The sequence below is a fragment of the Aegilops tauschii genome, chromosome 3 (assembly GCF_002575655.3).
Source record: "Aegilops tauschii subsp. strangulata cultivar AL8/78 chromosome 3, Aet v6.0, whole genome shotgun sequence".
NCBI classification, from domain to species: domain Eukaryota; kingdom Viridiplantae; phylum Streptophyta; class Magnoliopsida; order Poales; family Poaceae; genus Aegilops; species Aegilops tauschii.
Window position 1 is genome coordinate 10,144,701 of NC_053037.3, and position 72,089 is coordinate 10,216,789.

Genomic DNA, 72,089 nt, shown 5'->3' on the forward strand with positions numbered 1-72,089 from the left:
TGGTAAATTGGTAGGAGACATCATAGATCACACCATATCTAATAAAGTACGGTTACGACGTTCGGACACACCATTACGCTGTGGTGTTCCAGGTGGCGTGAGTTGCGAAACTATTCCACATTGTTTTAAATGAAGACCAAACTCGTAACTTAAATATTCGCCTCCGCGATCCGATCATAGAAACTTTATTTTCTTGGTATGATGATTTTCCACTTCACTCTGAAATTCTTTGAACTTTTCAAATGTTTCAGACTTATGTTTCATTAAGTAGATATACCCATATCTGCTCAAATCATCTGTGAAGGTCAGAAAATTACGATATACGTCGTGATTCTCAACACTCATCGGACCGCATACATCGCTATGTATTATTTCCAATAAGTCAGTAGTTCACTCCATTGTTCCGGACAACGGAGTCTTAGTCGTCTTGCCTATGAGACATGGTTCGCAAGCATCAAATGATTCATAATCAAGTGATTCCAAAAGTCCATCTGCATGGAGTTTCTTCATGCGCTTTACACCAATATGACCTAAATGGCAGTGCCACAAATATGTTGCACTATCATTATGAACTTTGCATCTTTTGGCACCAATATTACGAATATGTGTATCACCACGATCGAGATTCAACAAAAATAGACCACTCTTCAAGGGTGGATGGTCATAAAAAATATTACTCATATAAATGGAACAACCATTATTCTCTGATTTAAATGAATAACAGTTCGCATTAAACAAGATCCAGATATAATGTTCATGCTCAACGCTGGCACCAAATAACAATTATTGAGGTCTAAAACTAATCCCAAAGGTAGATGTAGAGGTAGCGTGCCGACGACGATCACATCGACCTTGGAACCATTCCCGACGCGCATCGTCACCTCGTCCTTAGCCAACGTTCGTTTAATCCGCCCCTGTTTTGAGTTGCAAATATGAGCAACAGAACCAGTATCAAATACCCAGGCGCTACTACGAGCATTAGTAAGGTACACATCAATAACATGTATATCAAATATACCTTTAGCTTTGCCATCCTTCTTATCCGCCAAATACTTGGGGCAGTTCCGCTTCCAGGGACCAGTCCCTTTGCAGTAGAAGCACTCAGTTTCTGGCTTAGGTCCAGACTTGGGCTTCTTCCCGGGAGTGCAACTTGCTTGCCTTTCTTCTTGAAGTTCCCCTTCTTTCCATTATTGCCCTTTTTATTGAAACTAGTGGTCTTGTTAACTATCAACACTTGATGCTCCTTCTTGATTTCTACCTCCGCTGCTTTGAGCATAGCGAAGAGCTCGAGAATAGTCTTCTCCATCCCTTGCATATTATAGTTCATCACAAAGCCTTTATAGCTTGGTGGCAGTGATTGAAGAACTCTGTCAATAACACTATCATCCGAAAGATTAACTCCCAACTGAGTCAAGTGGTTATGGTACCCAGACATTCTGAGTATGTGTTCACTGACAAAACTGTTCTCCTCCATCCTGCAGCTATAGAACTTGTTGGAGACTTCATATCTCTCAACTCGGGCATTTGCTTGAAATATTAACTTCAACTCCTGAAACATCTCATATGCTCCATGACGTTCAAAACGTCTTTGAAGTCCCGATTCTAAGACGTAAAGCATGGCACACTGAACTATCGAGTAGTCGACAGATTTAGCTTGCCAAACATTCATAATGTGAGCAGTTGCTCCTGCAGCAGGCCTCGCACCTAGCGGTGCATCAAGTACATAATTCTTCTGTGCAGCAATGAGGATAATGCTCAAGTTACGGAGCCAGTCCGTGTAGTTGCTACCATCATCTTTCAACTTAGCTTTCTCTAAGAACGCATTAAAATTCAAGGGAACGGTAGCACGGGCCATTGATCTACAACATAGATATGCAAAAACTTTCAGGACTAAGTTCATGATAAATTAAAGTTCAATTAATCATATTACTAAAGAACTCCCACTTAGATAGACATCCCTCTAGTCATCTAAATGATCACGTGACCCATATCAACTAAACGATGTCCGGTCATCACGTGAGATGTAGTAGTTTTCAATGGTGAACATCTCTATGTTGATCATATCTACTATATGATCCACGTTCGACCTTTCGGTCTCAGTGTTCCGAGGCCATGTCTGTACATGATAGGCTCATCAAGTTTAACTCGAGTATTCCGCACGTGCAAAACTGTCTTGCACCCATTGTATGTGAATATAGAGCTTATCACACCCGATCATCACGTGATGTCTCGGCACGACGAACTATCGCAACGGTGCATACTCAGGGAGAACACTTCCTTACCGAATAATAAAGGACGGAGGCTTTCATAGTTCTCCATAGGCCATCACTTTATATCCGTTGATTGTATGTTATAATCATAAGAAATGACGGCTGAGATTTAAATAGATGTACACACATGTAAGGAAAAAAACGCTACAGAACAAAGTCTGCATGTCCGGTTGGATGTATAGAAAGAGAAAACGAATGCTTCACGTTGATGAGAAATAGAAAAACAATTCCTTACCACTCATATTGGAATCCTTGGCCATGTAAAATCCCTTCCTTAATCTGATCGTGTCTTTTCGGACCTACAATTTGAAACAAAAAAGGTCACATTGGGTTAGGTCATTGCCGGAGGCTACTTCGTGCATGTTTCAGCAGCTACCTCTATGAGAGGGATGTGGCCAGGCGTTGGTGTCGTCGGGCCCGATCCCGGGAGTTGATCGTCGAGATTGCGCGGCACCTCCTTCCTACACGCTCTAATCTTCTCTCCGATGCATCCGACGAAATTTCTCTCTCGCCCACTCAAGGTTCCGTCGATGAGGTCGATTGGCTCGACAGCTGACGCGAGCCCCCGCGTCTCAACCTGAGGCCATCAAGATCCCAGCCCTGCGCGAAGGAACAGTGACACACCATGGCAGAGTACTGCGTTGGCGTAAAGCCACGGATTAGCGGTGGCAGCAAACCAGGAGCGCTCGGTGGATTCATTGCATCTTGCCGGTGATGATGGTTGCACTGGACGTGAATAAAAAACACTCAGCCAGGATGGACATCTAACATGACTACATTGTTGGGGAACATAGTAATTTCAAAAAAATTCCTACGCACACGCAAGATCATGGTGATACATAGCAACCAGAGGGGAGAGTGTCGTCTACGTACCCTCGTAGACCGTAAGCGGAAGCGTTATGACAACGCGGTTGATGTAGTCGTACGTCTTCACAATCGACCGATCCAAGTACCGAACACACGGCACCTCCGAGTTCTGCACACGTTCAGCTCGGCGACGTCCCACAACTGACGATCCAGCAAAGCTTCGAGGGAGAGTTGCGTCAGCACGACGGCGTGATGACGGTGATGATGATGCTACCGACGCAGAACTCCCCCCTTCCAAGTAGGAGTAGGAGAGGAGAAGGAAGGGAGAGAGGGAGAGAAGGAAAGGGCGGCGACGCCCCCCTCCTTGTCCAATTCGGACTAGAGGGGGAGGGGGCACGCAGCTTCCCTGGCCGCCCCTCCTCTTCTCCCACTAGGGCCCATCAAGGCCCATATACTCCCAGGGGGGTTCCGGGAACCCCCCGGTACTCCGATATCATCTGGAACCTTTTCGATGACCAAATATAGGCTTCCAATATATCAATCTTTATGTCTCGACCATTTCGAGACTCCTCGTCATGTCCGTGATCAAATCCGGGACTCCGAACTACCTTTGGTACATCAAAACACATAAACTCACAATACCGATCGTCACCGAACGTTAAGCGTGCGGACCTACGGGTTCGAGAACTATGTAGACATGACCGAGACTCATCTCCAGTCAATAACCAATAGCAGAACCTGGATGCTCATATTGGCTCCTACATATTCTATGAAGATCTTTATCGGTCAAACCGCATAACAACATACGTTGTTCCCTTTGCCATCGGTATGTTACTTGCCCGAGATTCGATCGTCGGTATCTCAATACCTAGTTCAATCTCGTTACCGGCAAGTCTCTTTACTCGTTCCGTAATGCATCATCCCGCAACTAACTGATTAGTCACATTGCTTGCAAGGCTTATAGTGATGTGCATTACCAAGAGGGCCCAGAGATACCTCTCTGACAATCGGAGTGACAAATCCTAATCTCGATCTATGCCAACTCAACAAGTACCATCGGAGACACCTGTAGAGCACCTTTATAATCATCCAGTTACGTTGTGACGTTTGGTAGCACACAAAGTGTTCCTCCGGTATTCGGGAGTTGCATAATCTCATAGTAATAGGAACATGTATAAGTCATGAAGAAAGCAATAGCAACAAACTAAACGATCAAGTGCTAAGCTAATGAAATCGTTCAATTCAATCACATCATTCTCCTAATGATGTGATCCCGTTAATCAAATGACAACTCATGTCTATGGCTAGGAAACTCAACCATTTTTGACCAACGAGCTAGTCAAGCAGAGGCATACTAGTGACACTATGTTTGTCTATGTATTCACACATGTATTATGTTTCCAGTTAATACAATTCTAGCATCAATAATAAACGTTTATCATGATATGAGGAAATACATAATAACTTTATTATTGCCTCTAGGGCATATTTCCTTCAGTCTCCCACTTGCACTAGAGTCAATAATCTAGATTACACAGTAATGATTCTAACACCCATGGAGTCTTGGTGCTGATCATGTTTTGCTCGTGGAAGAGGCTTAGTCAACGGGTCTACAACATTCAGATCCGTATGTATCTTGCAAATCTCTATGTCTCCCACCTGAACTTGATCCTGGATGGAATTGAAGCGTCTCTTGATGTGCTTGGTTCTCTTGTAAAATCTAGATTCCTTTGCGAAGGCAATTGGACCAGTATTGTCACAAAAGATTTTCATTGGACTCGATGCACTAGGTATGACACCTAGATCGGATATGAACTCCTTCATCCAGACTCCTTCATTTGCTGCTTCCGAAGCAGCTATGTACTCTGCTTCACACGTAGATGCCGCCACGATGCTTTGTTTAGAACTGCACCAACTGACAGCTCCACCGTTCAATATAAACACCTATCCGGTTTGCGATTTAGAATCGTCTGGATCAGTGTCAAAGCTTGCATCGACGTAACCATTTACGACAAGTTCTTTGTCACCTCCATAAACGAGAAACATATCCTTAGTCGTTTTCAGGTATTTCAGGATGTTCTTGACCGCTGTCGAGTGATCCACTCCTCGATTACTTTGGTACCTCCCTGCTAAGCTAATAGAAAGGCACACATCAGGTCTGATACACAACATTGCATACATTATAGAGCCTATGGCTAAAGCATAGGGAACATCTTTCATTTTTTCTCTATCTTCTGCATTGGTCGGGCATTGAGTCTGACTCAACTTCACACCTTGTAACACAGGCAAGAACCCTTTCTTTGCTTGATCCATTTTGAACTTTTTCAAAACTGTGTCAAGGTATGTGCTTTGTGAAAGTCCAATTAAGCGTCTTGATCTATCTCTATAGATCTTGATGCCCAATATGTAAGCAGCTTCACCGAGGCCTTTCATTGAAAAACTCTTATTCAAGTATCCTTTTATGCTATCAGAAATTCTATATCATTTCCAATCAACAATATGTCATCCACATATAATATTAGAAATTCTACAAAGCTCCCACTCACTTTCTTGTAAATACAGGCTTCACCAAAAGTCTGTATAAAACCATATGCGTTGATCACACTATCAAAACGTTTATTCCAACTCCGAGAGGCTTGCACCAGTCCATAAATGGATCGCTGGAGCTTGCACACTTTGTTAGCACCCTTTGGATCGGCAAAACCTTCTGGTTGCATCATATACAACTCTTCTTCCAGAAATCCATTTAGGAATGCAGTTTTGATATCCATTAGCCAAATTTCATAATCATAAAATGCGGCAATTGCTAACATGATTCGGACAGACTTAAGCATTGCTACGGGTGAGAAAGTCTCATCGTAGTCAACCCCTTGATCTTGTCGAAAACCTTTCGCAACAAGTCGAGCTTTGTAGACAGTTACATTACCGTCATCGTCAGTCTTCTTCTTGAAGATCCATTTAATCTCTATGGCTTTCCGATCATCGGGAAAGTCAACCAAAGTCCACACTTTGTTCTCATACATGGATCCCATCTCAGATTTCATGGCCTCAAGCCATTTTGCGGAATTTGGGCTCACCATCGCTTCTTCATAGTTCATAGGTTCGCCATGGTCAAGTAACATGACCTCCAGAACAGGATTAATGTACCACTCTGGTGCGGATCTTACTTTGGTTGACCTACGAGGTTTGGTAGTAACTTGATCTGAAGTTTCATGATCAATATCATTAGCTTCCTCACTAATTGGTGTAGGTGTCACAGGAACCGGTTTCTGTGATGAACTACTTTCTAATTAGGGAGCAGGTACAGTTACCTTATCAAGTTCTACTTTCCTCCCACTCTCTTCCTTCGAGAGAAACTCCTTCTCTAGAAAGGATCCATTCTTAGTAACAAATGTCTTGCCTTCGGATCTGTGATAGAAGGTGTACCCAACAGTTTCCTTTGGGTATCCTATGAAGACACATTTCTCCGATTTGGGTTCAAGCTTATCAGGTTGAAGCTTTTTCACATAAGCATCGCAGCCCCAAACTTTAAGAAACGACAACTTTGGTTTCTTGCCAAACCACAGTTCATAAGGTGTCGTCTTAACGGATTACGATGGTGCCCTATTTAACGTGAATGAAGCCGTCTCTAAAGCATAACCCCAAAACGATAGCGGTAAATCAGTAAGAGACATCATAGATCGCACCATATAATAAAGTACGATTACGACGTTCGGACACACCATTACGCTGTGGTGTTCCGGGTGGCTTTAGTTGCGAAACTATTCCGCGTTGTTTCAAATGTAGACCAAACTCGTAACTCAAATATTCTCCTCCACGATCAGATCGCAGAAACTTTATTTTCTTGTTACGATGATTTTCCACTTCACTCTGAAATTCTTTGAACTTTTCAAATGTTTCAGACTTATGTTTCATTAAGTAGATATACCCATATCTGCTCAAATCATCTGTGAAGGTGAGAAAACAATGATACCCGCTGCGAGCCTCAATATTCATTGGACCACATACATCAATATGTATGATTTCCAACAATTCTGTTGCTCGCTCCATTGTTATGGAGAACAACGTTTTAGTCATCTTGCTCATGAGGCATGGTTCACAAGTACCAACTGATTCATAATCAAGTGATTCCAGAAGTCCATCAGTATGGAGTTTCTTCATGCGCTTTACACCAATATGACCCAAACGGCAGTGCCACAAATAAGTTGGACTATCATTATCAACTCTGCATCTTTTGGCTTCAACATTATGAATATGTGTATCACTACTATCGAGATTCATCACAAATAGACCACTCTTCAAGGGTGCATGACCATAAAAGTTATTACTCATATAAATAGAACAACCATTATTCTCAGATTTAAATGAATAACCGTTTCGCATCAAACAAGATCCAGATATAATGTTCATGCTCAACGCTGGCACAAAATAACAATTATTCAGGTCTAAAACTAATCCTGAAGGTAGATGTAGAGGTAGCGTGCCGATGGCGATCTCATCGACTTTGGAACCATTTCCCACGTGCATCGTCACCTCGTCCTTAGCCAATCTTCGGTCAATACGTAGTCCCTGTTTTGAGTTGCAAATATTAGCAACAGAACCAGTATCAAATACTGAGGTGCTACTGTGAGATTTAGTAAGGTACACATCAATAACATGTATATCACATATACCTTTGTTCACCTTTCCATCCTTTTTATCCGCCAAATACTTGGGGCAGTTCCGCTTCCAGTGACTAGTCCCTTTGCAGTAGAAGCACTCGGTCTTAGGCTTAGGTCCAGACTTGGGTTACTTCTCCTGAGCAACAACTTGTTTGCCGTTCTTCTTGAAGTTCCCTTCTTCTTCCCTTTACCCTTTTTCTCGAAACTGGTGGTCTTGTTGACCATCAACACTTGATGCTCCTTCTTGATTTCTACCTCCGCAGCCTTTAGCATCGCGAAGAGCTCGGGAATTGTCTTATCCATCCCTTGCTTATTATAGTTCATCACAAAGCTCTTGTAGCTTGGTGGCAGTGATTGGAGAATTCTGTCAATGACACTATCATCTGGAAGATTAACTCCCAGTTGAATCAAGTGATTGTTATACCCAGACATTTGAGTATATGTTCAGTGACAGAACTATTCTCCTCCATCTTGCAGCCAAAGAACTTGTTGGAGACTTCATATCTCTCAATCCGGGCATTTTGTTGAAATATTAACTTCAACTCCTGGAACATCTCATATGCTCCATGACGTTCAAAACGTCGTAGAAGTCCCGGTTCTAAGCCGTAAAGCATGGCACACTGAACTGTCGATTAGTCATCAGCTTTGCTCTGCCAAATGTTCACAACGTCAGCAGCAGCATCTGCAGCAGGCCTGGCACTCAGCGGTGCTTCCAGGATGCAATTCTTCTGTACAGCAATGAGGATAATCCTCAAGTTACGGACCCAGTCCGTGTAATTGCTACCATCATCTTTCAACTTAGCTTTCTCAAGGAACGCATTAAAATTCAACGGAACAACAACACGGGCCATCTATCTACAAACAACATGGACAAGCAAAATACTATCAGGTACTAAGTTCATGATAAATTTAAGTTCAATTAATCATATTACTTCAGAACTCCCACTTAGATAGACATCTCTCTAATCATCTAAGTGGTCACGTGATCCAAATCAACTAAACCATAACCGATCATCATGAGAAATGGAGTAGTTTTCAATGGTGAACATCACTATGTTGATCATATCTACTATATGATTCATGCTCGACCTTTCGGTCTCATTGTTCCGGGGCCATATCTGCATATGCTAGGCTCGTCAAGTTTAACCCGAGTATTCCTGCGTGTGCAAAACTGGCTTGCACCCGTTGTATAAGGACGTTGAGCTTATCACACCCGATCATCACGTGGTGTCTCGGCACGACGAACTTTTGCAACGGTGCCTACTTAGGGAGAACACTTGTACCTTAAAATTTTTAGTGAGAGATCATCTTATAATGCTACCGTCAATCAAAGGAGAATAAGATGCATAAAGGATAAACATTGCATGCAATCAATATAAGTGATATGATATGGCCATCATCATCTTGTGCCTTTGATCTCCATCTCCAAAGCACCGTCATGATCACCATTGTCACTGGCGCGACACCTTGATCTCCATCGTAGCATCGTTGTCGTCTCACCAACTATTGCTTCTACGACTATCGATATCGCTTAGTGATAAAGTAAAGCAATTACAGGGCGTTTGCATTTCATACAATAAAGAGACAACCATATGGCTCCTGCCAGGTGCTGATAACTCCGTTACAAAACATGATCATCTCATACAATAAAATATTGCATCATGCCTTGACCATATCACATCACAGCATGCCCTGCAAAAACAAGTTAGACGTCCTCTACTTTGTTGTTGCAAGTTTTACGTGGCTGCTACGGGCTGAGCAAGAACCGTTCTTACCTACGCATCAAAACCACAACGATAGTTCGTCAAATTAGTGTTGTTTTAACCTTCAACAAGGACCGGGCATAGTCACACTCGATTCAGCTAAAGTTGGAGAAACTGACACCCGCCAGCCACCTGTGTGCGACGCACGTCTGTGAAACCAGTCTCGCGTAAGCGTACGCGTAATGTCGGTCCGGACCAATTCATCCAACCAAAGTATGACATGCTGGCAAGCAGTATGACTTGTATCGCCCACAATTCACTTGTGTTCTACTCGTGCATATAACATCTACGCATAAATCTGGCTCTGATACCACTGTTGGGGAACGTAGTAATTTCAAAAAAATTCCTACACACACGCAAGATCATGGTGATGCATAGCAACGAGAGGGGAGAGTGTCGTCTACGTACCCTCGTAGACCGTAAGCGGAAGCGTTATGACAACGCGCTTGATGTAGTCGTACGTCTTCACGATCGACTGATTCAAGTACCGAACACACGGCACCTCTGTGTTCTGCACACTTTCAGCTCGGCGACGTCCCACGAACTCACGATCCAGCAGAGCTTCGAGGGAGAGTTGCGTCAGCACGACGGCGTGATGACGGTGATGATGATGCTACCGACGCAGGGCTTCACCTAAGCACCGGTACGATATTAGGTGGAATATGGTGGAGGGGGGCACCGCACATGGCTAAGAGATCAATGATCAATTGTTGTGTCTATGGGGTGCCCCCCTCCCCGTATATAAAGGAGTGGAGGAAGGGGAGGGGCCGGCCTCCTATGGCGCGCCCCATGAGGAGTCCTACTCCCACCGGGAGTAGGACTCCCCCCTTCCAAGTTGGAGTAGGAGAGGAGAAGGAAGGGAGAGATTGAAAGGGGGGCGCCGTCCCCCCCCCCCCCTCGTTGTCCAATTCGGACTAGAGGAGGAGGGGGCGCGCGGCTGCCCTGGCCGCCCCTTCTCTTCTCCCACTAGGGCCTATCAAGGCCCATATACTCCTCGGGGGGTTCCGGTAACCCCCCGGTACTCCGGTATTTGCCCGATATCATACGGAACCTTTCCGATGACCAAATATAGGCTTCCAATATATCGATCTTTATGTCTCGACAATTTCGAGACTCCTCATCATGTCCGTGATCAAATCCGGGACTCCGAACTACCTTCAGTACATCAAAACACATAAACTCATAATATCGATCGTCACCGAACGTTAAGCGTGAGGACCCTACGGGTTCGAGAAATATGTAGACATGACCGAGACTCATCTCCGGTCAATAACCAATTGCGGAACCTAGATGCTCATATTGGCTCCTACATATTCTACGAAGACCTTTATCGGTCAAACCGCATAACAACATACGTTGTTGCCTTTGCCATTGGTATGTTACTTGCCCGAGATTCGATCGTCGGTATCTCAATACCTAGTTCAATCTCGTTACCGGCATGTCTCTTTACTCGTTCCGTAATGCATCATCCCGCAACTAACTCATTAGTCACATTGCTTGCAAGGCTTAGAGTGATGTGCATTACCGAGAGGGCCCAGAGATACCTCTCCGACAATCGGAGTGACAAATGCTAATCTCGATGTATGCCAACTCAACAAGTACCATCAGAGACACCTGTAGGGCACCTTTATAATCACCCAGTTACGTTGTGATGTTTGGTAGCACACAAAGTGTTCCTCTGGTATTCGGGAGTTGCATAATCTCATAGTCATAGGAACATGTGTAAGTCATGAAGAAAGCAATAGCAACAAACTAGACGATTAAGTGCTAAGCTAACGAAATGGGTCAAGTCAATCACATCATTCTCCTAATGATGTGATCCCGTTAATCAAATGACAACTCATGGCTATGGCTAGGAAACTCAACCATCTTTGATCAACGAGCTAGTCAAGTAGAGGGATACTAGTGACACTATGTTTGTCTATGTATTCACACAAGTATTATATTTCCGGTTAATACAATTCTAGTATGAATAATAAACATTTATCATGATATGAGAAAATAAATAATAACTTTATTATTGCCTCTAGGGCATATTTCCTTCATACATGATGACAAGGATGACATGCAGCCGGGAGAGAACGACGACGAGCATGAGGTCGTCGGAATCAGCAACACTGATTTACTGATGACTGCGAGCGGATCATCGCCACCTCCAAGGCCAACTAGCTCATCTTCTCTAACTGAGTAGCTCCTCTACAAGTTCAACATAGATATTGTCAGGAAAATAGGTCTTACAGGTACAATACAACCATGGTATTGAACATTGATTCTCATCGATCCATGTCGAGATGCACTTTTTGTTTCCATGTACTGCTCTTACTCTGTTGCCCACGGTCTTCATCGACAGCTATGAATAATGATCAGCGCTGGTCGGAGGATTATTTCGGCCATCGAGCTGCCCGACGGTGAGGCGAGGAAGCTATGTTCCTATGGCAAGCCAGTGTCGACCTTGCCGGCGTGGAGCCAGGGTGGACATGTTCACCAACGCCATGGACGAGGACGCAGATAACAGCCACCACCGGAGCACCTACACCCAACCCCTCTGGCCATCGAGCCTGAACTCTCTCTGACAGCCCCAATCATCAGGTACTTGCAGAAGACAGGCATAGGGCACTTCCTGATCAAGTCGTGGTGTTGATGAACGTCTCTTTGGCACTTAATTACCAAACGAAAGATGAAGCGATCGTGAGGCGCGCGCGTGCATGCGAGTAGTCGACCACAAGTAATTGCTGGCGGCGGCTTCAGCACCTCATCCTTTTTGGTTTGTTCTTTACATGTACGTATGCAAGGAGTTGAAAAAGTACTCGCCGGGAGATGTTTGCTTTGGCCTCTGCATACACACGTATGTATCTCCTGTTGCACGCAAGATAATAGTGTGAATCATGCAGGTTTCATCTACGCTCATCCTTGAAAACCCGATGTTTGATTATTACTCTGAGTGTGCTTTAGATCTCCTTTTCAAAAATAAATTATACTGATTTTTTTTCTGAAGCAAACATATTCATTCGACGGCTGAGTTAATAATTGAAAGTTGGTGCGTACATATTGTTGGCTAACATCAAGCCAAGATCGAAACCTTTTGTGAAATTTCCCTTGATGTAGTCTTTTTCTTGCTTGTACAATTTAGGTCAGGTGTGGCCGTGGTGGAGAGAGTCTTCCACACGATGAGTTAGAATCAGAATCGAATCAAAAGCAAAGATAGCGGCTCACAAAAAAAAATCCTATTTCGGACATGTGTGCGATTGGGAGGGAGGGGAGGCATGCTTACTAAGCTATGAGTGTGTGACTCTCCCGTTGCAACTCACGGACATGTTTGCCATGTATATAAAAATACGATTACATCTCCCTCAGAAGGATAGAATATATATGAGTGTTTAGTCAAAAGTATATAGTTTTTTGTGTTGAACTTCATTTTTATTAAATCTAGGCAAACATATCGTACATGATTATATCAAAATTAATATCTCACACCAGTACCGGTCATCAGTAAAATATTTGGTCTAAACTTCACAACACAAGGAAGCTCCCCAGAAAACATGTGATATATCGAACAGGAAAAGGCTTTTTTTGGTCATTATCAAAATCACCGCAAGGTATTCCAAAGGTAAAACTGTGTAACATCGCCACTTGATGTTCAATTGGCAGAAGTGGAAAATATACACCTACTCCAAATTGTGAGTGGTATATTTAGAACCGGGAAATTTTTGGTGGCATTTATGTATATAGGAAATTTCTTAATGGTATATAGAAAGTTTTATTCCATGAGTAAGTGATTCATGCATCACATATGTTTTACATTAAAATATCAACGATAACCTAACATATTTAAAACAAAACTATTTTTAGCAAGAGGCTCATGTTTGATCCCAAAATTTTCTTGCACAACTTAAATAATATTGTTCTCATAATATATGGTTATAAGCGGCGTTGGCATCCTTTCTCGAACACTCCTCGAGATCTTTGGCAAAAAATAATTATCGCGCTTAAGTGTTGTATTATTTGTTACAATGCGCATGCATATTAGCTATAATAAATAAATTGGAAATATTTGAATTCAAATGTATATGTTTTGAATGATATAGTTGATTGAACTTTGGAGTGCATATTGACTTAAATTTCAGTACGCGTCCAAATTTTCTCCCATTGCAATGCACGGACAATTTTGCTAGTATACCTTAAAATTTAGTGAGGGATCATCTTATAATGCTACTGCCGTACTAAACAAAATAAGATGCATAAAAGATAAACATCACATGCAATCAAAATATGTGCCATGATATGGCCATCATCATCTTGTGCCTTTGATCTCCATCTCCAAAGCACGGTCATGACCTCCTTCGTCACCGGCTTGACACCTTGATCTCCATCGTAGCATCATTGTCGTCAAGCCAACTATTGCTTCTATAACTATCGCTAACGCATAGTGATAAAGTAAAGCAATTACATGGCGATAGCATCTCATACAATAAAGCGACAACTATAAGGCTCCTACCAGTTGCCGATAACCTTTACAAAACATGATCATCTCATACAATAACGTATGTCACATCATGTCTTGGCCATATCACATCACAACATGCCCTGCAAAAACAAGTTAGACGTCCTCTACTTTGTTGTTGCAAGTTTTAAGTGCCTGCTACGGGCTTCTAGTAACAACCGTTCTTACCTACGCATCAAAACCACAACGATGTTTCATCAAGTTTTCTGTTTTAACCTCCAACAAGGACCGGCCGCAGTCAAATTCGATTCAACTAAAGTTGGGGAAATAGACACCCGCCAGCCACCTTTATGCAAAACAAGTTGCATGTCTGTCGGTGGAACCGGTCTCATGAACGTGGTCAGGTAAGGTTGGTCCAGGCCGCTTCATCCAACAATACCGCCGAATCAAAATAAGGCGTTGGTGGTAAGCAGTATGACTATCATCGCCCACAACTCTTTGTGTTCTACTCCTGCATATCATCTAGGCATAGACCTGGTTTGGAAACCACTGTTGGGAAACATAGCATGCAATTTAAAAAAAATTCCTACGCTCATGCAAGATCTATCTAGGAGATGCATTGCAACGAGAGGGGGAGAGTGTGTCCACATACCCTCGTAGACCGAAAGCAGAAGCGTTAAGTTAACGCGGTTGATGTAGTCCAACGTCTTCACGATCCAACCGATCAAGTACCGAGCGTACGACACCTCCGAGTTCAGCACACGTTCAGCTTGATGACGTCCCTCAAACTCTTGATCCAGTAGAGGTTCGAGGAAGAGTTTCATCAGCACGATGTCGTGGTGATGGTGATGGTGATGTGATCCGCGCAGGGCTTCGCCTAAGCACTACGACGCTATGACCGGAGGAGTAAACTGTGGAGGGGGGCACCGCACGCGGCTAAGAGAATAACTGTTGTGCTATGGGGTGCCCCCTGCCCCCATCACTACAAGAAAAATGAGATACTATGACGAAAATCCTCGTGACGGGGGTGGACAACGTCACACAAATACCTGATGTGTGACGTTTTATAGGTGGAGTCACAGATCTCCATTAATCAGTGACGGTTAATGTCACAAAATTGCCTCCACGGTTGAGTGCCACTTGTCTGCCAATTTCTATGACGATTTGGTAATTTTGATGACGGACCTATTAGAGTCGTCGAATATTAAGAATGTGTGATGCTCATTTTTTGTCATGTAACATCTAGCAACGGGACCCACCACAACTGCTTCACAACTTATTGAATGGTAGGACCCACACGTCAATGTTGACAGTGGGACCCGCCATTGTTTCTTCACAGGCATCGAGTGATGTAATTATTTTGTAATATCAAATATAAATAGCCAGTGGCAGAAAAAGGATATTACGGGCATTCGTGAAGTGATGCATATGGCATTGTAGTTGCTTGGTTTTATCTCAAAAATAAAAATGGTAGGTAGTGGCCGGCGAAAAAAGATGTGTATCATGGATAATTAGAGGAACAATAGGTCCAATTTTAGGACAATTGATTAGTGTGTTGGGTAGAGTGATCGAACGACCTCATGTCTATTTGCACATGCCACCGCCAACAAGATCTCATGTTCAAAGAGGAGTTTATACATCTATAAAAGGGTTTTATACATCCTAGATTAAAAGAGTTAAAACAAATCTTCACTCATTTGATTTTTTTTCAAATCACATAGTTTTTTTAGGAACCAAATCACATAGTTAAGACCCCCGGTGTACAACCTTCCACATATTTATTTACAGTTTTCCAAAAAAACTACATGAAAAATACCACATCATAGTGTGTATGTAAGATTTACATTTTGTAATAATCATTTGCTATTTATTTCGAATTAAAGTGGAAATTAAATTATGAAAATAAACCATCTCCCCAACGAAAAAACTCTCTCCCTCCACCCAAATATCATTTCCCCCCCCCACTTCTCTAAATTTTTCCGCATCCACCCTGTGTCCCCACCCGTCAAGGACCCAGCCAATTTTCCTCCCTTCTATTTCACCTGCGAAGAGCCACCGCCTACCCCGCATTTTCTTCTCCCCCGATTTAACGGGTTCTCTTCTCCCCACGACTGCAGCCCCGATTACAGCGATCGCGACGGTGGATCGGGGGAGGCCGCCCCACCGGCTGAGCTCCTATCCACGCCAACATCCTACCCCGCGAGAAGCCGGCCCTCTTCTCCCCCCAATTGCAGCGACCGGCTACGGAAGATTGGAGCAGGCCGCCCCACCGCAGCACCGCCGAACATAGATCTGCCGCATCAACCCGCCCTGCGAGCACCCGACTCTCTTCTCCCCTGCGATCGGCGACGTGTCTCTGTGATTTCCTCATCCCGCCACCCCTTGATGTTCAATGGTTAGGGTTCATGCATACTACTCATCTTCCCGCCCTTCTCTGTAATTAGGATTTTCCACAGCCTGCTATGGTAAAAAGTCTGAGCCTCCTACTAGATAACTTTAGTTGATATCCTATTGATAGGTTTGTGCAAAACTACAGTAGTGAACCTGGTTTTGCGTTCGCTGCAACTGCTATGGTAAAAAAAGGCCTGAATTTGAATATATGCTACTGCAATCAGTTAGGCATTACGCAAAATTCAGTTAACTATCAGATGCACGACCTTAGTTGAGAGATCTCTTTACGGCATGTCTAGTTCATCCTACAAAACAAATCAACATGCTTTAATTTCGCCCCATAGGGATTTGAACTAGGCTCCAAGGAGTCGCTAGTGCTCCCAATAACCGATGGGCTATTGCCCAGTCCTGATACAAAGGGGTATGATAGAGCCCCTGATCAACTGTGTCTAAGGAGAATGACGTGCCTAAATTCTATTGCAGTAAATCAGTGAATTATCAGTTGTGTAATTAAGATTAATGATTTTGAAATTTTGCTTAACAAGAGTTCTTTTTGTACTCACATTCTTTGCCCTTGTTACCTTTTGTAATCAGTGGTTTGACAATGTCATCTTTTTTGCATTTTTATCAGGTTCCACTATATCCTGCTTCACACTTACAGAATGAAAACTGATGGTGAGAATATCAGAGTAAGATTTTTAATGGTTCTCATATCTTTCACAGCTTTATTAACTATTTACATTGTATATATAAATTAAATATATGTAATCATGATGGCAGTTCGGATGCCGTATTACAGATGCTGTTTGTTTGGTATGTGCTTGTATGGATACTCTTGCATACAGAAAATTATATGTTAGTGTGAAGATGATGTTCATGGGCTTTCCCAGATTAGAATTTTGGTGTTTGTATATTTGAGTAGGCACAGGTACTGTGAAGATTTGAATTTTTGCCAGACACCATGGCATGTTAGGATGGTCGATGTACATTTCATTGGGTCTTATGATCCATTATCATCGATTACACTTGCATGATTTCCAGTGCAGAGACGCAGGAATTAGTCACTAGTGACATACCTTTCTGTAGACAATATTTGCATGGCTGCCTATGGTTACTGTAAATTTATTTGTTCCTTTTGGATTGTTCTGTTCCTCATATGTCGACACTTCAAGCTGGTACGACTTTTCCTTTATTTTTTCCTTGAGGAATCATGGTATCTTGGTGAAAAAATGATTCAATGGTAGTTAAATTCATGGAAATTGGGAGATGCATTGCATGTTTCGAAAAATAAGCTTTGACCAACATTCAATTTTCCTTTAGATGCATAATCTTAAACTTCAGTCTGTGACTGTATCCTGACATACTAAACTAGTAAAATCAAGCTGATTGTTAACTTGCTACATAAAGGTCTAGCTGTAAGTGGAGTGTCCACTCCTTGAATAAGCTGCTCCTAGTTTAGAAACATAGAGCACCGTCCATTGAGGCTTAGTTTTGAAAGAGTATAGTAAACTTTCTGGTTTTCTGAACTATGCCAGCACCTACAGTAATGTTATTATTTTTGTTGTTTTTTGTTCTGAACTTCCTGGTCTTGTTTTTCTAGGCTTGTTGGCTGCTTCTCCTTGACAGTGACGCGGTTACATCCTGCATGTTGCTTGCTTCACTTGTTACATCACAACGCATGAAATCTTCATTTTCTTATTATGTAATCTGACATGAACTGCTTGTTAGCAGTGTCGCATGTTTAACATTATTTTACACAATCTAGGTCTTTTGGCAATTCATTCAGTTCACTCCCTGTCATCTTGTCCAGCTTCAGTTACTAAAATCATGCCACCAGTTCTGGAGACTGAGAGGGCAAGCAGGGCATATCTTGCGGAACGGAAAATAAAGGGTGAGGCGTATTTGAAAGAAAGGGGAGGAAGGAAAGGAGATGAAGAGGAGGCCGCTCTTCCTATGTCGAAAGCAATGGTAATATATCGTGTGAACATACATCTTCAATAATATGTACTTAATTGTGATTAAGTGGCTTTAATTCTGCATTGCTCGTATCATGCGTATGTCACTGTGCACTATAAGTATAACAAATAACTAACTAAATATTGATTCATAGTTTCTGTTCCTCCACTCTTTTACTCTCGTACTAAGTAATCTAGATAATGATTTTTCTGTTCGCTACATTCCTATTTGAACTACTGTCGACATTGCATAAGTGAATGTTGACTCGCTGCCTTGTTTTACCTAACGTGTTTGACCCAGCAGGCACCTGAAGGTCTCGGAGCTCTTCTTCATCAGTAGAAATCCGAGTTCTAGAAGAAAGAATTGAATAGAAGGATAGAGAGGCAAAAGATGCAAATGCTAGGTACTTGCCTTGTTTCTCTTTGTGTTTTTTTTGTTCTGTTTGCCTCCTTTTGTGTGCACAGTGCACTCATGATATTGAAAAAAACAAATGTGTGTGAATAAGACTTCATCTTCAGGTCTTCTATTGAAACTTGCACTAAGGAGTGCTATGTTGTTCATGTATGGGTTGATCCATATCCAATCGTCCAAACTAACATAAAAAATGTTGTAATGACAAATATGGTTTGTTGCTGCTGCAACACGAAGGCATGGGAATAACATTTTAGCTTTTTTAATCCAGATATCAATATGTGTTTTTAGCAGAATGATGTAGGCTGGTAGAGTTTGAACTAAAAAAATTGTTGTGCTAGCATAGTTGCTTCATGTAACTTGGGTTGCTAAAATCTAGCACTTGGTTATACTCCCTTCGTTTCTATATATAAGTCTTTATAGAAATTTTAATACGAACTACATATATATATGTATATAAACATATTTTAGGGTGTAGATTCACTCATTTTGCTCTGTATGTAGTCCGTATTGGAGTCTCTAAAAAGACTTATATTTAGTAGAGGGAGTACATGTTGTTGAACCGTTATATGTTATTCTTGCTTGCCTCACATTTAATAATGAACTCATATTCATAATTTGACCGCTTGTAAGCTTCTTACTCGTACTCTTAGACCTTGTTATCTTGTATGTTTTTATATCATTAAGATGAAACACACTGTTGTGTTTCATCAATTTATAGGCACAAGGACGAGTTACCCGTGAGACTTGAAGCACAAGACATAGCATTTGAAGAGATGTAGAGGAAAGCATCAAGAAGAATTGGAAGTTGTGAAGAAGAGCCAACAAGAGAAGAATGAAGCTTGGGAAAAGAAGCAACATGAGACGGATAACCTGATTGGTATTCTCTGAAGTGCTCAAGCAACTCAGCAAGCAAGTTAGCCCAAACTTGATGGTGCATGAAGGCCATCCTTTTGTGATAGAAAGATAGTTGCTGAATCATACATTGCAATAATTAGGACAACACATGTGATCTTTCAGTTATGAAAATATTACTTTTATCTTGTCTATTGTCGTGTCAAACTTGAGTCAGTGTTATTTTTATTATCACTTCTACTTGGTGGATGATTTGGCTGAGACGATTGAATGTATAATATGATTTGTCTTTCATTTCAATGATAATGTGACTTCACTCTTATCTTATTTGCAATATAGTAGATTTGATAATTTGTTGTAAATTATTTGAAATAAAAGAAATATATTTTGATGATGTCATTTTCATCAATAATGAAAGTAGCGACGCTAGTAGTGGTATAATCTGCTTGGTGTTGACATGGCATGAAGTCAGTGGCGTTGCTCCGTCATTGAATATAGTACAATATGGCATATTTGCTCCTAACATGTGACATTAATTGACTGTCACGGAAATAGCATGTTGTTGACGTTCTAGAAAACGTCACTGATGGTCCCAATTCCAGTGACATTTTTTTGCGCACGACGTCACTAGGAGTAATCTGTGACGGGGATTCCGTGACGATGCTTGTGACGCCCATAAAACGTCACTCAATGGTAATTTGTGACGTTATTAGCTATTTGATGACATATTTTGGCACGTCACAGTAGGCCTGATCTCTTGTAGTGATATATAAAGGAGGGGAGGAGGATGCCGGCCACCAAGGGGCGTGCCAAGGGGGGAAGTTCTACTAGGACTCCACTCCTAGTAGGGTTCGACCCCCCTTTTTTTCCTTTCTCATGGAGGGGAAAGAGGGAAGGAGAGGGAGAGGGAGAGGGCCCCCCCCTATCCCTTGTCCAATTCGGACTCCCTTGGGGGGCACCCTGCGGGCTCCCCTCTCTTTCTCCCCTATGGCCCATGAAGGCCCATTACTTCCCGGGGGGGGGGGGGGTCCGGTAACCCCTCGATACCCCGATAAATATCCGAAACTTCCCGAAACCATTCCGGTGTCCGAATACCTTCGTCCAATATATCAATCTTTACCTCTCGACCATTTAGAGACTCCTCGTCATGTCCGTGATCTCATCCGGGACTCCGAACAACCTTCGGTCACCAAAACACATAACTCATAATACAAATCGTCATTGAACGTTAAGCGTGCGGGCCCTACGGGTTCGAGAACTATGTAGACATGACCGAGACACATCTCTGGTCAATAACCACTAGCAGAACCTGGATGCTCATATTGGTTCTGACATATTCTACGAAGATCTTTATCGGTCAAACTGCATGACAACATATGTCATTCCCTTTGTCATCGGTATGTTACTTGCCCGAGATTCGATCGTCGGTATCTTCATACCTAGTTCAATCTCGTTACCGGCAAGTCTCTTTACTCGTTTCGTAATGCATCATCCCGTAACTAACTCATTAGTCACATTGCTTGCAAGGATTATCATGATGTGCATTACCGAGAGGGCCCAGAGATACCTCTCCGATACTCGGAGTGACAAATCCTAGTCTCGATCTATGCCAACCCAACAAAAACCTTCAGAGACACCTGTAGAGCATCTTTATAATCACCCAGTTACATTGTGACGTTTGATAGCACACAAGGTGTTCCTCCGATATTCGGGAGTTGCATAATCTCATAGTCAAAGGAATATGTATAAGTCATGGAGAAAGCAATAGCAATAAAACTGAACGATCATTATGCTAAGCTAACGGATGGGTCTTTTCCATCACATCATTCTCCTAATGATGTGATCCTGTTCATCAAATGACAACACATGTCTATGGTCAAGAAACTTAACCATCTTTGATTAACGCGCTAGTCTAGTAGAGGCATACTAGGGACGCAAAGTTTTGTCTATGTATTCACACATGTATCAACTCTCCGGTTAATACAATTCTAGCATGAATAATAAACATTTATCATTATATAAGGAAATATAAATAACAACTTTATTATTGCCTCTAGGGCATATTTCCTTCAATATGTACCCGGTACCCTCCGGAACACTTCTGCCGTCTGAATACCATCGCCCTATATATCAATCTTTACCTCTCCACAGTTTCGAGACTCCTCGTCATGTTCGTGATCTCGTCCGGGACTCCGAACAACGTTCGGTCACCAAATCACACAACTAATACAATATTATATCATCATCGAACGTTAAGCGTGCGGACCCTACGGGTTTGAGAACTATGTCGACATGACCGAGACACCTCTCCGGTCAATAACCAATAGCGGAACCAGGATGCCCATATTGGATCCTACATATTCTACGAAGATCTTTATCGGTCGAACCATTATGACAACATACGTAATTCCCTTTGTCCATCGGTATGTTACTTGCCCGAGATTCGATCGTCGGTATCTCTATACCTAGTTCAATCTCATTACCAGCAAGTCTCTTTACTCGTTCCATAATACATCACCTTGTGACTAACTCCTTAGTCGTTTGCTTGCAAGCTTATGATGTGTATTACCGAGAAGGCGCAGAGATACCTCTCCGATACTCGGAGTGACAAATCCCAATCTCGATCTATGCCAACTCAACAAACACCTTCGGAGATACCTGTAGAGCATCTTTATAATAACCCAGTTACATTGTGATGTTTGATAGCACACAAGGCATTCCTCCGGTATCCGGGAGTTGCATAATCTCATAGTTGAAGGAATATGTATTTGACATGAAGAAAGCAATAGCAATAAACTGAATGATCATTATGCTAAGCTAATGGATGGGTCTTGTCCACCACATCATTCTCCCAATGATGTGATCCCGTTATCAAATGACAACACATGTCCATGGTTAGGAAATCTTAACCATCTTTGATCAACGAGCTAGTCTAGTAGAGGCTCACTAGGGACACGGTATTTGTTTATGTATTCACACATGCATTTAAGTTTCCGATCAATACAATTCTAGCATGAATAATAAAACTTTATCATGAATAAGTAAATATAAAAATTACAACTTAATTATTGCCTCTAGTGCATATTTCCTTCACCTATGGCACTCATTGGTCCATATCCGATTTTTGGTAACTATTTAACTGCTATATGCACTATTGTAGGTTACTTTACCTGTCTATATGGGCACCTCGGTGAGGTATTCCTGAAGGTTGAGAGAGTTGACAAGAACCATCTCTCCAACATGAAGAACATTGAGCAGTACAGGCTGTGATGAGAGCTCGCCACCTAGATGAAGACGGTAACAAGATGATCAAGATTTTTGCTTGCAAGATCAATATGGTTCGGGACGAGTACTTTTGGGTAAGAAACATCATTACTTTCTACTACTTGCATCAGCAGTCGCTTACTCCTCTTATTCGTCATATGGTGTATTATGTATAAGTAGGTACGGCAACCATGGATCGTAATCGCGGCGTTGGCGGACATGCGGCGCGACCCTACGTGGAAAGCATGACACATTGTAAAAAAGGAGGACCGACTACGGATAAAGGGTTTGTCACACATCTAGGTGAGCCTCAACCTGGCAGCTCTCCACCAAAAAATTGTATGTGCAACTCAAAGGTCAATTTTGTCTCTAGGTTCGTCTATGTTTATTAATCATGATTCTTTCTCTTGCAGGCGAGACAACAGCCTGGGCACATAACCATAGGGGAAACAGGGGCGAGGGGTATTGCGGCAACTCAACCAAGAAGAATATGGATATGTGCATATCTTTGTATCAGGAGAAGTACGTTGACAAGGCTGATCCGTAGGACCAGACTCCCGGTTAGGAGTTGGTGGTGAGGGCAGAAGGTGGGAAGAAGAGTGAGCGCCACCTCATTTGCAATGGCGCAATGATAAGTCTCCAACGTATCTATAATTTTTGATTGTTCCACGCTATTATATTATATGTTTGGATGTTTTATATGCATTAATATGCTATTTTATATTATTTTTGGGACTAACCTATTAACCTAGAGCCCAGTACCAGTTCCTGTTTTTTCCCTGTTTTTGAGTTTCGTAGAAAAGGAATACCAAACGGAGTCCAAACGGAATAAAACTTTCGCGATGATCTTTCTTGGACCAAAAGGAAACCAGGAGAATTGGAGATGAAGTCGGCGGAGACACGAGGCCGCCACAAGGACGGAGGGCGCGCCCAGGGGGTAGGGCGCGCTCCCACCCTTGTGGGCCCCTTGTGTGTCTCCTGGCCTAATTCTTTCACCTATATATACTCTTATATGCCCAAACCACCAGAGGCATCCACAAAAAGACTTTTCCACTGCTGCAACCTTCTGTACCCGTGGGATCTCATCTAGGGGCCTTTTTCGGCGTCCTACCGGAGGGGGATTCGATCACGGAGGGCTTCTACATCAACACCATTGCCCTTCCGATGAAGCGTGAGAAGTTTACCTCAGACCTACGGGTCCATACCAAGTAGCTAGATGGCTTCTTCTCTCTCTTTGATTCTCAATACCATGTTCTCCTCGATGTTCTTGGAGATCTATTCGATGTAATACTTTTTTGCGGTGTGTTTGCCAAGATCCGATGAATTGTGGATTTATGATCAGCTTATCTATGAATATTATTTGAATCTTCTCTGAATTCTTTTATGCATGATTTGATATCTTTGCAAGTCTCTTCAAACTATCGATTTGGTTTGGCCAACTAGATTGGTTTTTCTTGCAATTGGAGAAGTGCTTAGCTTTGGGTTCAATCTTGCGGTGTCCTTTCCCAGTGACAGTAGGGGCAGCAAGGCACGTATTGTATTGATGCCATCGAGGATAAAAAGATGGCGTTTTCATAATATTGCTTGAGTTAATTCCTCTACATCATGTCATCTTTCTTAATGCGTTACTCTGTTCTTCATGAACTTAATACTCTAGATGCAGGCAGGAGTTGGTCGATGTGTGGAGTAATAGTAGTAGATGCAGAATCATTTCGGTCTAGTTGACACGGACGTGATGCCTATATTCATGATCATTGCCTTAGATATCGTCATAACTTTGCGCTTTTCTACCAATTGCTCGGCAGTAATTTGTTCACCCACAGTATTACTTTCTATCTTGACAGAAGCCTCTAGTGAAACCTATGGCCCCCGGGTCTATTTTCCATCATACAATCTTCTACATTCCAATCTATGAGTTTCCGATCTACTATTTTGCAATCTTTTACTTTCCAATCTATAAAACAAAAATACCAAAAATATTTAGTTTACCGTTTATCTATCTCTATTAGATCTCACTTTTGCGAGTAACCGTGAAGGGATTGACAACCCCTTATCGCATTGGGTGCAAGTTTGGCATTTGTTTGGGCCGGTATTCGGTTACTTGCATGTTGTCTCCTACTGGATTGATACCTTAGTTCTCAAAACTGAGGGAAATACTTGCTCTACTTTGCTGCACCACCCTTTCCTCTTCAATGGAAAACCAACGCAAGCTCAAGAAGTAGAAGGAAGAATTTCTGGCGTCGTTGCCGGGGAGATCTACACCAAGTCACGACATACCAAGTACCCATCCTAAACTCTCATCTCTTGCATTACATTATTCTCCATTCGCCTCTTGTTTTCCTCTCCCCCACTTCTAAAACGATTTTTGAAAAGTTTGCCTTTTCTTCGCCCCTCTTCCGTTCCTCTTCTTCGTTTGTTGTTGGTGTGCTTGCGTGTTGGATTGCTTTCTTTGTCACGATGACTCAAGAGAATACCAAATTGTGTGTCTTTTCCAACACCAATAATAATGATTTTATTAGTACTCTAATGGATCCCGCTACTAATGCGGAATCTTGTGAAATTAATGCCGCTTTGCTGAATCTTGTTATGAAAGATCAATTTTCTCGCGTTCCTAGTGAGGATGGCGCATCCCATCTAAACAATTTCGTTGATTTATGTGATATGCAAAAGAAGAAAGATGTGGATAATGATATTGTTAAATTGAAGCTATTTTCGTTCTCACTACGAGACCGTGCTAAAACTTGGTTTTCATCTTTGCCTAAAAATAGTATTGATTCATGGAATAAGTGCAAAGATGCTTTTATTTCCAAGTATTTTTCTCCCTTTAAGATCATCTCCCTTAGGAATGACATTATGAATTTTAAACAACTTGATCATGAGCATGTTGCAAAATCGTGGGAGAGAATGAAATTGATGATACGAAATTGCCCTACTCATGGTTTGAATTTGTGGATGATTATATAAAAAATTTATGCCGGATTGAATTTTGCTTCCAGAAATATTTTTGATTTGGCCGCGGGAGGCACTGTTATGGAATTTACTCTAGGAGAAGCTACTAAACTTCTAGATAATATTATGGTTACTTATTCTCAATGGCATACCGAAAAAATTTCCACTAGTAAAAAGGTGCATGCAATTGAGGAGATTAATGTTTTGAGAGGAAAGATGGATGAATTTATGAAATTGTTTGCTAGCAAGAGTGTTTCTTTGGATCCCAACGATATGCCTTTATCCACTTTGATTGAAAATAATAATGAATCTATGGATGTGAATTTTATTGGTAGAAACAATTTTGGTAATAACGCGTATAGAGGCAATTTTAATCCTAGGCCGTTTCCTAGTAATTCCTCTAATAATTATGGAAATTCCTACAACAATTCTTATGGAAGTTATGATGCCCTATGAATTTGAGAATAGTGTTAAAGAATTTATGAGTTTGAAAAAGAATTTCAATGCTTTGATTGAAGAAAAGTTGCTTAAGATTGATGATTTGGCTAGGAACGTGGATATAATTTCTCTTGATGCTGATTCTTTTAAACTTAGATCTATTCCACCAAAGCATGATATCAATGAGTCTCTCAAGGCTATGATAATTTCCATTGATGAGTGCAAATAAAGAACCGCTAAGATGCGTGCTAAAAAAGATTGGTTTGTACAAACGTGTTCTTCTAGTTTCCGTGAAAATAATGATGAAGATCTAAAAGTGATTGATGTGACTCCTATTATTTTTGTTCTCCAATGTATATCTTGATAAAGATGGGACTGGAGATGAGTCAACTTTAGTTAGAAGGCATCCCAAGGATTCAGAGTTTTTAGATCTTGATGCAAAAATTGATAAAAGTGGGATTGGAGAGGTCAAAACTTTAAGTAGCAATGAACCCACTCTTTCGGATTTCAAGGAATTTAATTATGATAATTTTTATTTAAAAGATTGTATTTCCTTGTTGCAATCCGTGTTGAATTCTCCTCATGCTTATAAACAAAACAAAGCTTTTATTAAACATATCGTCGATGCTCTGATGCAATCTTTTGAAGAAAAGCTTGAATTGGAGGTTTCTATTCCTAGAAAACTTTATGATGAGTGGGAACCTACTATTAAGATTAAGATTAAACATTATGAATGTCATGCTTTGTGTTATTTGGGTGCTAGTGTTTCCACAATTCCAAAAACTTTATGTGATGTGTTAGGTTTCTGTGAATTTGATGATTGTTCTTTAAATTTGCATCTTGTGGATTCCACTATTAAGAAACCTATGGGAAGGATAAATGATGTTCTTATTGTTGCAAATAGGAATTATGTTCCCGTATTTCATTGTTCTTGATATAGATTGCAATCCTACATGTCCTATTATTCTTGGTAGAGCTTTCCTTAGAATGATTGGTGCAATTATTGATATGAAAGAAGGAAAAATTTCCAAGAAAGAAAATTGAATTGCCTTATGAATCTATTATGAGAGCCACTTATGGATTGCATGCCGAAGATGATAACACTTAGATCTATTCGTGTTTTATGCCTAGCTAAGGGCGTTAAACAATAGCTCTTGTTGGGAGGCAACCCAATTTTATTTTTGTTTTTGATTTTTAGGTTCTGTTTTGCAATAAATAATTCATATAGCCTCTGGTTAGATTAGATTTTATGTTAAATTAGTGTTTGTGCCAAGTAAGACCTTTGGGATAGCTTACGGTGATAGTTGATTTGATCTTGTTGAGAAACAGAAACTTTTGTGTGACAGCTTGGTTTTTGCCCTTTTCCTTTTTGCTTGATTTTCATTGGATTTAGTTTTGAAATTTGGAGTTTTGAATCTTTTCATATGGACTTAACCACTTGGGTACCCTTTGGCTTTCACCTAAGTGCCCCATTTCCCTCTCTAACTATCATTCCCTCTCTGGTCCACCTCAAAATAATAATTGGAATATTTTTCTTTAATGAAAAATATTCATTTCCCTCTCTAAAACCCTAGCTAGCTCAATGTGCTCCAAAGCAACCCCAATTTTTCTTGCCCACAAAAATCTGAGAAAAATCCCAATTATTCTTTGAACCCTAGGACACCTTCCTGAGCAAAAATATTTCATCACTTTTTGGAATATTTTTGCTATAGAAAATATTTTCTGTTCTGGACAGAAATGGTAGTTTCTACAGCAACTACCAATTTACTTGCTCCATTGTGGCTGAGTTTTCTTGTGCATCATCACCTTAGTAGATGCTTGCTAGCCTCCAAAGCCCAGCCCCCAAATCCCAGTAGTTTGACCACAGTAAGCTCTCAAAGTTACTGATGAGAAACTTACTAGACTTGTGAAATCTTTTCTACTGCGTCTGGGTCCAAACAAAAGTGTGCTAATCTTCAAAACTACCACAAACAACAAGCCAGACATGAACTTTGGACGTAGGTCGGCCTGAGGGAAAAGTTCACGCGGTGACCACGCGTGTACATGATGCCAACCTGCTTGTCGTCGCGCTCTGAGTGCCACCGAGCGCTCTGTTTCACACGTGCTCGCTTCCCCAACTGCCGAAGCGTGCCAAACCTCACCACCATCTTCGTCCAAACCCCCTTAACTCTCCCCTGGCACTCACCGACGCCGGAGCTCGCCGCAACGAGCATGGGTGCAGTCCGGCCAACGCAACAGTGCGATCTGTACTGTGCTCGTCGCCTTCCCCTCGACCATGTGCTCGTCCCCGTTCGCCCATAGTCCCCATGTCAGCTGCGTCGCCTTCTCCCCCTCTCACTGACGCCGCTCGTCGCCGGGCGCCGTGTCCAGGTGTCCACCGGCGGAGCCCGAACCCCCCTCGATGCTCGCCTATAATGGAGCCTCCCCAGCCTCCTCGAGCACCATCCTCCACTCCCACACATTCCACAACCTCGTAGAGAACCGTAGCCCGGCCAGGCAGGCCGCGGGCCGCCGTCCCCTAGCTCAAGCTCGCCGGCGATCCCCTCGAGTTGTCGCGGTAACTCCAGCCCCTCCCTGGCCTGGGCAACCCTTCCAGAGCCTCGACCACTCTTCGGTGATGCCGTTCCGCCCAGTTGGAGCCCCTGGAGTCGCCTCTGTTCGCCGTCGTCTTCGTCTCCGGCGATCTCCACTCTCTGCCTCCGCTAGAGAGGTCGATTCCGACGCTGTCCGACCACCCCTATCTACTCTACGGGTACGGGCAGGTGCGCCTCCGTCTCCTCTCTCGATCCCTCCCTCTCGTTTTGGCGAAGGAGCCCTCGCCGCCGGCGTGAGCACTGGCGAAGCCGCGCCGCTCTCTCTTTCCGTCTCCCCCTCCACCTAACCTGACTAGAGGGGGTTCCGCTAGTTAGCCACTCAGTACGTGCGCGAAGCGATACGAGTGGTGGCCCCCCGAGGCTTTACGCCTTCGACGTCACCCCCAGTCTATTTTATTTAAATTCAAATTCATATATTTTCGAAAGAGCTTCAAACAGCCAAAACTCTTCAACCATAAGTCCAAATGAATTGATTCTTTTTGCATTGTGTTCTTTGTACAGAAATCTAGCAGCTCACCAAAAATAAAATTTTTCTATGCTGTTTAGATTTTCTGGAGAATTTCAGAAGGGTTCTTGATATTTTCTTCTTGTGTTTAAAATTATTTTCAGAGGGTGAGGCTTGTCTTGAGGATCACCAGGAGGCTTGTGAACATCATTTGCACTAAGGCAAGCAACAACAACATTTTCATGGTGCCATTACAACATTTGTGATTTTCTTACTTGAATGAATGATTTAATCCATGCATATAAATCATTATTATATTCTGTTAGTTGCTTGTTTTAGTTAATATGCTTGATTTACAGAAAGTTTGAAGCTAACTTAGTTGGTAAAGAAACTAGGATTTATTTATTTATGATGAAAAAAATAATATGACTATGGATATGAGTAATTATTTGGAGTTATTTTCTTGCATGGGAAAGATAATAAAATTTGGTAGAAAAGATTCTGTTTAAAGTAAGGTTTAATCCTAACCAGAGAAGTGTCATGAGTTGTTGATGTTTATGCTTAGTGTTGATATAGTTGACTCGGTCATCTCCGTTAATATATGATGCATATGTTAGTGTTGCATTTCATGGCATACTATGACACCGGTTATTTTCACTTTAAGTTGAACCTGCTAATAACTCAATTTGAATATATCGTTGACCCAGTCATGGTGCCACTGAATCGGGTTTTTCCCAGTGCAACCACATTTTCCTTTATGGGAATGCCTTCATTCGGTCCGTTGTCATGCCTCTGGTCGGTGCCTCCAATGAGGGAAGGTTGTGGGCATGCGGTACCCTGGCCCGGTAAGCAGACATAACCTTGTGTGCCCGTTGTTGAGATTATGGTACCGGGTCCCCGTGTGGGATCGTTTATGTTTTGGCCACGACGATGGTCGTTGTGTCTTTGGTAGACACGGGGCCACCTAGGAGTAGCCCGATGGGGAGTGAGTCGGAGTGGCCGAGAGAGTGTCATGGCAATGGAGGGGTTTCGTCGGAATGCCGTTGGTCCACCCGAATGGGAGTGCGAAGCCATGGGTTTCGTGGTGTGGGTATAGTGCGCTACCTCTGCAGAGTGTAATAATCTATCGATAGCCGAGTCCACGGTTACGGACACACTCGGAAGTAGGTCACACCATGGGTCAACGTATAATAAACTTTGCACACTAAGTCATGAACTTTGCACTGTTGATGATGGCGGGAAGGCCATCGAGATGTTTGAGACTAAGTATTGGTCGTGGTTGTGATGCCGGAAGGATCACGAGATATCCCTAGTTAAGACCACGAGGGTGGTACGTTTGTGATCCAAGAGCGATCACAGTTGGTAAGCCAGTCCGAGGGACTTTTATCTCAAAAGCATGATCACAGCATGTTGATATATTGTTGCACTATGATTAATTGGTTAATTATCATGATATTGTTTGTCATTATGTTTATGCTTGTTGTGAGCTTGCAAGTACATTCAATGTACTGACCTGTCGTGTCATGCCAGATTTCAGGAAAGTCTCATTGGAAATGAGTGCTGTCCGAGTCTAGATCGTGTCCATATCGGTGTCCCTGTGCTATGGAGTTTCCTCTACGACGTTGTTCCGCTGCCGCGTAGTTGATATGATCGAGGCCCCTTTATGTTCACTAAATAATGTACATATTATTCAGCTGCACCGTGTGTGCCGCTTGGCCTCGCCACCTGTTGTAATATAAACTATGATCCGCTAGCATCAATAAAGCGGTTGTTTTCTGTACCAAGATGTTGTGTGTTGCCAGAAGACATGGTCTCTGGGCTGGCAATGCATGGTAAACCGGTCGCTCTGAGCCGGGGTGCCACATTTTGCGCCCAGGAAAATTATTTTCATAATTCACAGAAGAGTGGTCTTAAGTTGATTCTTTTGCAGAATATTAATAATTAAATTGTTCAGTTCTTCCTAATTTTTAAGAATTTTTGGAGTTACATAAGTATTCGAGATTTCCAGATTGCTACAGACTGTTCTGTTTTTGACAGATTCTATTTTCTATGTGTTGTTTGCTTATTTTGATGAATCTATGTGTAATATCGGGGGGTATAAACCATGGAAAAGTTGGAATATGCAGACTAAGGCATAGCCTAGCACTACTGGAATCAGCAGATTTGCCGTCTGCCGACTCTTTGCCGTCAGCTAGCGGACGGCAAAGGAAGGCTTTGCCATCAGCCACCAGAAAGCGGACGGCAAAGAGGCAGCAGACGACAAAGGTAGGATTTGCCGTCAGCCATATCTTTGCCGTCTGCTAGCGGACGGCAAAAAGGGTTTGCCGTCTGCTAGCTGACGACAAAGAGGGTTGGTGGCGGGCTTACGAGGACGACCTAACGGCCAGTTTCTTTGCCGTCTGCTGGCGGACGGCAAAAATTCTTTGCCGTCCGCCGGCAGACGGCAAAGAGAAAGCACACCACGCAGATCGATTACACGGATCGATGACATGGCATGATCTGCTCCACACATGCATCTCCACAACGCAAAACTGATGCGGCCCATCCCACGCCCCCACCACCCACTCTCTCTTTCTTATTCTCCTGAGAGCCACCCCACCACCATCCGTCTCCCTTCTCTCTCGTACGCCTCTGCTCTAGACCCAGAACACCGCCCCCCGCTCCCCGTCTCCCGTCGCCCCAGCCGGCCGCCGTCCCCGGCCCTCGTCGCCCCCTTCCGGCCACCACCTCGCTCGCCTGCGCAGGCCCCTTCTCTCTTCACCCCCGACGCCGCCGTGCCCGGCCCCGTTTGCCACCGCCGGCCCCGGCCCCCGTCGCCTCCTTCCAGCCACCACCTCGCCCGCCGGCGTCGGCCCCTTCTGTCTTCGCCCCCGACGCAGCCCTTCCCCGTCCCCGTTTTCCCCCACCGCCCCCTCGAGCAGTGGCGGCCTGTGGCAGCTCTTCCCGCAACGAAGGGTGCTGGGTGCTGGCCCTCATCGAAGGGCAGGGTCACGACCGGATCCAGCGCCCGAATGAGCGTGGTGAGCTCCGGCACAGCCGCGGGCGGATGGAGCTCCTCGTTAAATCAAATCTCTTGTAATATGTTCGTGTATACTGTAGTGCTTGTGGGTACTATATTGTGAAATTCATTCGTCGATTCTTCGGACAAGTGTTGATGGTATTGTAGTGTTTATCGTCGTCCGTTCGTTCCTCGTTGGCTTGTATTGTTGGAGTACTCCTCGCCGGACGCTGGACACGCCGAACGCAGGACGCCGGACAGGCTGCTCGCCAAACGTTTTTTTAAATATTTACTAAGTTCTTTGCCGGCCGTGATTTTACGAGGCAGACGACAAATGTTGCGTTTGGCAGACGGCAAAGGGGAGGGCATCTTTGCCATCCGCTGGCGGATGACAAAGATGATTTTATCTTTGCCGTCCGCCAGCAGACAGCAAAGTGCTCTTTGCCGTAGCTTATTCAACTGGACCTGTTGCCATCTGCTGGCTGATGGCAAAGGCATTTGCCGTCAGCCATGGCAGATGGCAAAGTGCCTGATTCTTGTAGTGTAGTGGTGGGAAGGGGCTGATGCCTTCCCACCCACCCAAGTTCAAGGCATGGTACTTGCAATTTGGGTTTGTTGCACCAATTATACTTTAGGGGTTCCCTTACAGTCTTTCTATCAAAAAAAAAGTTGGAATACATTAGATACTGCTCCAATATAAATAAAGAATGAGTTCTCAACAGTACCAAAAGTGGTGATTTATTTTCTTATAGTAACGGAGCTTATGAGATTTTCTGTTGAGTTTTGTGTTGTGAAGTTTTCAAGTTTTGGGTAAGGATTTGATGGTCTATGGAATAAGGAGTGGCAAGAGCCTAAGCATGGGGATGCCCAAGGCACCCCAAGGTAATATTCTAGGAAAATCAAGAGCCTAAGCATGGGGATGCCCCGGAAGGCATCCCCTATTTCGTCTTCGTCTATCGGTAACTTTACTTGAGGCCATAGTTTTATTCACCACATGATATGTGTTTTGCTTGGAGCGTCTTGTATGATTTGAGTCCTTACTTTTTAGTTTGCCACAATCATCTTTGCTGTACACACCTTTTGAGATAGACATGCATGAATCGTAATTTATTAGAATACTCTCCGTGCCTCACTTATATCTTTTGAGCTAGGCAATTTTGCTCTAGTGTTTCACTTACATCTTTTTAGAGCACGGCGGTGGCTTTATTTTATAGAAATTGATGAACTCTCATGCTTCACTTATATTATTTTGAGAGTCCTTAAAACAACATGGTAATTTGATTTGGTTATAAATTTAGTCCTAATATGATAGGCATCCAAGAGGGATATAATAAAAACTTTCATATAAAGTGCATTGAATACTATGAGAAGTTTGATTCCTTATAATTGTTTGAAGATGGTGATATTAGAGTCATGCTAGTGAGTAGTTGTTAATTTGAGAAATACTTGTGTTAAGGTTTGTGAGTCCCGTAGCATGCACGTATGGTGAACCGTTATGTAACGAAGTTGGAGCATGAGATATTTTTTGATTGTTTTCCTTACGAGTGGCGGTCGGGGACGAGCGATGGTCTTTTCCTACCAATCTATCCCCCTAGGAGCATGCGCGTAGTACTTTGTTTTGGTGACTAATTTGCAATAAGTATGTGATTTATTTATGACTAACGTTGAGTCCATGGATTATACGCACTCTCACCCTTCTACGTTTGCTAGCCTCTCTAGTGTCGCGCAATTTTCGCCGATACCATATACCTTCCTCATAACAGCCACCATACCTACCTATTATGGCATTTCCATAGACACTCCGAGATATATTGCAATGCAACTTTCCACCGTTCCGTTTGTTATGACACGCATCATCATTGTCATATTGCTTTGCATGATCATGCATTTGACATCATTTTTGTGGCAAAGCCACATTTCATCATTTCACATCCCGGTACACCGCGGGAGGCATTCATATAGAGTCATATTTTGTTCTAGTATCGAGTTGTAATTTTTGAGTTGTAAGTAAATAGAAGTATGATGATTTTCATTATTAGAGCATTGTCCTATGTGAGGAAAAAAAGATAAAAGAAAGAAAAAAAGAGAAATAAAACAAAAAGGAGAAGAAAGAAAGAAAAAAAAGAAAAAAAGAAGAAAGAAAAAAAGAAAAATGAGAGAAAAAGAGAGAAGGGGCAATGTTACTATCCTTTTTCCATACTTGTGCTTCAAAGTAGCACCATGATCTTCATGATAGCGACTCTCCTATGTTGTCACTTTCATATACTAGTGGGAATTTTTCATTATAGAGCTTGGCTTATATATTCCAACGATGGGCTTCCTCAAATTTCCCTAGGTCTTCATGAGCAAGCAAGTTGGATGCACACCCACTTAGTTTTCTTTTTTGAGCTTTCATAAACTTATAGCTCTAGTGCATCCGTTGCATGGAAATCCCTACTCTCTCACGATATCTATTGATGGGCATCTCCATAGACCGTTGATACGCCTAGTTGATATGAGACTATCACCCTCTTTTTGTCTTCTCCAGAACCACCTTCTATTCGACCTATAGTGCTATGTCCATGGCGCACGCTCATGTATTGCGTGAAAGTTGAAAAGGTTTGAGAACGTTAAAAGTATGAAACAATTGCTGGGCTTGTCATCGGGGTTGTGCATGATTTGTATTTTGTGTGATGAAAATGGAGCATAGACAGACTATATGATTTTGTAGGGATAAGCTTTCTTTGGCCATGTTATTTTGAGAAGACATAATTATCTTGTTAGTATGCTTGAAGTATTATTGTTTTTATGTCAATATTAAACTTTTGTTTTGAATCATATGGATCTGAACATTCATGCCAAAATAAAGAAATTACATGGATAAATATGTTAGGTAGCATTCCACATCAAAAATTCTGTTTTTATCATTTACCTACTCGAGGACGAGTAGGAATTAAGCTTGGGGATGCTTGATACGTCTCCAACGTATCTATAATTTTTGATTGTTCCATGCTATTATATTATCTGTTCTGGATGCTTTATATGCATTAATATGCTATTTTATATTATTTTTGTGACTAACCTATTAACCTAGAGCCCAGTGCCAGTTCTTGTTTTTTCCTTGTTTTTGAATTTCGCAGAAAAGGAATACCAAACGGAGTCCAAACGGAGTAAAACTTTTGCGATGATCTTTCTTGGACCAAAAGAAAACCAGAAGACTTGGAGATAAAGTCGGAGGAGCCACGAGGCGGCCAAAAGGACGGATGGCGCGCCTAGGGGGTAGAGCACGCTCCCCACCCTTGTGGGCCCCTCGTGCGTCTCCTGACCTAATTCTTTCGCCTATATATACTCTTATATGCCTAAACCACCAGAGGCATCCAGAAAAAGACTTTTCCACCGCCGCAACCTTCTATACCCGTGAGATCCCATCTAGGGGCCTTTTTCGGCGTCCTGGCGGAGGGGGATTCGATCATGGATGGCTTCTACATCAAGAACATTGCCCTTCCGATGAAGCGTGAGTAGTTTACCTCAGATCTATGGGTCCATAGCTAGTAGTTAGATGGCTCCTTCTCTCTCTTTGATTCTCAATACCATGTTCTCCTCGATGTTCTTGGAGATCTATTCAATGTAATACTTTTTTCGGTGTGTTTGCCGAGATCTGATGAATTGTGGATTTATGATCAACTTATCTATGAATATTATTTGAATCTTCTCTGAATTCTTTTATGCATGATTTGATATCTTTGCAAGTCACTTCGAACTATCAATTTGGTTTGACCAACTAGATTGGTTTTTCTAGCATTGGGAGAAGTGCTTAGCTTTGGGTTCAATCTTGCGGTGTCCTTTCCCGGTGACAGTAGGGGCAGCAGGGCACGTATTGTATTGCTGCCATCAAGGATAAAAAGATGGGGTTTCATCATATTGCTTGAGTTAATTCCTCTACATCATATCATCTTTCATAATGCGTTTCTCTGTTCTTCATGAACTTAATACTCTAGATGCAGGCAGGAGTCGATTCGTGTGTGGAGTAATAGTAGTAGATGCAGAATCGTTTCGGTCTACTTGACACGGACGTGATGCCTGTATTCATGATCATTGCCTTAGATATCATCATAACTTTGCGCTTTTCTATCAATTGCTCGACAGTAATTTGTTCACCGACCGTATTATTTTCTATCTTGAGAGAAGCCTCTAGTGAAACCTATGGCCCCCGGATCTATTTTCCATCATACAATCTTCTACTTTCCAATCTACGAGTTTCCGATCTACTATTTTGCAATCTTTTACTTTCCAATCTATAAGACAAAAATACCAAAAATATTTACTTTACCGTTTATCTATCTCTATCTTATCTCACTTTTGCGAGTAACTTTAAAGGGATTGACAACCCCTTATCGTGTTGGGTGCAAGTTTGGTGTTTGTTTCTGCAGGTATTTGGTGACTTGTGTGTTGTCTCCTACTGGATTGATACCTTGGTTCTCAAAACTGAGGGAAATACTTGCTCTACTTTGCTGCATCACCCTTTACTCTTCAAGGAAAAACCAACACAAGCTCAAGAAGTAGCACGCAATCGCCACCTCCTCCGATGTCAAGCTTTATCAGATCCAGGCACAAAGAACAAGCCCAAGTCCCTCCATCAGGGGTCGTCCGATGACTCATTTGTGTGAGATTGCATGGCTGCAGGTTTGTATCTTTCATACTCATGTCTTTTACATTATCTTGTTATAACCTATATTTGAGACTGCAATGACATATTTAGGTAATGTTCGAAGCATAAAAAGCTGCACGGGCCACAAATATGGAAGAATGAAGGAGGAAAAGGGAGGACGTCGAGGCTGTGATGCACAGGCGCCATGGCTGCAGGAAGTGGCGGCATGAGAGATGTGCAAGCCGGAGTCAACGTTAGTACTTTCATAGAACAGCCACCAATATTAACCGACTGACCATTGTGATGCAATGCTAACAAATAAATATGTAGACATTTCATCAAAGACTTGAGGCTATGAAGAATGCCACTCCACCCCCTCCCCCCACCCCCTCTACTCACTAGGCGTAGAGCTCGTGACATCGGAGATGATCTTCATAACGGAGAGGTCGTGTCGACAAATTTTATGATGCTTGTCTATGAAATATCAATGTTATTAGGTCACTATGCTTGTGTCGGTGAATTTCTAGGTTGTTATCTAACTTGCTATGTGACATGTGAACTTTGTATGGTAATTGAGTCGTTGCTAGTTTGTGTGGATTATGTGTGATGTATGAATATGCTAGTTGACTATATGGATATAAAAAATGTTTTCCAATGAGGTCTTAACAGGTAGTAAATTACTAAAATTACTCATGGGGGCTTTTGCTGAGTACTGAGCTCAATAAATTTCCCTGTTACTGAGTATCCTACTCAATAGCTGTGATGCGTGACTCTGTCCACCCACTCCAGCAAGTGTTTTGCTGAGCTTCAAGTGTCGTAACTCGGCAAAGTTTTTCCACAGCTAAAAGATGTAAATAAAGATGTTTTCCGAGAGTCACGGCACTCGGGAAAGTGGGCCACATGGCGGAACCAGGAAATATCTTTGCAGCTACACTGGGTACTTCCGTAGGGGACTCGGAAAACTGTTTCTACACATGAAAAGTTGATTTTACAACTAGTTGCAGAGTCCTTGAGGAATTGCACTTGGTAAACGTGCCACCATCGTCAGGGAGCCGTCAAACTGAAATTGTCGTGTACGTGACTCCTCGTTGCCGATTGCCATATCACGAGTTCTCAGGAAAAAAAACCATATTAATCGAGTATTATTTTGTTTACCGGGCATTATTCTGACAGCTCTCGTCGGAAGGAAGCTCTCGTCGGAAGGAAGCCCTCGCCGAGTACACACTACTGCCGAGTCTTGTTCTCGGTAAAGGGATGTTGTGTCATGAGCCTGTGAACGGAACTCGGCAAAGACCTTGGCACTCAGTGAACACTAATTTTCTGTTAGCGTTATTTACTATCTCTAACAGGTGACTATTCGCCAGTTCTTAGTACTTATTAGGGTCCTATATGTCTTTTTAGTTTGAGTTCTCATATGTTTCCTCATAGTTTAACCAATCTTATGACTTTATTTTTTGCCTTCAAGTATAGTTGTCTTTCAAAGTTACCACACTATCCTGTGTTTTCTCCTAGCAGAACGATGGCCAGCTACAAGGTTTGAAACTACATTTGCTAGTAGTTATTCGTTAGTATACTGAAGCTGTCATTGGCCCGTCATTTGGGTATCGTGGATGGTCCAATAAGGCTATAGCGCACCTATAGGTAGTTGTTTTACAAAAACCATTGGTATTTTGGATGATTCACGTGGCCGGATCCACTAGTCCAGCTATACACTGATCTTAATCTCGACAACAGGAGAGTCCATTGTACACATAATGTAATTTTGTATGTTTGTGCAAACACATGCACCTTTAATTTGCTGGTGTCTAGAATATGATTTCCACTAGATCCAGGCCAGATAACCAGGATCCAACGACTCATTGTTTGTTTAAGGTTGGCCCATTTGTCTTACGCTTGAGAGGGGCCTTAGTGTGAGCAAACACAACATTCACTGAGTGGACGCACGCTTCCTTATAAACCCTAAGACTAAAAGCCAGGTTCCATAGCATCTACTACTACTACTACAAAGATTGAGTTCGTCACCCACTGATCGAGGTAAAGAATTCGACTACATGCATCGTTCTCTCATTAATTCTAATTCTAATTCTGCTGTGTCTCATGTATGTATCGATGTTGCAACAGCTTCTGGGTCAGTGGCTACGTACGGACGGATGCTCATGGACGACATGGACGACTCACTCCTGTTCATGCAGTGGGCGGTGAGCACGCTGCAGCATGAGGAGGCTCAAGGAGGAGCCGACGAGAACAGGGCTGGTTCCTCATGCCTCCAGGCGCTCCGCGATTCCTCGGAGCCCGCGGAAGCACAGGACAGGCAGAGCTCCGGCGCCGATACCCGCCACCGTGGGGGGCTCATCAGCCCATCCCCTGATGCGGCCATGCAGCAAGGCAGCAATTCCACGTTCACGTCTTTCCCGGCCTCGGGCGGCATGAGCAGTACCGGCGCCACCAACACCCACTCCGCCACCAACACCCACTCCATGAGCTGGAACTTCAACGCGGCACAGCCGTCCAGCGTTGGCGGTGGCACACAGGCCGCCAGAGCACCGCTTCGTTCCGGCGTGTCACAGCCGACGAGGAGGGCCGCCGCAAGGAAAGTCGGCGCTTGCGCGCAAGACCACATCAGGGCGGAGCGGAAGCGCCGGGAGAAGACGAACCAGCGCTTCATCGAGCTCTCCGCCGTCATCCCCGGCCTCAAGAAGGTCGCTGACTTCCCCGTGTTTTTCCACGTGTCCGAATATTTCTTTAGGAAATGCATAGTTTTTCTTTTTTTCGCTCGTGGGGTCTAATGCTTAGTTAATCTGTTAATGTCCTCGCAAAAAGATCTGTTAATGTGTTTATTGCAATTTGGGTCCATCAGATGGACAAGGGAACGATTCTTAGCAACGCAACGAGATATGTGAAACAGCTCCAAGAGAAGGTCAAGTCCCTGGAGGTGGCCGGCGGCAGCCATAGGAGCGTTGAGACCGTGGTGCTGGTCAGGGAGCCGAGCCGCCATACCGCGCCGAACAGCAATGAGGGGTCCAGTTTGTTCTACTCGGCAGCCCAGACGCCGGCGAGCAGCCAGCGGCTGCCCGAGATAGAGGCAAAGCTTTCAGAAAACAAGGTGATGTTGAGGATCCTCTGTGAAATAAATGGAAAGGGTGTTGTCGCCAGGGTTCTTGCGGAGTTGGAGGAGTTCCACCTTTGCATCGTCCACAATAATGTGATGCCATTCACGGAATCCACCGTGATTATAACCACCATGGCAAAGGCAAGTTTTCATCATTACTTTTATGATGGTACCTTGAAAAGAGGGCGGGGTATTTGTGTGATTTTATCAAGACGAATAGAGTCGTCCAAGTTTATAAGGGATGCTAGGCCAAAACCTCACAATGGCATGATTGATTAGCTACAATCATGCAAAACTCTAACAATGAACAAGCAATTATGAACCAAAACGAGACTCCACCACCAATTCCAAACCAACCATCGAGAGCCGAAAAGACCTAGGGATAGTGTGAAGAAGCTATTCGACAACACCTTCAAGGAAAAAATAGCTTCTCATGGGTGTTAATGTATCGGCACACACAACGCCACCACCCCAGCGAACATTAGGGAGACTAGACTGCCCAGAGGCCCCTTGGACCCCCATAACTAGGACGAATAGACGAATGCATTTTTTTGCCACCTGGATGGATTCCTCTCAATATTCACTTTCCTTGTTCTCCATTGCATATTTTTTCAATAGATAGATATGCATACCATGCTATAAAATGCACACTTGCAAAGTAAAATACAATAAGACAAACAAATTACCACGTAGCACCTCAAAATCACCTTAACCCTACAGAAATTAGATTGTTTCATTTGCAAGTGGATTTTTGATTTTTCTAATATAAAATATAGTACCATTTTTAGATGTCCAATGTAGTACTTTACGCGATTCAAACTAAATGTAAAATTTCTGGTAGGACATGAGTCACATGACACATTCTTCAAGATAGTAATTTGACGGCCATCTTATCTACAAACATGTTCTGTGATAAAACAAATATTAAGGTATATTTGATAATAAATATCATAATATCAATCTAGTCCTTCAGATATTATTTCTTTGTAGATAGTGAAAATTAGAATTGCTTAAATGATAAAAGTGTAAGAATAGTTGAACTTTAGATCAGAGGCCATAGTATGTCACTACTTAAAAGAATCTATCCCTCCTCATTTAAGTTAGAGAAACAATCGAAAACAGGCACAATATTGATATTATGTACAATTCTATTATACATGACCATCAATGTCCTTAAGGACTTTTGACATTAAATTTGTGGTGATCGACTAACTTTCTTGTTCAGGTGGAGGAGGGCTTTACCGTCAATGCAGAGGAAATAGTGAGAAGACTCAACTATGTACTGTACCAAGATAGCTGCAACAAGAGTTGTTACTAATAATGAAGACACGAGCCCGAATGAAAGACCACCTTGGACAGATTAAACATCTCAGATTGGCCTTTCTTTCTGCTTGCCTGAGAATATATATTCAAGAAGGGTCTTCATTGTCAACTGCCTCAGAAAGCAAATTTCTCCGAGGTGGGCGCTTCTCCCCTGAGGTTTTGAGAGAGAAGCCGAAGAAAACCCGCTTTGTATAGCCTTTTTCGTGACCGTGCTTTTCGGCTAGTGTCAGAAGGCATGTCTAATAAAGTCTGTTGTGTAGCAGTGGTGGGATGCATGTTCGTTTTAGGACATCTCCCCAGAGAAGTGAGTTAACTGTTGGTCAAATTTTCCATGTAGAATTCATAATGATGTGACGGAGAATAAATGAAGCGATTGAACAAACTTGTTAATTTGTACCACAATCTATGCATAGACTCTCTCTACTGGTGGGATAAAGAAAAAATGTGTATTCCTTCACCTTCTATCTGGAAAACTGAGGCTCTGTAATGATGGGTTTGGTTGAGAACGTTTATAAAAAACTACCCACAAATCAGCACAGAATCGATTAGAGCCATGAATCAGCTAGAATAGAAACTCATCATGCAAACATTTTCTCGTAGTCATACTCATTTTCATATCTTACGTAACTGAATATTCATCGCCAGAAAAAAACATTTTCATGTCTTGTGTAACCAAGTTTTGTGATAGATCACTAACAACAAAGTAAAAAAATTCTTCTTATTCTGTCTGTTTGCACTGTTGATTGTTAAGGATGGCTGCCATTAATTTAAAATGCTGTGAGGAAGCCTTCTTTCTAAAAAATAACAATTCAAAACAATGAGTGATAAGATAGTAAAACTCACAAAGAAAAATTAAACAATGAGTGATATTGATGATATTTTGATACACAAAGCCTCGCAATTGTGTTTGGTTCATTTTTCTTTGTTAATCATGATGTTATTATTAACTTATTACAAGGGGCAGGTACATCCATATATGTTCCTGGTGAAAATTTGCAAACTTTGTTTGTGTGTTGTCCGATCACAAATGAGCGCATCGAATCAAAGCTGGGATTGATAGTTGGCACCCAAACAAATTTTATAGAAAAATCTTACGTTGAAAGTCCTAATAAAATTACACGGTCTAACCGTTTTATAGAAGATCAGGGAGTCTCCCCAATCCATTTCTCAGAGTGGAACTACAGGTCACTAGTAGAACGCTCGTGCGTTGCTATGGGCTACAATGCACTTAAATGGACAGACAGGTTTGGGGGTCGACTATGATCTAGCTCACCTCCAGGTCAGCCAGAGACCTTGCCCGCACCAGGTTCTTGTACTCGACGGCGTCAACGAAGAACGGTGAGGCAAGGAACCACGAGCTCGAGGTGGTCATCTCGAGGACGTGGGACATAATGGGTGCGCCCTTCGTTAGGAAGGGAAAGGTGTCGACGAAATTTAGGAGAGATGATGAAATGGTGTACCTTGAGCGACGGCCAGCGGTGGTACATGGTAGTTGACCTTTTCCATGTGGGTTTGTATGGAAGAAGTAGGCCATTGCAAGCAGTACGATGTCTAAAATTATAGTCAAAGCTAGCTGTACCTACCTAGACAGTTGTTCAATATTTTAGTAAGCTGGTGATGAAATGGTTGCTTACAGGCTAAGAGAACTCCAGAAGATCCCTTGTAATGCCGAACCCTTCTAACGCATTTACAATTCACGGAAAACGTGATTTGCGGGCTGCGGCGGAACAGACCCCACATAGCGGAACTGTAAAAGAGAATATGTAAATGCGTAGTGCGGCCCGGTGGCACGATTCCACTGGCGGAAATAGCTGGAATCGCAGGCGGCAGGCGGGCGGCGGCGGGGGCGGGCGGCTGCGAGCGTGGATGTGGGGAACGCGCACACTGAAATTTCCCTCCCGCCAACCGCTTCCGCGGTATGTAGGGCACCGATGGGGCGGGGAGGAAAACTGGGTATTCGCGGGTCGGAGGGGTCGATTTACCACGCCCTTCAAAAAATTTTAAGGGTCAGATGCATATAAGGGTTCTGTTCGGGTCACTTGTTCTGCCCAAAACCTTAAACTGGCGGTTATTTTGCGGGTCAGGCGATATAAAGGGTTTCCTAGAGTTGCTCTAAGCTTTGAATTCTCCAGTCTAGCTACTTAGAAAATAAGTCCCAGTTGGTCGGTTCAAAAAGGGAAAGTAAAGAAAATAAGAGGCAAATACACCCGTCAAGTTGCACATGATGACCACTTTAGTGCCTGAAGTTATGGAAAACCCCCTGAATCAGTACCAAATCAAATCTAGTAAAATGTCCTCCGAAATATCATTATGCATCTCTATCCACAAAAAATATGACACCAAAGAATAAATAGTAACATCAGAGATTCACTGCAGCGCCCACGTATCTTGATTCTTGAGACAAATGAGTTAAGTATCTGAAAAATAAATTCTTAACGTTGTAGGTATCCAAGAAAATCCAAGCAAATCATAACATGTAAAATTGCGAGGGAATAACATTTTCTACATAACAGCATTCTGATTCATCACTACCCATGACTAAGCCAAGCTAATCTGTGGTAACTGGAATAAGAGAAAAATACCTCTAGTTTCATCAAGTCCATACATATAGATACAAATAGTACAGAATTCTGCAAATGGTAGTAATCCTTTCAAACAACACAAACTCAGGAGATCAACTACCACATATTTATTTCATTATAGTTGTATTATTTGTAAACAGAAATGGCGCAGAGCCTTTCTAAGTTTCAGTCTTTCATGAAGAAATCTGTCAAAGCAAACACCTTGCATTCCCATATGAGCAGAGAGAGTTAATCTAGCAGATGGTACAAATGTAAAGAAAGATATATCAAACTTGCTTGGAAGAAAATGTGAAAAGTATAACAATTTTATATTGGAGAATAGTAGTACTGAATGGCAGTGGCCAGAACCAAAAACGGAACTCCATGGAGTATCTCTCAATGCCAAACAGAATTTGTCTTGAACTGCAGTTTGAAAGCCCCTCGCATATTCCATGTGTGATGATATAATCACTACAATAGTTACCCATGGACTATCACTCCTATAGTGTAGCAAAACTGCTGACATGGAATCAAAAAAACTGGGAATTCTAATCAAAGTCGAATATTCATCTTTAATCTCTAGCACAAAACAACATGTATGTCCACACAGGGCATGTACAGAATGAGAATTGTACAATAGTGTGTAGAAGATATAGTTGAACGTAACGTGGGTTGAAATCATAAGAAACTTCTATGCATGGTAGCTCTCCCTATATATTGCCCAAATTCAAACTGATAATCACCAATGGCAATATATTTTGATTCCCTCCCAGATATTAATTAACAACTATGGACGATTATTTTATCAAAATAACCTGCAGCATTAAAAAAGAATTTTTAAGAGCTTTAGCATATCGTGAATTTCGCTGTCTATTTTAGGCAAGCGAGTGGCAACAAATGTACCTTTCCACATCAAGGTACATTTTTAGTTTCCACAATAAGGTTTATTTTTAGCACAAACGAATATTATGATGGCAAATATATGATTGTAATAATAAGACTTCATACCCATGCCTATTTTTATTTATAAGTGTTCAACTATGCAACTTGATTTGATTCAGTTCAGAAAATAGAATATAATGTTCCTAATAAAACTAGAATATAATTCTCTTGCAAAGCTTGTTAGACGCCTTCGTCTTAAAGGTGTCTCATGAGTTCTATTACTCATGGTTACCTCTGGGGAAAAAGGCAAGAATCCTTTCAGCTCCTTTACCGGATCACTAAAAGGACTCATCAGTTACCCAGCGCGGACCGGCTGGGCGCAAGCTCCGTCTTGGCTCCGGCGTCTAAGGTCCTCACTTCGTTGTGGTGATCCAGATCTAATCGGCTGGATGGTGGTGACTACAAATTATACTGCAACGACCTCCTACTGCTCCATGACGGTGGTGTTCATCAAAAGGTCTTTGAGAGGGTTCATCTCTCTTGATCCGGTGGTTGACTTCGGCAGTGAGATACAAATTATGGATGAAGGCTCGACGCAGAGGGAGGGTGGTGCAGTGGCGGTGATCGCGTCGCATGTAACGACGGCAACAACCATGAGACACTTTGATGGTGGTTCTACTCAAGCATCCGGTTTCAAGCTCTGAGGCGAAAGCCTAGGTCAGACCCGAGTGGTTATACTAGGCAATGGCGATATTTTTCTTACATCATTACCTTGATGAAGAGATTGCTCTGATATGTTCAGACTGATTATTCAAGCTAAAAACCTAGATTATTCTGGTCTTGTGGTTGGATCCGGTGACGGCGGGGCTTGAGTCTCACTCATTCCTGAAGACGTTGATATTAAGAACCTTGTCGTCCATGTGTTTTCATGTGATGGTATGTGCAGATATTATCATCACTGTAGTTTGCCGATCACACATCTGATCGCTTTCGGATTTTTTCTTTTCTTTTTTCCACGCCTATGCATTGATTTGGTCTTCCATGACTTTGGTAGTTATCGTCGTGTCTGTATGTGTGTTTGAGTTGGTGTTGCATGTGTGCATCCTAGCTATAAAGAGGCTGAGTGTGTGGTCATTGTGTTATGTATGTCCTTGATGCTTCATTTTTAGATACCAAGGGCAGCCAGAAAAATCCACCATGCGCCGCTCTCGCCCAGAGCGACTCGGGGGCGTCTCCATAACCCTAGTGCGCCGCCGGCCAAATTTGTCCTGCCTCATGCCACCGCGGGAGGACGCCGTCAGGCGAAGCTCGTGTGTCCGACAGCGGCGGCGGGGCGTCTCCCGCTAGGGCTGGGCCGGCGGATCCCGGCAGGAACCGGCAGTGTCCAGGGCGCGCGCGGCCATTAACGTCCAGCAGCATGGTGGCGGCTCTCGACTGGGGGCGTAGGTGGTGGCGGAGGGTCAGCCGTTCCCACTCGGTGTTGTCCAGCTGCTTGGCGACGGTGCATTATGGTGGCCTACAAGGCGGCAGTGTTCTGTCATCCTTGGGCGAGCGCATCCTCGGGCGCAGGAGGGGGACGGCCTGGCAATCTCCGGTGGACATGGCGTGCTCGTGGTAGCGGCGCTCCGGGTGGTGTCTTCTTCGAGCGGCACGAGGTGGGCAGTCGGCGTGTGGCGGCGGTGTTGATCCGCAGTGGATATGGCAGGGCTGTCTGTCCGTTGCGGTGGTGCGCGTCAGGGTCTCCCGGGTGGCGACGGGACGGCACGGTTGTTTTTGTTCAGCGGCGGTGTAATCCGGGTCGTTGGCGTCTTCGACGGGTGGGACGGATCTGGTTTGTGGTGGTGGACGATGTCCGGTGGCGCGCAGGTTCAAGGGTCGACTTGGTCTGCGTTGCTTGCCTTCACGTTGCACCTTCTTGCTTGCTGCATGCTTGCCCCGTCGGTCCGGGTCGAGCTCTCTAGGCATTGTCGTGCCGTTAGACGGATTGGCACCGATGACGATGGATATGGTGGTGGTGCCAACCCAGACACAGTGGCTGATACCGGCTAAGTGTGAAAGAAGGTGCCTTTTCACTCCTCCTACCCGTGGTTAGGTGACCATGATTTTGATGGTCGGCAATGCCTAGGGATTGGATACCGGGGCGGCGGTACTGGATGGCGGGCTTCACGGATGACATTCCAGCAGAGTCCATGCTGGCCGTGCGGTTTTACCTCTTGGTCATGTGGGCAGTAAGGGATGTAGTGATGGAGGCTAGGATCTGCTCTGGGAGTGCCCAGATTCTGTGTGGATGGGCTGGTCCTAGTTGCGGTGGTAATTAGGACTCCTCCCGGTGTTGTAGGCGAGTTTCAAAGCAAAAGCTTCGCGCCCAGGAAAATTATTTTCATAATTCACAGAAGAGTGGTTTTAAGTTGATTCTTTTGCAGAATATTAATAATTAAATTGTTCAGTTCTTCCTAATTTTTAAGAATTTTTGGAGTTACATAAGTATTCGAGATTTCCAGATTGCTACAGACTGTTCTGTTTTTGACAGATTCTATTTTCTATGTGTTGTTTGCTTATTTTGATGAATCTATGCGTAATATCGGGGGGTATAAACCATGGAAAAGTTGGAATATGCAGACTAAGGCATAGCCTAGCACTACTGGAATCAGCAGATTTGCCGTCTGCCGACTCTTTGCCGTCAGCTAGCGGACGGCAAAGGAAGGCTTTGCCATCAGCCACCAGAAAGCGGACGGCAAAGAGGCAGCAGACGACAAAGGTAGGATTTGCCGTCAGCCATATCTTTGCCGTCTGCTAGCGGACGGCAAAAAGGGTTTGCCGTCTGCTAGCTGACGACAAAGAGGGTTGGTGGCGGGCTTACGAGGACGACCTAACGGCCAGTTTCTTTGCCGTCTGCTGGCGGACGGCAAAAATTCTTTGCCGTCCGCCGGCAGACGGCAAAGAGAAAGCACACCACGCAGATCGATTACACGGATCGATGACATGGCATGATCTGCTCCACACATGCATCTCCACAACGCAAAACTGATGCGGCCCATCCCACGCCCCCACCACCCACTCTCTCTTTCTTATTCTCCTGAGAGCCACCCCACCACCATCCGTCTCCCTTCTCTCTCGTACGCCTCTGCTCTAGACCCAGAACACCGCCCCCCGCTCCCCGTCTCCCGTCGCCCCAGCCGGCCGCCGTCCCCGGCCCTCGTCGCCCCCTTCCGGCCACCACCTCGCTCGCCTGCGCAGGCCCCTTCTCTCTTCACCCCCGACGCCGCCGTGCCCGGCCCCGTTTGCCACCGCCGGCCCCGGCCCCCGTCGCCTCCTTCCAGCCACCACCTCGCCCGCCGGCGTCGGCCCCTTCTGTCTTCGCCCCCGACGCAGCCCTTCCCCGTCCCCGTTTTCCCCCACCGCCCCCTCGAGCAGTGGCGGCCTGTGGCAGCTCTTCCCGCAACGAAGGGTGCTGGGTGCTGGCCCTCATCGAAGGGCAGGGTCACGACCGGATCCAGCGCCCGAATGAGCGTGGTGAGCTCCGGCACAGCCGCGGGCGGATGGAGCTCCTCGTTAAATCAAATCTCTTGTAATATGTTCGTGTATACTGTAGTGCTTGTGGGTACTATATTGTGAAATTCATTCGTCGATTCTTCGGACAAGTGTTGATGGTATTGTAGTGTTTATCGTCGTCCGTTCGTTCCTCGTTGGCTTGTATTGTTGGAGTACTCCTCGCCGGACGCTGGACACGCCGAACGCAGGACGCCGGACAGGCTGCTCGCCAAACGTTTTTTTAAATATTTACTAAGTTCTTTGCCGGCCGTGATTTTACGAGGCAGACGACAAATGTTGCGTTTGGCAGACGGCAAAGGGGAGGGCATCTTTGCCATCCGCTGGCGGATGACAAAGATGATTTTATCTTTGCCGTCCGCCAGCAGACAGCAAAGTGCTCTTTGCCGTAGCTTATTCAACTGGACCTGTTGCCATCTGCTGGCTGATGGCAAAGGCATTTGCCGTCAGCCATGGCAGATGGCAAAGTGCCTGATTCTTGTAGTGTAGTGGTGGGAAGGGGCTGATGCCTTCCCACCCACCCAAGTTCAAGGCATGGTACTTGCAATTTGGGTTTGTTGCACCAATTATACTTTAGGGGTTCCCTTACAGTCTTTCTATCAAAAAAAAGTTGGAATACATTAGATACTGCTCCAATATAAATAAAGAATGAGTTCTCAACAGTACCAAAAGTGGTGATTTATTTTCTTATAGTAACGGAGCTTATGAGATTTTCTGTTGAGTTTTGTGTTGTGAAGTTTTCAAGTTTTGGGTAAGGATTTGATGGTCTATGGAATAAGGAGTGGCAAGAGCCTAAGCATGGGGATGCCCAAGGCACCCCAAGGTAATATTCTAGGAAAATCAAGAGCCTAAGCATGGGGATGCCCCGGAAGGCATCCCCTATTTCGTCTTCGTCTATCGGTAACTTTACTTGAGGCCATAGTTTTATTCACCACATGATATGTGTTTTGCTTGGAGCGTCTTGTATGATTTGAGTCCTTACTTTTTAGTTTGCCACAATCATCTTTGCTGTACACACCTTTTGAGATAGACATGCATGAATCGTAATTTATTAGAATACTCTCCGTGCCTCACTTATATCTTTTGAGCTAGGCAATTTTGCTCTAGTGTTTCACTTACATCTTTTTAGAGCACGGCGGTGGCTTTATTTTATAGAAATTGATGAACTCTCATGCTTCACTTATATTATTTTGAGAGTCCTTAAAATAACATGGTAATTTGATTTGGTTATAAATTTAGTCCTAATATGATAGGCATCCAAGAGGGATATAATAAAAACTTTCATATAAAGTGCATTGAATACTATGAGAAGTTTGATTCCTTATAATTGTTTGAAGATGGTGATATTAGAGTCATGCTAGTGAGTAGTTGTTAATTTGAGAAATACTTGTGTTAAGGTTTGTGAGTCCCGTAGCATGCACGTATGGTGAACCGTTATGTAACGAAGTTGGAGCATGAGATATTTTTTGATTGTTTTCCTTACGAGTGGCGGTCGGGGACGAGCGATGGTCTTTTCCTACCAATCTATCCCCCTAGGAGCATGCGCGTAGTACTTTGTTTTGGTGACTAATTTGCAATAAGTATGTGATTTATTTATGACTAACGTTGAGTCCATGGATTATACGCACTCTCACCCTTCTACGTTTGCTAGCCTCTCTAGTGTCGCGCAATTTTCGCCGATACCATATACCTTCCTCATAACAGCCACCATACCTACCTATTATGGCATTTCCATAGACACTCCGAGATATATTGCAATGCAACTTTCCACCGTTCCGTTTGTTATGACACGCATCATCATTGTCATATTGCTTTGCATGATCATGCATTTGACATCATTTTTGTGGCAAAGCCACATTTCATCATTTCACATCCCGGTACACCGCGGGAGGCATTCATATAGAGTCATATTTTGTTCTAGTATCGAGTTGTAATTTTTGAGTTGTAAGTAAATAGAAGTATGATGATTTTCATTATTAGAGCATTGTCCTATGTGAGGAAAAAAAGATAAAAGAAAGAAAAAAAGAGAAATAAAACAAAAAGGAGAAGAAAGAAAGAAAAAAAAGAAAAAAAGAAGAAAGAAAAAAAGAAAAATGAGAGAAAAAGAGAGAAGGGGCAATGTTACTATCCTTTTTCCATACTTGTGCTTCAAAGTAGCACCATGATCTTCATGATAGCGACTCTCCTATGTTGTCACTTTCATATACTAGTGGGAATTTTTCATTATAGAGCTTGGCTTATATATTCCAACGATGGGCTTCCTCAAATTTCCCTAGGTCTTCATGAGCAAGCAAGTTGGATGCACACCCACTTAGTTTTCTTTTTTGAGCTTTCATAAACTTATAGCTCTAGTGCATCCGTTGCATGGAAATCCCTACTCTCTCACGATATCTATTGATGGGCATCTCCATAGACCGTTGATACGCCTAGTTGATATGAGACTATCACCCTCTTTTTGTCTTCTCCAGAACCACCTTCTATTCGACCTATAGTGCTATGTCCATGGCGCACGCTCATGTATTGCGTGAAAGTTGAAAAGGTTTGAGAACGTTAAAAGTATGAAACAATTGCTGGGCTTGTCATCGGGGTTGTGCATGATTTGTATTTTGTGTGATGAAAATGGAGCATAGACAGACTATATGATTTTGTAGGGATAAGCTTTCTTTGGCCATGTTATTTTGAGAAGACATAATTATCTTGTTAGTATGCTTGAAGTATTATTGTTTTTATGTCAATATTAAACTTTTGTTTTGAATCATATGGATCTGAACATTCATGCCAAAATAAAGAAATTACATGGATAAATATGTTAGGTAGCATTCCACATCAAAAATTCTGTTTTTATCATTTACCTACTCGAGGACGAGTAGGAATTAAGCTTGGGGATGCTTGATACGTCTCCAACGTATCTATAATTTTTGATTGTTCCATGCTATTATATTATCTGTTCTGGATGCTTTATATGCATTAATATGCTATTTTATATTATTTTTGTGACTAACCTATTAACCTAGAGCCCAGTGCCAGTTCTTGTTTTTTCCTTGTTTTTGAATTTCGCAGAAAAGGAATACCAAACGGAGTCCAAACGGAGTAAAACTTTTGCGATGATCTTTCTTGGACCAAAAGAAAACCAGAAGACTTGGAGATAAAGTCGGAGGAGCCACGAGGCGGCCAAAAGGACGGATGGCGCGCCTAGGGGGTAGAGCACGCTCCCCACCCTTGTGGGCCCCTCGTGCGTCTCCTGACCTAATTCTTTCGCCTATATATACTCTTATATGCCTAAACCACCAGAGGCATCCAGAAAAAGACTTTTCCACCGCCGCAACCTTCTATACCCGTGAGATCCCATCTAGGGGCCTTTTTCGGCGTCCTGGCGGAGGGGGATTCGATCATGGATGGCTTCTACATCAAGAACATTGCCCTTCCGATGAAGCGTGAGTAGTTTACCTCAGATCTATGGGTCCATAGCTAGTAGTTAGATGGCTCCTTCTCTCTCTTTGATTCTCAATACCATGTTCTCCTCGATGTTCTTGGAGATCTATTCAATGTAATACCTTTTTCGGTGTGTTTGCCGAGATCTGATGAATTGTGGATTTATGATCAACTTATCTATGAATATTATTTGAATCTTCTCTGAATTCTTTTATGCATGATTTGATATCTTTGCAAGTCACTTCGAACTATCAATTTGGTTTGACCAACTAGATTGGTTTTTCTAGCATTGGGAGAAGTGCTTAGCTTTGGGTTCAATCTTGCGGTGTCCTTTCCCGGTGACAGTAGGGGCAGCAGGGCACGTATTGTATTGCTGCCATCAAGGATAAAAAGATGGGGTTTCATCATATTGCTTGAGTTAATTCCTCTACATCATATCATCTTTCATAATGCGTTTCTCTGTTCTTCATGAACTTAATACTCTAGATGCAGGCAGGAGTCGATTCGTGTGTGGAGTAATAGTAGTAGATGCAGAATCGTTTCGGTCTACTTGACACGGACGTGATGCCTGTATTCATGATCATTGCCTTAGATATCATCATAACTTTGCGCTTTTCTATCAATTGCTCGACAGTAATTTGTTCACCGACCGTATTATTTTCTATCTTGAGAGAAGCCTCTAGTGAAACCTATGGCCCCCGGATCTATTTTCCATCATACAATCTTCTACTTTCCAATCTACGAGTTTCCGATCTACTATTTTGCAATCTTTTACTTTCCAATCTATAAGACAAAAATACCAAAAATATTTACTTTACCGTTTATCTATCTCTATCTTATCTCACTTTTGCGAGTAACTTTAAAGGGATTGACAACCCCTTATCGTGTTGGGTGCAAGTTTGGTGTTTGTTTCTGCAGGTATTTGGTGACTTGTGTGTTGTCTCCTACTGGATTGATACCTTGGTTCTCAAAACTGAGGGAAATACTTGCTCTACTTTGCTGCATCACCCTTTCCTCTTCAAGGAAAAACCAACACAAGCTCAAGAAGTAGCACGCAATCGCCACCTCCTCCGATGTCAAGCTTTATCAGATCCAGGCACAAAGAACAAGCCCAAGTCCCTCCATCAGGGGTCGTCCGATGACTCATTTGTGTGAGATTGCATGGCTGCAGGTTTGTATCTTTCATACTCATGTCTTTTACATTATCTTGTTATAACCTATATTTGAGACTGCAATGACATATTTAGGTAATGTTCGAAGCATAAAAAGCTGCACGGGCCACAAATATGGAAGAATGAAGGAGGAAAAGGGAGGACGTCGAGGCTGTGATGCACAGGCGCCATGGCTGCAGGAAGTGGCGGCATGAGAGATGTGCAAGCCGGAGTCAACGTTAGTACTTTCATAGAACAGCCACCAATATTAACCGACTGACCATTGTGATGCAATGCTAACAAATAAATATGTAGACATTTCATCAAAGACTTGAGGCTATGAAGAATGCCACTCCACCCCCTCCCCCCACCCCCTCTACTCACTAGGCGTAGAGCTCGTGACATCGGAGATGATCTTCATAACGGAGAGGTCGTGTCGACAAATTTTATGATGCTTGTCTATGAAATATCAATGTTATTAGGTCACTATGCTTGTGTCGGTGAATTTCTAGGTTGTTATCTAACTTGCTATGTGACATGTGAACTTTGTATGGTAATTGAGTCGTTGCTAGTTTGTGTGGATTATGTGTGATGTATGAATAGTGCTAGTTGACTATATGGATATAAAAAATGTTTTCCAATGAGGTCTTAACAGGTAGTAAATTACTAAAATTACTCATGGGGGCTTTTGCTGAGTACTGAGCTCAATAAATTTCCCTGTTACTGAGTATCCTACTCAATAGCTGTGATGCGTGACTCTGTCCACCCACTCCAGCAAGTGTTTTGCTGAGCTTCAAGTGTCGTAACTCGGCAAAGTTTTTCCACAGCTAAAAGATGTAAATAAAGATGTTTTCCGAGAGTCACGGCACTCGGGAAAGTGGGCCACATGGCGGAACCAGGAAATATCTTTGCAGCTACACTGGGTACTTCCGTAGGGGACTCGGAAAACTGTTTCTACACATGAAAAGTTGATTTTACAACTAGTTGCAGAGTCCTTGAGGAATTGCACTTGGTAAACGTGCCACCATCGTCAGGGAGCCGTCAAACCGAAATTGTCGTGTACGTGACTCCTCGTTGCCGATTGCCATGTCACGAGTTCTCAGGAAAAAAAACCATATTAATCGAGTATTATTTTGTTTACCGGGCATTATTCTGACAGCTCTCGTCGGAAGGAAGCTCTCGTCGGAAGGAAGCCCTCGCCGAGTACACACTACTGCCGAGTCTTGTTCTCGGTAAAGGGATGTTGTGTCATGAGCCTGTGAACGGAACTCGGCAAAGACCTTGGCACTCAGTGAACACTAATTTTCTGTTAGCGTTATTTACTATCTCTAACAGGTGACTATTCGCCAGTTCTTAGTACTTATTAGGGTCCTATATGTCTTTTTAGTTTGAGTTCTCATATGTTTCCTCATAGTTTAACCAATCTTATGACTTTATTTTTTGCCTTCAAGTATAGTTGTCTTTCAAAGTTACCACACTATCCTGTGTTTTCTCCTAGCAGAACGATGGCCAGCTACAAGGTTTGAAACTACATTTGCTAGTAGTTATTCGTTAGTATACTGAAGCTGTCATTGGCCCGTCATTTGGGTATCGTGGAGGGTCCAATAAGGCTATAGCGCACCTATAGGTAGTTGTTTTACAAAAACCATTGGTATTTTGGATGATTCACGTGGCCGGATCCACTAGTCCAGCTATACACTGATCTTAATCTCGACAACAGGAGAGTCCATTGTACACATAATGTAATTTTGTATGTTTGTGCAAACACATGCACCTTTAATTTGCTGGTGTCTAGAATATGATTTCCACTAGATCCAGGCCAGATAACCAGGATCCAACGACTCATTGTTTGTTTAAGGTTGGCCCATTTGTCTTACGCTTGAGAGGGGCCTTAGTGTGAGCAAACACAACATTCACTGAGTGGACGCACGCTTCCTTATAAACCCTAAGACTAAAAGCCAGGTTCCATAGCATCTACTACTACTACTACAAAGATTGAGTTCGTCACCCACTGATCGAGGTAAAGAATTCGACTACATGCATCGTTCTCTCATTAATTCTAATTCTAATTCTGCTGTGTCTCATGTATGTATCGATGTTGCAACAGCTTCTGGGTCAGTGGCTACGTACGGACGGATGCTCATGGACGACATGGACGACTCACTCCTGTTCATGCAGTGGGCGGTGAGCACGCTGCAGCATGAGGAGGCTCAAGGAGGAGCCGACGAGAACAGGGCTGGTTCCTCATGCCTCCAGGCGCTCCGCGATTCCTCGGAGCCCGCGGAAGCACAGGACAGGCAGAGCTCCGGCGCCGATACCCGCCACCGTGGGGGGCTCATCAGCCCATCCCCTGATGCGGCCATGCAGCAAGGCAGCAATTCCACGTTCACGTCTTTCCCGGCCTCGGGCGGCATGAGCAGTACCGGCGCCACCAACACCCACTCCGCCACCAACACCCACTCCATGAGCTGGAACTTCAACGCGGCACAGCCGTCCAGCGTTGGCGGTGGCACACAGGCCGCCAGAGCACCGCTTCGTTCCGGCGTGTCACAGCCGACGAGGAGGGCCGCCGCAAGGAAAGTCGGCGCTTGCGCGCAAGACCACATCAGGGCGGAGCGGAAGCGCCGGGAGAAGACGAACCAGCGCTTCATCGAGCTCTCCGCCGTCATCCCCGGCCTCAAGAAGGTCGCTGACTTCCCCGTGTTTTTCCACGTGTCCGAATATTTCTTTAGGAAATGCATAGTTTTTCTTTTTTTCGCTCGTGGGGTCTAATGCTTAGTTAATCTGTTAATGTCCTCGCAAAAAGATCTGTTAATGTGTTTATTGCAATTTGGGTCCATCAGATGGACAAGGGAACGATTCTTAGCAACGCAACGAGATATGTGAAACAGCTCCAAGAGAAGGTCAAGTCCCTGGAGGTGGCCGGCGGCAGCCATAGGAGCGTTGAGACCGTGGTGCTGGTCAGGGAGCCGAGCCGCCATACCGCGCCGAACAGCAATGAGGGGTCCAGTTTGTTCTACTCGGCAGCCCAGACGCCGGCGAGCAGCCAGCGGCTGCCCGAGATAGAGGCAAAGCTTTCAGAAAACAAGGTGATGTTGAGGATCCTCTGTGAAATAAATGGAAAGGGTGTTGTCGCCAGGGTTCTTGCGGAGTTGGAGGAGTTCCACCTTTGCATCGTCCACAATAATGTGATGCCATTCACGGAATCCACCGTGATTATAACCACCATGGCAAAGGCAAGTTTTCATCATTACTTTTATGATGGTACCTTGAAAAGAGGGCGGGGTATTTGTGTGATTTTATCAAGACGAATAGAGTCGTCCAAGTTTATAAGGGATGCTAGGCCAAAACCTCACAATGGCATGATTGATTAGCTACAATCATGCAAAACTCTAACAATGAACAAGCAATTATGAACCAAAACGAGACTCCACCACCAATTCCAAACCAACCATCGAGAGCCGAAAAGACCTAGGGATAGTGTGAAGAAGCTATTCGACAACACCTTCAAGGAAAAAATAGCTTCTCATGGGTGTTAATGTATCGGCACACACAACGCCACCACCCCAGCGAACATTAGGGAGACTAGACTGCCCAGAGGCCCCTTGGACCCCCATAACTAGGACGAATAGACGAATGCATTTTTTTGCCACCCGGATGGATTCCTGTCAATATTCACTTTCCTTGTTCTCCATTGCATATTTTTTCAATAGATAGATATGCATACCATGCTATAAAATGCACACTTGCAAAGTAAAATACAATAAGACAAACAAATTACCACGTAGCACCTCAAAATCACCTTAACCCTACAGAAATTAGATTGTTTCATTTGCAAGTGGATTTTTGATTTTTCTAATATAAAATATAGTACCATTTTTAGATGTCCAATGTAGTACTTTACGCGATTCAAACTAAATGTAAAATTTCTGGTAGGACATGAGTCACATGACACATTCTTCAAGATAGTAATTTGACGGCCGTCTTATCTACAAACATGTTCTGTGATAAAACAAATATTAAGGTATATTTGATAATAAATATCATAATATCAATCTAGTCCTTCAGATATTATTTCTTTGTAGATAGTGAAAATTAGAATTGCTTAAATGATAAAAGTGTAAGAATAGTTGAACTTTAGATCAGAGGCCATAGTATGTCACTACTTAAAAGAATCTATCCCTCCTCATTTAAGTTAGAGAAACAATCGAAAACAGGCACAATATTGATATTATGTACAATTCTATTATACATGACCATCAATGTCCTTAAGGACTTTTGACATTAAATTTGTGGTGATCGACTAACTTTCTTGTTCAGGTGGAGGAGGGCTTTACCGTCAATGCAGAGGAAATAGTGAGAAGACTCAACTATGTACTGTACCAAGATAGCTGCAACAAGAGTTGTTACTAATAATGAAGACACGAGCCCGAATGAAAGACCACCTTGGACAGATTAAACATCTCAGATTGGCCTTTCTTTCTGCTTGCCTGAGAATATATATTCAAGAAGGGTCTTCATTGTCAACTGCCTCAGAAAGCAAATTTCTCCGAGGTGGGCGCTTCTCCCCTGAGGTTTTGAGAGAGAAGCCGAAGAAAACCCGCTTTGTATAGCCTTTTTCGTGACCGTGCTTTTCGGCTAGTGTCAGAAGGCATGTCTAATAAAGTCTGTTGTGTAGCAGTGGTGGGATGCATGTTCGTTTTAGGACATCTCCCCAGAGAAGTGAGTTAACTGTTGGTCAAATTTTCCATGTAGAATTCATAATGATGTGACGGAGAATAAATGAAGCGATTGAACAAACTTGTTAATTTGTACCACAATCTATGCATAGACTCTCTCTACTGGTGGGATAAAGAAAAAATGTGTATTCCTTCACCTTCTATCGGGAAAACCGAGGCTCTGTAATGATGGGTTTGGTTGAGAACGTTTATAAAAAACTACCCACAAATCAGCATAGAATCGATTAGAGCCATGAATCAGCTAGAATAGAAACTCATCATGCAAACATTTTCTCGTAGTCATACTCATTTTCATATCTTACGTAACTGAATATTCATCGCCAGAAAAAAACATTTTCATGTCTTGTGTAACCAAGTTTTGTGATAGATCACTAACAACAAAGTAAAAAAATTCTTCTTATTCTGTCTGTTTGCACTGTTGATTGTTAAGGATGGCTGCCATTAATTTAAAATGCTGTGAGGAAGCCTTCTTTCTAAAAAATAACAATTCAAAACAATGAGTGATAAGATAGTAAAACTCACAAAGAAAAATTAAACAATGAGTGATATTGATGATATTTTGATACACAAAGCCTCGCAATTGTGTTTGGTTCATTTTTCTTTGTTAATCATGATGTTATTATTAACTTATTACAAGGGGCAGGTACATCCATATATGTTCCTGGTGAAAATTTGCAAACTTTGTTTGTGTGTTGTCCGATCACAAATGAGCGCATCGAATCAAAGCTGGGATTGATAGTTGGCACCCAAACAAATTTTATAGAAAAATCTTACGTTGAAAGTCCTAATAAAATTACACGGTCTAACCGTTTTATAGAAGATCAGGGAGTCTCCCCAATCCATTTCTCAGAGTGGAACTACAGGTCACTAGTAGAACGCTCGTGCGTTGCTATGGGCTACAATGCACTTAAATGGACAGACAGGTTTGGGGGTCGACTATGATCTAGCTCACCTCCAGGTCAGCCAGAGACCTTGCCCGCACCAGGTTCTTGTACTCGACGGCGTCAACGAAGAACGGTGAGGCAAGGAACCACGAGCTCGAGGTGGTCATCTCGAGGACGTGGGACATAATGGGTGCGCCCTTCGTTAGGAAGGGAAAGGTGTCGACGAAATTTAGGAGAGATGATGAAATGGTGTACCTTGAGCGACGGCCAGCGGTGGTACATGGTAGTTGACCTTTTCCATGTGGGTTTGTATGGAAGAAGTAGGCCATTGCAAGCAGTACGATGTCTAAAATTATAGTCAAAGCTAGCTGTACCTACCTAGACAGTTGTTCAATATTTTAGTAAGCTGGTGATGAAATGGTTGCTTACAGGCTAAGAGAACTCCAGAAGATCCCTTGTAATGCCGAACCCTTCTAACGCATTTACAATTCACGGAAAACGTGATTTGCGGGCTGCGGCGGAACAGACCCCACATAGCGGAACTGTAAAAGAGAATATGTAAATGCGTAGTGCGGCCCGGTGGCACGATTCCACTGGCGGAAATAGCCGGAATCGCAGGCGGCAGGCGGGCGGCGGCGGGGGCGGGCGGCTGCGAGCGTGGATGTGGGGAACGCGCACACTGAAATTTCCCTCCCGCCAACCGCTTCCGCGGTATGTAGGGCACCGATGGGGCGGGGAGGAAAACTGGGTATTCGCGGGTCGGAGGGGTCGATTTACCACGCCCTTCAAAAAATTTTAAGGGTCAGATGCATATAAGGGTTCTGTTCGGGTCACTTGTTCTGCCCAAAACCTTAAACTGGCGGTTATTTTGCGGGTCAGGCGATATAAAGGGTTTCCTAGAGTTGCTCTAAGCTTTGAATTCTCCAGTCTAGCTACTTAGAAAATAAGTCCCAGTTGGTCGGTTCAAAAAGGGAAAGTAAAGAAAATAAGAGGCAAATACACCCGTCAAGTTGCACATGATGACCACTTTAGTGCCTGAAGTTATGGAAAACCCCCTGAATCAGTACCAAATCAAATCTAGTAAAATGTCCTCCGAAATATCATTATGCATCTCTATCCACAAAAAATATGACACCAAAGAATAAATAGTAACATCAGAGATTCACTGCAGCGCCCACGTATCTTGATTCTTGAGACAAATGAGTTAAGTATCTGAAAAATAAATTCTTAACGTTGTAGGTATCCAAGAAAATCCAAGCAAATCATAACATGTAAAATTGCGAGGGAATAACATTTTCTACATAACAGCATTCTGATTCATCACTACCCATGACTAAGCCAAGCTAATGTGTGGTAACTGGAATAAGAGAAAAATACCTCTAGTTTCATCAAGTCCATACATATAGATACAAATAGTACAGAATTCTGCAAATGGTAGTAATCCTTTCAAACAACACAAACTCAGGAGATCAACTACCACATATTTATTTCATTATAGTTGTATTATTTGTAAACAGAAATGGCGCAGAGCCTTTCTAAGTTTCAGTCTTTCATGAAGAAATCTGTCAAAGCAAACACCTTGCATTCCCATATGAGCAGAGAGAGTTAATCTAGCAGATGGTACAAATGTAAAGAAAGATATATCAAACTTGCTTGGAAGAAAATGTGAAAAGTATAACAATTTTATATTGGAGAATAGTAGTACTGAATGGCAGTGGCCAGAACCAAAAACGGAACTCCATGGAGTATCTCTCAATGCCAAACAGAATTTGTCTTGAACTGCAGTTTGAAAGCCCCTCGCATATTCCATGTGTGATGATATAATCACTACAATAGTTACCCATGGACTATCACTCCTATAGTGTAGCAAAACTGCTGACATGGAATCAAAAAAACTGGGAATTCTAATCAAAGTCGAATATTCATCTTTAATCTCTAGCACAAAACAACATGTATGTCCACACAGGGCATGTACAGAATGAGAATTGTACAATAGTGTGTAGAAGATATAGTTGAACGTAACGTGGGTTGAAATCATAAGAAACTTCTATGCATGGTAGCTCTCCCTATATATTGCCCAAATTCAAACTGATAATCACCAATGGCAATATATTTTGATTCCCTCCCAGATATTAATTAACAACTATGGACGATTATTTTATCAAAATAACCTGCAGCATTAAAAAAGAATTTTTAAGAGCTTTAGCATATCGTGAATTTCGCTGTCTATTTTAGGCAAGCGAGTGGCAACAAATGTACCTTTCCACATCAAGGTACATTTTTAGTTTCCACAATAAGGTTTATTTTTAGCACAAACGAATATTATGATGGCAAATATATGATTGTAATAATAAGACTTCATACCCATGCCTATTTTTATTTATAAGTGTTCAACTATGCAACTTGATTTGATTCAGTTCAGAAAATAGAATATAATGTTCCTAACAAAACTAGAATATAATTCTCTTGCAAAGCTTGTTAGAAGCCTTCGTCTTAAAGGTGTCTCATGTGTTCTATTACTCATGGTTACCTCTGGGGAAAAAGGCAAGAATCCTTTCAGCTCCTTTACCGGATCACTAAAAGGACTCATCAGTTACCCAGCGCGGACCGGCTGGGCACAAGCTCCGTCTTGGCTCTGGCGTCTAAGGTCCTCACTTCGTTGTGGTGATCCAGATCTAATCGGCTGGATGGTGGTGACTACAAATTATACTGCAACGACCTCCTACTGCTCCATGACGGTGGTGTTCATCAAAAGGTCTTTGAGAGGGTTCATCTCTCTTGATCCGGTGGTTGACTTCGGCAGTGAGATACAAATTATGGATGAAGGCTCGACGCAGAGGGAGGGTGGTGCAGTGGCGGTGATCGCGTCGCATGTAACGGCGGCAACAACCATGAGACACTTTGATGGTGGTTCTACTCGAGCATCCGGTTTCAAGCTCTGAGGCGAAAGCCTAGGTCAGACCCGAGTGGTTATACTAGGCAATGGCGATATTTTTCTTACATCATTACCTTGATGAAGAGATTGCTCTGATATGTTCAGACTGATTATTCAAGCTAAAAACCTAGATTATTCTGGTCTTGTGGTTGGATCCGGTGACGGCGGGGCTTGAGTCTCACTCATTCCTGAAGACGTTGATATTAAGAACCTTGTCGTCCATGTGTTTTCATGTGATGGTATGTGCAGATATTATCATCACTGTAGTTTGCCGATCACACATCTGATCGCTTTCGGATTTTTTCTTTTCTTTTTTCCACGCCTATGCATTGATTTGGTCTTCCATGACTTTGGTAGTTATCGTCGTGTCTGTATGTGTGTTTGAGTTGGTGTTGCATGTGTGCATCCTAGCTATAAAGAGGCTGAGTGTGTGGTCATTGTGTTATGTATGTCCTTGATGCTTCATTTTTAGATACCAAGGGCAGCCAGAAAAATCCACCATGCGCCGCTCTCGCCCAGAGCGACTCGGGGGCGTCTCCATAACCCTAGTGCGCCGCCGGCCAAATTTGTCCTGCCTCATGCCACCGCGGGAGGACGCCGTCAGGCGAAGCTCGTGTGTCCGACAGCGGCGGCGGGGCGTCTCCCGCTAGGGCTGGGCCGGCGGATCCCGGCAGGAACCGGCAGTGTCCAGGGCGCGCGCGGCCATTAACGTCCAGCAGCATGGTGGCGGCTCTCGACTGGGGGCGTAGGTGGTGGCGGAGGGTCAGCCGTTCCCACTCGGTGTTGTCCAGCTGCTTGGCGACGGTGCATTATGGTGGCCTACAAGGCGGCAGTGTTCTGTCATCCTTGGGCGAGCGCATCCTCGGGCGCAGGAGGGGGACGGCCTGGCAATCTCCGGTGGACATGGCGTGCTCGTGGTAGCGGCGCTCCGGGTGGTGTCTTCTTCGAGCGGCACGAGGTGGGCAGTCGGCGTGTGGCGGCGGTGTTGATCCGCAGTGGATATGGCAGGGCTGTCTGTCCGTTGCGGTGGTGCGCGTCAGGGTCTCCCGGGTGGCGACGGGACGGCACGGTTGTTTTTGTTCAGCGGCGGTGTAATCCGGGTCGTTGGCGTCTTCGACGGGTGGGACGGATCTGGTTTGTGGTGGTGGACGATGTCCGGTGGCGCGCAGGTTCAAGGGTCGACTTGGTCTGCGTTGCTTGCCTTCACGTTGCACCTTCTTGCTTGCTGCATGCTTGCCCCGTCGGTCCGGGTCGAGCTCTCTAGGCATTGTCGTGCCGTTAGACGGATTGGCACCGATGACGATGGATATGGTGGTGGTGCCAACCCAGACACAGTGGCTGATACCGGCTAAGTGTGAAAGAAGGTGCCTTTTCACTCCTCCTACCCGTGGTTAGGTGACCATGATTTTGATGGTCGGCAATGCCTAGGGATATGGATACCGGGGCGGCGGTACTGGATGGCGGGCTTCACGGATGACATTCCAGCAGAGTCCATGCTGGCCGTGCGGTTTTACCTCTTGGTCATGTGGGCAGTAAGGGATGTAGTGATGGAGGCTAGGATCTGCTCTGGGAGTGCCCAGATTCTGTGTGGATGGGCTGGTCCTAGTTGCGGTGGTGATTAGGACTCCTCCCGGTGTTGTAGGCGAGTTTCAAAGCAAAAGCTTCGCGCCTCCGACGCCGGCGATGATGGTGCCTCTGGATGTTGCTTGCTTCATGAAGACACCGTCGTGGGTCTCGTTCTTGTGCCATGTTTCCGAGTGAAAACTTTTGTCTGTTTGATTGTACTCGACAGCGGCCATGCTTCACGTTGTTACCTTCTTGTGGCCATTGTCGTGGAGCTCAGGAGGCTTTTGATTGGGCATCGGTGTGGTGTTAGGCTTGTTCTAGGTTCATGTTGTATCTCTTGATGTGCTTTGTAAGGGAGCCTCCCCATTATATTGTATTGTCCGGCCGTGTACTCTGGTGTGTTGCTTTATATATATAATGGTATGAAATCGTATTTCGGTAGATTCTTCATTTTAGGTTACTCCCTCCGTTTCTAAATATATGACCTTTTAGAGGTTTCAATATGGACTATATACAGATGTATATTAACATATTTTAGAGTGTAGATTCATAGATTTTTCTCCGTATGTAGCCCATATTGAAATATCTAGAAAGGCTTATATTTAGAAATGGAGGGAGTAATAAAATTCACACTTGATGGAAAAATAAAATTCACTCCTTGTCCAAAAAGAATGATTATCTATTATTCATGTACTACGTGCAATACTTAACAAAAGGTATACATGCAATATGGATCGATCATTCTTTTTCATTCGTGGAACTGATTGGCGGCGGCGACGCTGTGGCTGCACATTCGGATCTGGGTGACTTCCTCGAACAATTCGATCTGAACGATGATGACTTTGCTGATGTGGAGATCGATGAGGATGATCCTGCAATTCAAGAAAGTGTCCGCTGGCTTGCCCTAGCCAGGGTCCATACAAGCAGGAACTTCAGCCCGTCTGCTTTCTACAAGGATATGAGGGCTGCATGGAACCCTGTGCAGAACGTGAGATTTCGGCCGGTTGGCCCTAATCGCTTTGTCGTCCAAGCATCTTGCTTGGGGGATTGGGAACTCATAATGATGCAAGGACCTTGGCTGTTCCGCAATATGGTTGTGCTCTTGTGCACGTATGACGGCTTCAGTAAGGCAAAGGAGGTGGAAATCTTTCATATTCCAATTTGGCTGCAGATTCACAAGCTACCAGACCCATACTGCAAGCAAAATATTGTGGAGAAGCTGTTGAAAGATGCAGGAGAGATTATGGAGATGCGTTTGAACGGAAACACCCGAGGTGATTATGTTAGGGTTAGGGTGAAAAATGATATCCGAAAGCCCCTTACAAAGTACGTCAGTATTGTTCGGGATAAGGAGCGCCAGGTATACCTGGTTCAATATGAGAAACTTGCTAGGTTTTGTAAGTTTTGTGGCCTTATTGGTCATGAACACAAAGAGTGTGTCCTGGGTATCCATGATGAGAAGACCTTCAAGTTTGGGGACTGGATCTACGCAGATGCTCCCAATAAGCCTCGGCCAGAAGGACGACCCACTAAGGCGACAGGCAATGAGTGTAAGCAGGCCGATACCCGGAAGGATGGTAGATCTGATCCGGAACATGCTCCACATGATCCCGAGGTCATGGATACGGCTTCGAGTCCGATCAAGAAATCTGGTGAAACATTAGAAGTTGATAATGTCCCCAAGAGGAGACTAAACATGGATGAGGCCGGGGTTACCCCGCGGGATGTTTCTGGCGCCCCGAAGGTGTTGTTGGCTATAACTGATGGCAATGTCAATGAACCGGAAGACGGTGCCTCACCCACAAATAGTAGTTCAAACAGAGTAACCATAGATAGCGACAATAATGAGATATCGGCGACCTCCCGCGAGGAGGACCGCCGGACGCAATGAATACCTTGTCTTGGAACTGCCGGGGGGGGGGGGACCGCCGGACAGGTCGCGAGGTTTTGGCCCTCTCAAAAGCCAATAACCCCAAGCTAGTCTTTCTCTGTGAGACTAGACAAGATGCACCTAAAGTGGAGAGGTTGAAGTGGAGATTGGGCCTAAAGGGCTTTCATGGTGTTAGTAGCGATGGACGAAGTGGCGGTCTTGCACTGTTCTGGGAGGAAACGCTTACAGTGACAGTGCTCGAATCGTGTAACAAGTTCATTGATGTTCGAGTTCTTGATGGTGGTTCCGGTATTTCATGGAGAGGAACTTTTGTTTATGGCGAACCGCGTGTGGAAAATCGTCAGCGTATGTGGGATCATCTATGTCGTTTGCGGGCAATCTCGCAAGAACCCTGGGTGGTGTGTGGCGACTTCAATGAAGCTCTCTGGCAGCACGAGCATCTCTCAAGGACGACTATATCAGAGTCTCAAATGGAAGTGTTCAGGGACTACTTGGTGACTTGCGAGCTTCAGGACCTAGGGTTTTCTGTCCTCCCCTACACATACAATAATGGTCAAGACGGGAATTGCAATGTTCAGGTGCGACTTGACAGGGCGTGTGTGGATGAGGCGCTGCGGGATCTCTTTCCCGCTGCTCGGATCAGAACCCACTTTTCGTTAACCTAGAAGGGGTGCAGGAGCATAGGCGCGGGCCACCTACGTCACGTTATGAGATCATGTGGGAGCGGGACGTCAAACTCCCCACGGTCATCTCTGAGGCCTGGGCGAAGCACTGCCCAGATGGCAACTTGGGTTCAGTGGCCCTCTCATTGAATGAAGTTACAAAAGATTTGAGGCAATGGAGCAAAGCTACTTTTGGGAATGTCTTGAAAGAGATTGAAAGTTTGCGTGGTCAGCTAGCAAATCTCCAGCTGTCAGGTGTGGACCGCGCACAAATCCGGCCAAAGATGAATCAACTAGATGAGTTGTTGTATCGGGAAGAGATACTTTGGCTTCAACGGTCTCGTATTACTTGGTTGAAAGCGGGGGAAGGAAATACTAAATACTTACACCGCCGGGCAATTTGGCGGGCGCGGCGTAACTCCATCCAGAGACTTATGAAGGCTGATGGTTCATGGTGTGTGGCTCCATTAGAGATGGAACGGATGGCCAATTCATACTTCAAGGAGGTTTTTACAAAATACCCGACCTTGGATCCGAACGAGGTGTTGGATAGTATCGCCCCTAAGGTCTCTGCGGAGATGAATGAGGCCTTGTGTCAACAATATACGGAGGAAGAGATATCCAACGCGCTGTTTCAAATCGGTCCGTTGAAAGCACCGGGATGTGATGGTTTTCGGGCCAGGTTTTATCAACGGAATTGGGTTGTTCTTAAGGATGAGATAGTGGCAGCTGTGCAGGAGTTTTTTACCACTGGTGTCATGCCGGATGGGGTTAACGACACGTCCATTGTGCTAATTCCTAAAGTGCCACACCCAAGAGAGCCGAAGGATTTCCGGCCCATTAGTTTGTGCAATGTGGTGTATAAGATCGTGTCAAAGTGCACGGTAAATAGGCTTCGGCCTCTCTTAACTGAGCCTATTTATAAAAATCAAAGTGCCTTCATCCCTGGGAGGCTCATCGCTGATAATTCCATCATTGCGTTTGAGTGCATTCATCACATCCAAACAGCCAATGCAAATTCTACACTGTTGTGTGCTTACAAACTGGACTTGTCAAAGGCTTACGACCGTGTTGATTGGAACTTCCTTGAGAGGGCTCTTTCTAAGTGGGGATTCTTCGATGAATGGATCTCCCGCGTTATGGCATGCGTTACATCAGTGAAGTACTCAGTGAAATTCAATGGGAAATTGTTGGAGCCCTTCTCCCCCTCGAGAGGGCTCCACCAAGGTGATCCGTTATCCCCCTTCCTCTTCCTCTTTGTGGCTGATGCTCTTTCTATTCATTTGAATAAGTCAATGAGAGAAGAAGGATTACAAGGGGTCAAGATATGCAGGGGTGCTCCAGTTATATCAGACCTTTTGTTTGCGGATGACTCACTTCTGTTTTTTCACGCATTAGAACAGCAAGCTAATTTAGTTAAAGGTGTGTTGAACACGTATACGTCGGCGACTTGACAATTAATCAACCCGTCGAAGTGCTCCATCCTTTTCTCAGACAATAGCTTGCCAAGTGTGGTGCAAGAGGTTAAGTCTGTTCTGGAGATTACACAAGAGGTTTTTGAACCAAAGTACTTTGGTCTTCCGGTCCCGGAGGGAAGAATACACAAAGGGAATTTTGAAACCATCCAGGATCGATTGCGCAAGAAACTCATTGATTGGAGTGAGCAATATGTGTCCTCTGGCAACAAGGAGATTTTGATCAAGGCTGTGGCACAGGCCCTGCCTACTTATGTCATGAGTGTCTTTAAGCTCCCTGCTTCGATTTGTGACGATCTGACTCGTATGATCCGTAAAAATTGGTGGGGAGTTGAAAACGGGAAGAAGAAGAAGATGTCCTGGATGAGTTGGGACAGATTGAGGCTACCTAAACCTATGGGTGGCATGGGGTTTGAGGATATGAGGGCATTTAACCAAGCATTGTTGGCCAAACAAGCTTGGTGCCTAATAGATACGTCGGACAGCCTCTGTGCACGACTCATGGAAGCTAGATACTACCCTTCGCGACAACTGTTGGATACGGCTTTCTCAGGCAACGGTTCTTCAGTTTGGAAGGGTATTTTACATGGTCTTGATCTGCTAAAGAGAGGTGTTATTTGGAGGGTTGGCAACGGAGTTGATATTCGCACGTGGAGAGACCCTTGGATCCCTAAGCCGTCGACGTTTCGCCCTATTACACCCAAGGGTAACTGTCGACTGAACCGGGTGGCGGATTTTATCGATGACAACGGTGCTTGGCGTGTTGATAGCCTACGGGAATTCTTTTGGCCTATGGACGTGGATTACATAATAAAAACACTACTAGAAAAAGGCCTGTTAGTGGCGCACCTATTTTTTCCATTAATGGCGCATATAGGTGCGCCACTATTACCACGCCACTAGTAACAAATACTAATGGTCTGGTGCGCCATTAGTATACCAGATAATAGTGACACACCTGGTAGTGCGCCATTACTATGCCTCCTTGGGGGCCATATTTACCTTCACGTATGCCCCCAAGTGCGCCATTACTATGCCCCATAATGCGCCACTGGTATTTAACCCTGGTACGCCACTAATGCTCAATATGGTCCGCCACTACTATGAATATTAGGAATTATTATTTTTTGCTTTTCTGGTATTTGCACAGGTTACAAAATATCTGGTATTTGCACAGGTTACAAAATACACGTTACACAGCTGATACGTCTCCAACGTATCTATAATTTTTGATTGCTCCATGCTATATTATCTACTGTTTTGGACTATATTGGGCTTTATTTTCCACTTTTATATTACTTTTGGGACTAACCTATTAACCGGAGGCCCAGCCCAGAATTGTTGTTTTTTGCCTATTTCAGTGTTTCGAAGAAACGAAATATCAAACAGAGTCCAAACGGAATGAAACCTTCGGGAACGTGATTTTCTCACCAAATATGATCCAGGAGACTTGGACCCTACGTCAAGAAAGCCACGAGGTGGGCACCAGGTAGGGGGGCGCGCCCCCCACCCTCGTGGGCCCCACGAAGCTCCACCAACGTACTCCTTCCTCCTATATATACCTACGTACCCCCAAACGATCAGGCATGGAGCCAAAAACATAATTCCACCGCCGCAACCTTCTGTACCCACGAGATCCCATCTTGGGGCCTGTTCCAGAGCTCCGCCGGAAGGGGAATCCAGCACGGAGGGCTTCTACATCAACACCATAGCCTCTCCGATGAAGTGTGAGTAGTTTACCTCAGACCTTCGGGTCCATAGTTAGTAGCTAGATGGCTTCTTCTCTCTTTTTGGATCTCAATACAATGTTCTCCCCCTCTCTCGTGGAGATCTATTCGATGTAATCTTCTTTTTGCGGTGTGTTTGTTGAGACCGATGAATTGTGGGTTTATGATCAAGATTATCTATGAGCAATATTTGAATCTTCTCTGAATTCTTTTATGTATGATTGGTTATCTTTGCAAGTCTCTTCGAATTATCAGTTTGGCTTGGCCTACTAGATTGGTTTTTCTTGCAATGGGAGAAGTGCTTAGCTTTGGGTTCAATCTTGCGGTGTCCTTTCCCAGTGACAGAAGGGGCAGCAAGGCACGTATTGTATTGTTTCCATCGAGGATAACAAGATGGGGGTTTTATCATATTGCATGAATTTATCCCTCTACATCATGTCATCTTGCTTAAGGCGTTACTCTTTTTTCATCAACTTAATACTCTAGATGCATGCTGGATAGCTGTCGATGAGTGGAGTAATAGTAGTAGATGCAGGCAGGAGTCGGTCTACTTGTCTCGGACGTGATGCCTATATACATGATCATACCTAGATACTCTCATAAATATGCTCAATTCTGTTAATTGCTCAACAGTAATTTGTTCACCCACCGTAAAATACTTATGCTCTTGAGAGAAGCCACTAGTGAAACCTATGGCCCCCGGGTCTATTCTCATCATATTAATCATCATCACTTTATTATTGCTTTGCTTTTTTACTTTTCTTTTTATTTTACTTTGCATCTTTATACAAAAAATACCAAAAATATTATCTATCATATCTATCAGATCTCACTCTCATAAGTGATCGTGAAGGGATTGACAACCCCTATTCGCGTTGGTTGCAAGGAGCTATTTGCTTTGTGTAGGTACGAGGGACTCACGCGTAGCCTCCTACTGGATTGATACCTTGGTTCTCAAAAACTGAGGGAAATACTTACGCTACTTTGCTGCATCATCCTCGATCTCCTCTTCTGGGAAATCCAACGCAGTGCTCAAGAGGTAGAAAGAAGAATTTCTGGCGCCGTTGCCGGGGAGTCTACGCAAAAGTCAACATACCAAGTACCCATCACAATCCCTTATCTCTCGCATTACATTATTTGCCATTTGCCTCTCGTTTTCCTCTCCACCACTTCACCCCTGCCGTTTTATTCGCCCTCTCTTTTCCGTTTGCCTTTTTCTCGCTTGCTTTTTGTTTGCTCGTGTGTTGGATTGCTTGTTTGTCGCGATGACTCTACCGAGATTTGGTGATCTTCAACTTAAAAGGTTAGAAGAGATAGAAAGCAACGTCAGGAGTTTTGTGGTTTTGCAATTTGAGCATAATGATTTCTTCAGAAACGAGCTTAAAGAACAAAAAAGTTTTATGAGTTATATGAATAAAGAGCTTGATGATATGTCTAAAGAATTTGATGGTATAAGATCCCAAATTTCTCATCTTCAGAAGTTGACTGCTGAAATTTCGGATAAGCAGGCTACTTTAGTCAATAAGATGGCCGCTAAACCGGATTCCTATGAAAATAAAGATGAAGATCTAAAAGTTATTGATGTGTCCCCTATTACATCTTTGTTTTGCAATATGAATCTTGATGAGACTGAATATGATCCACCTTTACCTAGAAGGCATTCCAGAAATTCGGGGTTTTTAGATCTTGATGATGAAATTGATAAAAGTGGGATTGAAAAGATTAAAACCCTAGATGTTGCTAAACCCACTATATTGGATTTCAAGGAATTTAATTATGAAAGTTGCTCTTTAATTGATTGTATTTCCTTGTTGCAATTCGTGCTAAATTCTCCTCATGCTTATAGTCAAAATAAAGCGTTTATCAAATATATCGTTGATGCCTTGATGCAATCTTATGAAGAAAAACTTGAGTTGGAAGTTTCTATCCCTAGAAAACTTTATGATGAGTGGGAACCAACTATTAAAATTAAGATTAAGGATCATGGATTTTATGCTTTATGTGATTTGGGTGCTAGTGTCTCCACTATTCCCAAAACCTTGTGTGATTTGCTAGATTTCCGCGATTTTGATGATTGCTCTCTAAACTTGCATCTTGCGGATTCCACTATTAAGAAACCTATGAGAAGAATTAATGATGTTCTTATTGTTGAAAATAGGAATTATGTGCCCGTAGATTTTATCATTCTTGATATAGATTGCAGTCCTTCTTGTCCTATTATTCTTGGTAGACCTTTCCTTAGAACGGTTGGTGCAATTATTGATATGAAGGAAGGGAATATTAGATTCTAATTTCCATTAAAGAAGGGAATGGATCACTTCCCTAGGAAGAAAATAAAATCACCATATGAATCTATCATGAGAGCCACTTATGGATTGCCTACCAAAGATGGCAATACCTAGATTTATCCTTGCTTTTATGCCTAGCTAAGGGCATTAAACGATAGCGCTTGTTGGGAGGCAACCCAATTTTATTTTTAGTTTTTTTGCTTTTTGCTTCTGTTTAGGAATAAATAATCCATCTACCTTCTGTTTAGATGTGGTTTTATGTTTTAATTAGTGTTTGTGCCAAGTTAAACCTATAGGATCTTCTTGGATGATAGTTATTTGATCTTGCTGTAATTTCCAGAAACTTTCTGTTCACGAAAACAATTGTTAAAAATCATCAGAACGTGATAAAATAGTGATTCCAATTGCTGATGATCAATAAACAAATTGCCTAGGTCGTCCTATTTTGGCTGATTTTTTGGAGTTCCAGAAGTTTTTATTAGTTACAGATTACTACAGACTGTTCTGTTTTTGACAGATTCTGTTTTTCGTGTGTTGTTTGCTTATTTTGATAAATCTATGTCTAGTAAAATAGTTTATAAACCATAGAGAAGTTGGAATACAGTAGGTTTAACACCAATATAAATAAAGAATGAGTTCATTACAGTACCTTGAAGTGGTCCTTTGTTTTCTTTCGCTAACGGAGCTCACGAGATTTCTGTTGAGTTTTGTGTTGTGAAGTTTTCAAGTTTTGGGTGAAATCATTTGATCGATTATGGAACAAGGAGTGGCAAGAGCCTAAGCTTGGGTATGCCCATGGCACCCCCAATATAATATATGGACACCAAAAAGTCAAAGCTTGGGGATGCCCCGGAAGGCATCCCCTCTTTCGTCTACTTCCATCGGTAACTTTACTTGGAGCTATATTTTTATTCACCACATGATATGTGTTTTGCTTGGAGCGTCTTGTATGATTTGAGTATTTGCTTTTTAGTTTACCACAATCATCCTTTCTGTACACACCTTTTGAGAGAGCCATACATGAATTGGAATTTGTTAGAATACT

General features: G+C 43.4%; 2 protein-coding genes and 1 long non-coding RNA gene across 3 annotated transcripts; all 3 read left to right on the forward strand.

Moving 5' to 3' along the window:
- The first annotated feature begins 16,040 nt into the window (after positions 1-16,040).
- On the forward strand, positions 16,041-19,621 carry LOC109748843 (uncharacterized). The gene is made up of 5 exons (XR_002229440.4): positions 16,041-16,337; positions 16,965-17,022; positions 18,150-18,301; positions 18,593-18,692; positions 19,422-19,621. It is a non-coding gene; the product is annotated as an uncharacterized lncRNA (long non-coding RNA).
- Positions 19,622-37,075: 17,454 nt separating this feature from the next.
- LOC123497516 (uncharacterized) lies at positions 37,076-40,258 on the forward strand. The gene is made up of 4 exons (XM_073495859.1): positions 37,076-37,123; positions 38,044-38,116; positions 38,992-39,569; positions 39,728-40,258. Exons 1-4 carry the CDS (start codon positions 37,076-37,078, stop codon positions 40,256-40,258), a joined length of 1,230 nt encoding a protein of 409 aa, XP_073351960.1.
- Positions 40,259-53,067: 12,809 nt separating this feature from the next.
- LOC120975473 (uncharacterized) lies at positions 53,068-56,251 on the forward strand. Its single transcript, XM_073495861.1, has 4 exons — positions 53,068-53,115; positions 54,037-54,109; positions 54,985-55,562; positions 55,721-56,251. The coding sequence occupies exons 1-4, from the start codon at positions 53,068-53,070 to the stop codon at positions 56,249-56,251; spliced, it is 1,230 nt and encodes a 409-aa protein (XP_073351962.1).
- Positions 56,252-72,089: the final 15,838 nt, after the last annotated feature.

Coding starts and splice junctions, on each gene's coding strand:
- LOC123497516 (XM_073495859.1), top strand. CDS start 37,076: ATGGCTGCAGGAAGTGGCGGCATGAGAGATGTGCAAGCCGGAGTCAAC. Junction 38,117..38,991: donor ACTGCCGAGTCTTGTTCTCG/GTAAAGGGATGT, acceptor ATGTTGCAACAG/CTTCTGGGTCAGTGGCTACG. Junction 39,570..39,727: donor TCATCCCCGGCCTCAAGAAG/GTCGCTGACTTC, acceptor TGGGTCCATCAG/ATGGACAAGGGAACGATTCT.
- LOC120975473 (XM_073495861.1), top strand. CDS start 53,068: ATGGCTGCAGGAAGTGGCGGCATGAGAGATGTGCAAGCCGGAGTCAAC. Junction 54,110..54,984: donor ACTGCCGAGTCTTGTTCTCG/GTAAAGGGATGT, acceptor ATGTTGCAACAG/CTTCTGGGTCAGTGGCTACG. Junction 55,563..55,720: donor TCATCCCCGGCCTCAAGAAG/GTCGCTGACTTC, acceptor TGGGTCCATCAG/ATGGACAAGGGAACGATTCT.